We start from the raw sequence: 56,013 nt of genomic DNA, 5'->3' as shown, positions 1-56,013 counted from the left end.
GAGCACAGGCAGGTCATCATGGACTTTGTCAACTGGAGCGAGCTCAACCACTCTCAGCTCAATGCCAGCAGGACAAAGGAGATAGACTTCCGCAGAAAGTCACCCCAGACTGCACCGGTGAACATCCAGGGTTTGGACATTGAAATGGTGGAGACGTACAAATACATGGGTGTTCACCTCAACAAACAACTGGACTGGTCACAGGACACTGACGCCCTGTACAAGAGGGGCCAAACCGGCTGAGGCGACTGAGGTCCTTTGGAATGTGCAGGACTCTGTTATGGACATCTTATGAATCTGTGGTGGTGTATGCACTTTTCTATGCAGTGATCTGCTGGGGAGGAGAGAGTACAGAGAGAGTCAGGGAGAGACTGAACAGACCGGTCAGGAGGGCCGGTTTGGTCCTGGACTGTCTTCTGTGGAGGAGGTGGGTGAGAGGAGGATGTTAGTGAAGTCGATGTCAATCATGGACAATTCCTCTAACCCCATTCATTACACTGTGGGGGCTCTGAGCAGCTCCCTCAGCAACAGAATGAGACACCCACCCTGTAAGGCTGAGCGCAACTGCAAGTCATCTGTTCCATCAGCAGACTGTTTAACATCGCTGCATCAAAACTGTATAATAATCATCAATATAATTAATGCTGCACACTATGTGTTGTTAATATGATCTGATCTGTCTTAACACAAGTAAAAGTTTATATAGTGTTGATGCCTAGTATTATTTTATTCTATTGTATTTTTCTCCTTTTATTTAATTTATGTAAACTCGCTCATAGCTGGGGGTTTTTTGGTCTTTAAAAGCTGTTAATGCTGTTTATACTCCCTGTTTTGTTTGTTTGGTTTTTGAGTTGCTGTAACAAGAAATTTCCCCCATTGGGGGGGTCAATAAAGTTTATTCTTATCCTTATAATATTCGTGATATGATACGTGATAAGCAATCGTCGCATTTATGACGTCATCATAGCCTGCAGCAAGGCGCGGAATTTAAACACAAGAGTTTCCTGTGTATATCTGTCGTGTAATTTCTTAGCAAATCAAGGGGTTTAGGGATGTTGCATAGCATTTAAATATTATGGTCTGTTCGCTTCAGGTTCAGATTACGTTTTCTTCATATCAAACCCCAATTTATTTATTTTATTTTTTGGGGGGGGTGACGTAATCAAACGGCACCAGCGCTATTAGTGAAGTTAGCATAGCGAAGATTAGTTTCTCAAAACGCCCTGACTTATAAAGTTATAAAGTTGTGTTTTGAAACGGTCTGTAAGCAGTTAACTCGTCGTATTTATCATTCAGGACGATGTGTGTTTATCTTGTTACCGAAATTATGCGATGATCGACAGCTACACCAGGCATTTGTTAGCAAACAAGCTAACCTGACAGACTCTGTTTACAGTCGTATCTTACAATAGTGAATTAAATTCAATGGAGGAGGACTCGTCCTCTTCTTCCACGACGGCTAACTTGTCCTTCCTTGAGCGTACTTTAGAGCGCCTATCATCCACAAAGTGTCTGAAAATCCCGAGAGAAGAAGCGGCTCCTGTCGCCGTCATTTCACTTCAGAGGTATCTCTCCGAGGAGCAGCAGCCTGACAGCTACAGCTACGATCTGACGATCACGGACGGAGTGTGGAGAGCCAAATGCACTCTTCACCCGAGTCTGAATCACCTGGTGCACACAAACATCCTAAAGACTGGTAGTGATGTCGGCATCACACAGTGCTCATTTGTTTACAACGAGAGGAGGCTGGGACACGGCTATGTGTGTGTTGAGAGTCTCAGGTGTGGTGCAGAGAGGTCTGCGATCCTGACTCGTGTAAAGGATGTCAGCTCACTGCCCATGCTGGTCAAACACGGCATGGAGAGGAGTGTGGAGCTGTACGGTGACGTCCCCTTGAAGGTAAGCCGCAAACACTACCTGTCTCTGTGGAACAACGATGATCCAGAGGGAGACATCTGGACCTCAGCGTCCCCCCAGTCTGACTCAGTGCTGGACGGTGAGACACTCAGATCAATTCATATCCATCACAATCTGCACCATGTTCAGTCTAATCACTGAAGTATACAGTATGTATAAAAAGGTTGTTGTCCATAATGTCTCTGTTTGATCAGTGTCTAAGATTACTCTTCTTGGAAGTCTGGAGTCGTCCTTTAGAAACAACTGGAAACCTCTTCCTCTACTTGTGAAGATAATACACAAAGCCAGATTACGATATTATGGGAAGTTTGGATTGAAGATTGATTACCCCTACCAGGTGGGATTAAACATTTGTTTTACTCTCTCAATAATGAGATTTGAGATTGATCTATTTTTAACAGTGTTACTGCATATTCACTTGTTTTTCACCCCATGCTTTGTTGTTTTTTTTAGGCTTACTTTGAAGTTGCTGACCAGAGTGGGACCATGTCTCTCGTGCTTTGGAATGAACTCTGTCCAGAGTTTTACCAGAGGCTTAATGTAGGCACAGTTTTATACCTCCAGAATTATACCTTGAAGCGGAGTTATTCAAAGCGATCACGCCCGCAGATGGACCATCATAGACTGAAGACCTTTGATTCTGTAGGTATGCAAAAACCTAACTAACCACACTCTTGTACATCTTGACACTGTTTTGGTGAATCGTTTTGCCTTCCTTTGTTGTTGTTTTTTTGTCTGAAAAGGTTGTATCAGTGTTGCATATAAGTGGACCACACCCACAATGTGACTTCTTGTGTTTTATCTGTTTGTTTGTTTTTTTTCTTCTTTAAAGAAATCTGTCTGAACCCTCGAAATCCAGTTTCAGTCATCACAGTGGTCTCGCAGAAGAGTGTGCTGCCTCAGTGGGGACTACCTGACGTTTCCTACCAGTTCACCACCAGGTATGTTCATTTACACAGTTAATCATGTCTGTTGTCATTTAGTATTCACGTGTGAATGACGTATTCTGATTTCAAATTATTCTGTGATTAGAGCCACTCTTTAGAACAAAAGGAGTTTCACTTTTTTTGGGGGGGGGGGGGGGGGGGCGGCAAAAATCCTCTTTTTAAAAAAAAAAAAAAAAAACTTGCCTGCTCATTTCTTATTTTATAATCTAATTGGGGACTGATTGATGCTTTGTTAGTTATTGCACATTTCCTTTTTGTAAAGATGTTTTATTGCTGTTGATACATCCTTTGTATTGTTTTATGACTTATCTCATATGATGTGACCTTGAATGCCATGCATTTGCCATTAAATAATACACAGATGAAATGTACGTATCTTACAGGTCAGAGTTGGAACAATTGTCCAACAATTCGACGTGCGATGTCATTTGTTTGGTTACATTTGTTGGTCGTGTTGAAAGAGTCAAGAGTAAATGCAACAAAGGTAAGAAGACTCAGTATTTTTAGAGCACCTGACAGATCTGAAAAATATTGACCCTTTTTTTGCCTCCAGAAGTCTTTGAATTTCATAATGTTCATGAAATGTGCCGATGGTTCTGCTTATTTGTACTGTTTGGATCCACTTTTAACTTTAATGTTTGGTATGTCCACCTCGTGCAACAATTACAGCAGCAGATCTCTGGCACAGTAGTTCAACATATGTCCTGAGAATTTCAACACGTATGTTATCCCATGCCTTCTGCAACTCACGTCAAAGGCCTTCCTTTGAATGTGGAATAGGTCTGTCCAGTTTATTTTCTTTGATGGGCTCGAGGTCCTGGCTTTTCATTGGGTGACATTGACAGAGAAATAGGCAAATGACCAAAATCTCCTTCTGATGGCTTTATTCTAAGGTTTATAGAGCACAATGATGACTTCATAGAGATTTCATTCGTTTACTAGATTTTTAATGGCCAATTCAACAAAAACAACTGAAACCTCTTAAATATGACAAATGTTCTAATAATTTTGGCCACCACGGTATATGCTGGAAAATCTCTTTGGAGTTGAAGACGATGTGTTTGGGAGATTGACCATGTCCTTCTTTAAGGTCCAGAAAAATACTGGACATATCGTTGGATTCATGCAGTGGATGGAACATCTGAGCAACCGTTTATCCTGGAGGTGTTCTCCTCTTCTCAGCCAGACGTCTTCAGTGGAATATGTCCCAGTAAGTCCACCGTGTCAGCTTCCATTTGACAGATCTGCCGCCACACGCGTAAATATTTCCACTTACTTGATTGTGACGCGTCACGTCTTTCTCAGTGACGTACCTGGTGTGCACTCAGATGAGAGTTTGTCATGTGGAGGGCTCATCGCCGTACCTCACGAGCAGCTGTGAGACGGAGACATTCATCACAGGTGAGCTCATCTGTAACGGAAGTATCTGATCATCGACGCGTACGAGGTGACAGAATCAGCCCACTTAAACAGTCTGTCCTCCACAACAGGCCACCACAAAGGTCAGCCATATGTGAGTGACCCAAAAGTGAAGAGCTTCATCCAGTGGACCAAAACGCTGAAGGACAACGTTGTCCTCCAGAAGACAGCTGTGGGTGGTTATTACTGCTACCCTCGTCCCCCACAGGTGTATACTGAGTCAATGGTAGATACCCCAGGTGAGAGAACATCCGCTGAACGCACTAAACTCCTCTTTTGTAATTGTACTGAGCTTTATGAGAACCACTCAGATGTGTTGTTGGTGGTGAAAATCATATCTGGAATAAGATCCAGTGTTGTGTTTGATCCAGATGAATCCTTCTGAAATGTGAAAGTAAAAGCTATTTCTTAAGACCACCCATAAGAAGTCAATGTATTTGCATTTAAAGCAAAAACAAAACAAACAGTAGACTGTTCTTCCAAAATTTGAGTGTTTTAAAGGATCAATATTATTTGGTGGAACTACCATTGGCAATTTTTGTTGTTGTTGTTGTTGTTGTTAAACCTTACTCCATCATCAGCTCAAGCTCCTCTGGTTGCTGTAGCTGATTTGAAGAAGGAGTTGGAGACCCTGCAATACAGGGAGCACAAAAAACTCGCCATTCAAGGACAGATCACAGCAGTACGATACACAAAGTGCCCAAAGGCCACGGAGTCGAAAGCAACAGAAGAGGTCGAGGTAATAGAAATGATTTAAAAAGCTCCTTTACCAAGATGAGTAAACATTCTCACTACGGAGTAATTCAAAGCGTTTCCTGCAGGGGCCGGGCGTTTCTGATGACGCGTGTGAACCCACGGAGTCCACAGCGGAGCAGACTTTGGTGTCCAGTTTAACGTCTTCACCTGCCGAGAAAACCTCCGCAAACGGCAGGAAAAGAAGAAATAAGACGAGGTTTGACCTCCCTCCAGTCTTATTGTGATTTGAGTTTGATCATGTGTCGCTGGTTGAACGTTTTGTAGCTCGTAGGAGTTTCTGTCAAAGCTTCGCTTAATTGCTCAGAAGATGTCAAACGTGTCATGTCTTACAGAGGAGCCGAGCTGTCCTCCTCTAATCTAGGCGACGTGAAAGCAAAAAGGTACTCAAGATTCTGCCGGTAGTGTTCATCAACCAACTTGAACCTCTCTGAGCTCATTTAATCTTGCTTTTTCAGGAGGCCTGCTCTGAGACACACTGAGGACAAACGAGAGCAGGAAGAAGAAGAAGAAGACAGCGACTCTGATCCTGAGCAGGTCCGGGATTTGGAAACTCCCCTCCAACTCCCAAATCAAGATCAAGGTAGGTAACTGCAGCACCAGCATAACTCTGTCCACCTGCTTTCTCATGACTCACTGATGTGTTTGTGTCCACCACCAGACTCTGATGTGTTATCTTGGGAAAGCAGCAGCTGGCCAAAACAACGTGAAGAAGTGTCCGAACATTTGAATCAAGGCGGTCTGTACAAGGACAGCGTCTCTCAGAGGTTCACGTTCGAAGACAAGGACATGCTCCTGCAGCAGAGTAACCTTCAGCCGACACGTTGGACACCAGAGAACACCGCTGACACCATCCCACCTGTTGCTTGTCCAGGATACTACCAAGTCACTATATTAGGTACCATTTAGAGTCCAGCATGTTTACCTCGCTCGAGCAGTTCAGAAGTATTTGGCATCATGTTCCATAGGAATTATTCAGAGGATGGAGGCTGCAGCCTGGAGTCAGCAGATAATGCTCTTTAATTGGGTTAGTGCTGATTAAGTGCAGACCCAACAAACTGACCTTCTTTGTTTTTCATGTTGTATGAAGTCATCTCTGAGTGTCTTTGAGGTTTTGTTCTGCATTCAGCACGTGTACATTTGGTGGGCTGAGACACAAACACTTAAAAGATCCATATAATTGAAAGATATCGTTTATGCTGTTTCAAAATGGTGCTTTCTTCAGAAACATTCCAGACTAAAACTCATTCAGGTTTGACTGTAGACTCTTTGTTTGGGGCTGAAAAACAACTAGAGTGGAGAGGGGGACATTCACCGTTTTTATGTTTTTGGAAAATTAATTTATGACCAAAATTTTTATCACCAAAATTGTCTTTTTTTTTTTTAATCTTTCAAACAGGTTTAAACAAGCAGATTGCTGTCGATGCTGCATTTCTTCCTGTTGTAAGCTCAGACGAGCCGCGAGCTGTCGGCCTCACTCAGGATCCCCATGGCAACACGATGCTGTCATGCCTCTTATCTGGCTTCTTCTGTCCTCTCAGTGACACTGCAAACCACAGTGAAGTGACACATCCTGAGCCAGGTAAACACCACGACAACCTGTCGGGGTTTCTTCAGAAACACAGAGGATGATATTTCCTATCCGTGTGACGGACAATGCTAATATGTCAATGTTATTGTGTTGCAGAGGAGGTTTTGGTGACTGCCAGTGAGCTGGAGGAGACGCATGTCGTATGTGTCCTGGACCTTTGTCATCTGGGTGGAGACCAGGTTGAAGTCCTGATCAGCCGCGTGTACAGAGTGACTCAAGTTTGTCGTGATTAGGACGAGAGCAGCTCTGTGACTGAATTTTGTAAATATTAACGTTGCTCATGAATCATGTACTGGAAAGTTCTATTTTTATAAAGAGCAAATTAAGCTCAAGAATCCGACAAGAGAAAATGTTGATAGTTGTAAGTCACTTGAGTGTTGTTTTCAAAATGTAACATGATGCTGAGAATAAAATGCCTTCATGATCAAATATTGAAAATAACTAAATTATACACAAAATCAAAACGTATGTTCACTGTTGCTTGGTTTATAAGTACACACGCACACACTTAAACTCCCCTTTTTCCTGTCTTCAGCTGTCCGATCTAATAAGTCTATGAAAAATAAATCTTTCAAATTGCACTTAATTAGTTCCTGTATAGATTTGGAGATGATTCAGTGAACATCATATTGCAGGTGTGACAGTTGTGCACACTGGCTCCCCCTTGTGTTTCCTCATCGAAATAAAGTAACATTACATTCTAAATCTGACCCCACCTATCATGCTTTAAAAGTAGCTGTGAGTTTGTCAAACAGATAAATCAAGTTTTCACAGAAATGTTCAATATAGTTCAAAGTCAAAACCTTCCTCTCCGACTCGTGGCTTGCCAAATGTTTTTTAATCGATGAATACTAACCTTGCTCTGCGGTGAAATGTTAAGTTTAAATTTTTAAGAGCACAGTTAGGAAAAAGTCTGCAACATAGACAATCTATGTGAACAGTTGGCTAAGAATAACAATGCATATGTTTAAAAATATTTATTTTCAAATATATTTCACAATATATCCAGGTTGATTTATAAATAATTCCATATAACATAATTGATTCAAGATATTTTAGAATGTAAACTGAATTAGTTAGTTTCTTTAAAAACAATATGAACCATATTTTTAAAGCTTATTTCGAATACAGAAAGAATACAAACCATACAAGTGACTGTGCAACACCAACTCCAACTCATAAAAAGAAAAGCCTCACCTTCTCTAATAAGACACTTCATTATCTGTTACAAAATTACTTTAATCTTAAAATCATGTAACATACATATGTCATCTATGAGACATATAAAATAAACAACTATATAGTCTCGACTTTTTTTTTCTTTTTTCTTTTTTTTTTACATTCTATAATACAAATGATTCATTTTTTCCTGCAGTGAAACTGAAGAAGTGGCCGTGAGCCAGGTTTGTTTTTGTTCATGTCCTGGCAAGTCTCACACAGAAAGCATTGACCTGACCACCCATGCTTACAGTTCAGGTGTCAGTCAGTATTTTTTTACAAATCAGAAAAATACAAGTTAAATGTGAATTCAATCACATGCCTTCAAAAATAGTGACACTCGATGGAAAAAAAAAAAAAAAAAAAAACAACCCAAGAAGAAGAAGGAAAGCATTGCGACAGATAAACAGAAGAGGACAAAGGTTCAGCAACTACAAATCAGAACTGTACCGACTGAGCAGGTGGATTACAAACAAGGATACATACATTAGACAAAACCATTTCACATCTGGAGGAAAAGCACAGAATTTTTCCAAAACCAAATAATGTAGGATTTCACGCACACTGAGAACACAACGCATGAAATATCTCAACATGACTTTAATGAGCAGAATTTCCCCTCAACCACCTCTTCAAGGCAAAATGACTGAGTGATAGCAAGCTGTTCTGCAAACAAACATGGACTGACATCAATATACTGCGTAAGGATGAAACCAATTCTTAACGTGAAACTTAACTGCAATTAACTGAGTGGTTAAATGAGTGATGTAGATTTGCAATGAAGGAAAGTGTAAATATGGTCTCTATGGCACCTCGGAGTTGCTGGCTGAACTGAACTAACTTAACTCTTGCTATACCGAGTGTGGATGTATAAAAAATACATAAATGCAGGACGATACTTCTCTCAGATGTCAAAAAATATATTTTGATGATGTACAATTGCACTTTTATTATAAACTGAAACAGATCAAAGTGAAAAAGCAAAAAGACTAGACTTCTCGAGCAGTGACCACACCCTCGAGTGTGTTTGAAACTCTGCTTGAGACCGAACAGAAGGATTTAAAGTCTTCACTTCATTTTGAATCATCATGTTGAAAGTATAAACATTTCTCTACGGAGTTCCTGTGATTTTCTCATCATGTTCGAGAAATGAAGAAAGCGTCCTGTGTTATCATGAAACCGTCGTTTTCACTGGTTCTAGTTCATAAAAGATACTGCTGATATCACGTCTGAAGGAATGTTAGGACATTTCATTAAAAAAATACTTCCATATAATTTACATGGTAAAACGGCTTATTATACACCTCTATATACATTGTACATCTATTTAGACACATTAAAACCGTATAAATTAACATTCTTCTTTTTCATATCAACATTGCACATAGGAAAGTGTAAAACAGCACTGAATGTTCATGTTGAAACTGTCGTCCACCGAGCGCAGCAGCACCAGTCTCAAAAGCGGCTGAGAGAGAGCTGCAGCTAATGTGGCTTTTTTTTTTCTTCTTTTTTTTACAAAGCGTGGCACGAGTTCCACAGTGAGGATTTCAGGAAACAAGTTTTTTTTCCCCCCAGCGGAGCTGACTTGGATAAAACCTTAAAATTAAATTATAAAGTGTTTGTAAATTGAAATATTTACGTCATACTCTGGCACAGTTTCTGAACAGTTTGCTGTCACAGGCCGCTCTGATTGTCAATGAAAGAGAGATGTTCTTATATCTTATATCAAGTAAATCTTTAACGCGCGTTCCTCTTCAATAATGTTGACCTGCTAACCAAGCTCTGCAGCTGTACTCTCATCATCATCACAGTGCTGCACAGAGCAGATAAAATCTGTTTTATGTGAAGAAAACTAGTCTCTGAATCCCATATATTTATTAAATTATATGTAATAATAAATAAAGATGAAATGATCTAAGAAGGGGGTTAGTAAATAATCGAATCGTGTACGTTACTGGTATTACAGAAGGTACGGTTGTACAGGTTGCAAGAAGCATCCAATAAATATTCGTAATTTTCCCATTACAAATCTAGATGTCTCTTGTTGAAATAGGATGAATAATAAATTATGACCTATGAAAATAGAACTTTGTATTCCAAATGGACCTGAGCTGGATTTTTAAAGCCGTAATCAGACAGAACCATCGATCCACACCGTGGACAGTTAAAGGCACAAATATTTCCTCCTGTCACCAAATGACTCATTCAGAGCTTATTACAAGCACTTAAAGCAGGACTTCCGAGCGCTGCTTCTACAGTCTCAGATTGAGGCTTTAAAAATCTAGATAGACCTTTCTTTGAACTGGAAAAAAAAATCCCTCTTCCCCAGAGCTTCCCAGTGTAGCATTCATACCGAAGCTGTAGGTAGAAATGGTGGTCATCTCACTCAATGATTGTTTCAATATTAAGTACCTCTTTAGCGACTTGGCGTGAACAGACCTTTAAAAGTGGAGCTGGATTGGTAGAATGAGACTCATGGTGATGTGATTGAGTTCACAGATACATCAATCCTTCATGAGATGAACCATTTTCACTGGAGCTAATATACAGACGTCACTGGGGAGGGTTTTTAGGCTGTAGGTTTGACGTATAATCTCACTGTCAAGCTAATAGTTGAGGAAAATAGAATATATATTTATGGGCAAAAATAAATATTGTACTTAGGGTGGGGGGTGGTGGGAAAGTATCAAAGTGCAAACAGACACTTAGAATCTCTCTGGTTGGTGAAAAGTGGCATCTTGTTGGGAGCTTTGATAATCCACTTGTTCCAGCAGCTCCTCCATCTTAGTTTGACGTGAACCTGGAGCATGAAGGTCCAGTACCTCAGAGTCTCCTGGGGTCCTGCAGGTGACTTCAGGCCTATGCAGCCTCATCTCAAGGTTTTTACTCGGGCCACAGTTTTGGTCGACTCCGAACAGGCAGCTTCACATTTAAGATGAGGTCACTAGAAGCTGTTTCCCTCTTGTGAGCATTCCCACTGCTGACCTTGACGTCAAGTTAGATTCCAAATGCCTCAACGTGCTGCCGTCTACACGGTGAAAACACAGGAGGAGATCTCCATGCTCTCAAGCAGTCCTCAGCGCTACCGAGTCAGCATATTTCTGAAGTCTGAAACACTGCCAGTCTGGTTTTGGGAATGTTGGTATTGCCTTTGCTGCTGTTGCGCCTGTTGCTGTTGTACCTGAGGCACTTGCTGTGTTTGCGGCTGTTGCTGGATGTATCCCACAGTGTTTTGATGTGGAACATTAGCAGTGTGTAGAAATGCTGGAGTAGATCCACCATGAACAAGTCCTTGAGTCATCTGTGGATCAAAAGAGAATATGAACGTTATCTCAGAAGCTGGCGGGAGCCCCTTCAACCAGTCGTATGCAGACAAGACCTTGAAAAAGGTTTCGAACACAACATATAAAGTAGACATGAGAAGTAACTCATAAAACGTCGGAAGCTGGTTTGAGCCCCAACCCTACTCCCTCCTTCAAAACATCATTCCCACTCATTCTACGTCTGTGCTAAAGAAAAAACATGGCCCTAACAACAACTGGAATTGAAACAAAGGTAATCTGCAGAACCTTAACAGAACTGAAAATATACATGTATGCTCAATATATCAACAATTTAATCATCAATAGATATATCAACATATATTATCATCAGTAGGAATAAACGTTCTAATACAAAACATGACCTAAGTTATAACATGAGGAAAAGTTAGATTTCAAATTGAAAAAACATGTTAATAATGACAATTCTGCTTGAATTGGAAAGTTGACATTCATGCTTGAAGCACACGGCATGTATGTAAGAGTAAAATAAAATTGCTTTTACAAAAGAATATATAAGTGCACAAAAGCACAAATCATGTCTCCCGAGGGAGGATCCCCAACCCTCTCAGACCTAATCTAGATTTAAACAACAGTGATTTAAGCCTGTTAACTAACACACATTAGTTTTTTTATTAATAAAATATATATTTGTGAATGGGGCATTTAAGTTTGTTTTTTTTGTTTTTTTTTTAAATCATATAATCCTTATAATTCCTCAAATATGTTTACTTTAAAAAGTGTTTGGGGAAGTCCGTTTGAATAAATCTATCCACTGATAAATACCATACATACATTTACTGTAAATACATAGTGCATATGCATGTATGTACACAATACTAGTCAACAGGAAATATGCAGGTTAAAGTGCATTAAACAAAAAATTTATATCTAAAACATTTAAGTGATCACTTGAGAAATCTATAAGTAATAAAAGTTCATCATTTGAACCATCACTGATCTCTGAAGCCACCAGAGTGTGTGACTCCAATAAAAGTCATGCCATCCTTTCTTTGCTGCAAAGACAGAAGTCTAAGAATCGACTTCGGAACTCTGTTTTCCCGCAAACTTAAACTCTTAATCTGTGGTCAATGTTGGTGACCAGGGTTTTCCTCTCTGTACAAAACACAGTGTGACCTCATGAATTTACCATCACACAACATTTGAGTTTCGAAGCTGAGGTTTGAGAGTGATTGGCTACCAGCCTGTGGGTAAGTACCGCAGCTTGTTGCTGTGGTAACTAAGAATTCAGATACAGTGCAATGCCTGTCATTTTCATAAATTTGTAAATTTAAAGCCTTAGGTAATTATATTGAACAGCATTATGCAACAATCCCTCATTTATATTCATAATAATTATGAAATATGAGCATCAATAAGCTGTGTCACTACATTGCAGTGCATTGTACCTGAAAGAACTGCTGGGGCTGCTGTAGCTGCAGGGAGTGCTGGGAGGCCTGAGCCTGAGTGTGGTAGGTGGACTGGGACTGGTTCGAGAGGAAGCTGTTGTGAGGGATCATTATGGGTGATGTAAAGACCGGGGAGGGCACGAGGACAGCATTGCAGTTGACCTGTTGCATGGAGAATGACGGGGCGATGATCTGTTGCTCCAGGGTGTATCTGTGAGGAGGGCACAGGGAGGAACTTAGGCACGATATGAAATAACAGCACACTAACACATGGTGTGTGTATTTAGTCTAATCAAACAGTGCTCACATGGTTTGCGAGAGGCCCATGTTGCACTGGGAAGGCTGCGTGGTGACACTGCTTGTGGGAACCAGCGTCTGCATCGGCTGGTTGAGGAGCATGCTGTGGGAAAGAACATCTGTTACTGAAAAAACAGTCTGTGCTGGGAAGCAGAAAAAAACCCCAAAGCATTATGTTAAAGAGAAACTTTTATCCCCCCAGGCTCTTACCGTAGCTGTCCATCTTGGTTGAACTCACTATCAGTTTGTCTTTGGTTTGCGTCCTGCAGAGACCTAGTGTTGGTCTGAGAGAACATCATGGGGTTGCTGTAGAACGGCATCGTCTGAACTGGCACGCTAACTGACTGTGACTGCACACTCCGTGAAATCCTCTGCTGGACCTATACGAGAACACAGAAAGTACTGCCGTTATCAAAAAATACCCATTATACTAAATACACACGTTATAAACTGATACCCCTTTCTACCGGAAAACACATCATACTGAGATGTATTTATGAGGTAAAGTGACACAGAACAGTATATTCACCCCGCACTTTTCTGCACAACACATTTTGTTATGGAGACAGGTGCTAATTGTCTGTGACTCACAACAGCAAGAAGTGAGGAGCAAACAATGAAGTTTAACTACAAACTTTGTCTGTGTATGAGCGTCCACTGATCACACCTCTGGACGTGTAGAAAACACATTTATTTTTGACATTAGAACCTGACTGAGCCTGTGGGTGTGTCTGGAGAATTAAATGATCAATGAAGATTCAAAACTGTGAAAAAAAAAGAAAACTGATCTGCCCATTTATTAATCCGAATTTTCAATATGATTTGGCCAATCCACAGTGATATGGCTGTAATCAATTAACTGTTGCTGAACATGGCGGACATAAACGCACGTCTAAGTCCTCCTCCCCCTCTTTCAAGTTCAATTCAGGTCATCAACCGTCTGGTACTGAAGAACAATAAAACTGCCTTGCTGTTGCGGCGGGCTCAAGCAATGGCAAAAAATGAATTTCCTCCCTGGGATTCATTAAGTATTTCTGATTCTCATAATTATGCATAGTGTTACATGTGATTCAAACATCTTCTTAATAACCTTGTTCTCACGATTCTTTGTCTTTTTACTGCAACACAAATATTATAAAAGCTGAATCAATAACATGCCTCTTGCTGTGTTGAGAGCACTGAAGTAGGCTACGAGTCGTTAACTGCTAATGAATGAAGCTAATTAGATTGAACATTATCCTCATTTACACCTTTTGAACAGCTGTGTTTGTTTGAGCTGTTCTGATTTGTATTTGGCAGCTGTTCACCTGTGTGGACGGCGAGCTGCTCTCGCTCAGGAGTGAGTGAGGGGATGAACTGTGAGGCCTGCAGGATGCTGCTTTAGGGTGACCTGAGTGCTGCCTGATCACCCCCGACTGGCTCTGCTGGGCTGGTCTGCCTGAGCCCTGCTGCTGGGGCTGCTGCTGGGCTGGACCAAAGTCATTGTGGACTGGCTGCTGTAACAACATCTAATACACAACAGCAGAAAACGTTTGTTTATCGTTCAAGTTAATATAGAAAGTTTTTTTGAAGCTCCTGTTTAAGATTAAAAGACAATACCAACAAAACCGAATGCTAAAACTCAAAGCACATCTTTTAAAAAGAAAGTTATTCTGTTTTAAAATCACAGCAGTACATCAGCTATGCTTATTTTAAGGTCACATTTGCAGACAAAAAAATAAACTAGGTTAAATTCAATCAATTTGTTAGAGTGTTTTTTGTTTGTTTGTTTGTTTTTTTTTAAATCAGAGCTAGTCCAACATTGTATTCAAAGAAACATGACGCAGACTTTTAACTTTTTTTTTTTTTTTCTCATTATAGGAAGGTTGCAAAATTCCCAGAGTCTGTCCTCCTGGAATGGAGGCACTACTTGACCCACATCACGCAGACCAGTTGGCTCTGGTCCACTAGTGGGCCTCAACAGTGCTCTCTAGTGGACTGTGGAGGCAGTGGTGCTGCTAAACAGCATGATGAATTTGAATCTTTTTTTTGTATTTTATGAAGCTTTGTTTGTCTTTCAGCTAAATGTGCTCTTTCATTTGGATGCCCTTGGTTGCAGTGACACAAAAAGAGACTTTTTTCCTAAAGAAGATGTAACATTGAAGGCAACCCTATACCAAGAAAAGCTCCGGAGCATGTGGAGTGGAAATGTAACCGTGGATACATTATATTTGTATTTCTCGTGGCAGGCGGTGATGATGAGCTGAAGGCAGTGTGTTTGAATGTTGTGATACCCTATTGAATCCTGACTTGATCTCATTATTTAAAGCAAGCCCAGGAGCAAGCTTAAGTGTCCCACAGAGTAAAAGCCTCATATTTATTTGAGTGATTACAGTTGACAGTGGAATAACACACATCTATCTCTAGGCCAATTTATTCTACAGCTTTTTTTGTGATGCTAAGTTTTTTTCTACATTTATTTCGGGAGAAAGTTCTCAGGGATTCTTTCACTATGAGAAGTAGCACTGAAGTTGTAAGAGATGATGTGGCTAGAATACATGTTAGTGCTTCGTTTCCATCTTTACTGTATGGGTGAGCTAATGTAACATAAAGTCAACTTTCCTCAGTAGCTAAAGGGTCCATGCCATTTTATTTGGTTATCTTGGTTTTAATTTTCACTTAAAACTTTGTGTTTTCACCACATATAAAAAAAAAAGAAAGTAACCCCCCCCCCATAAGTAAACAACGTGAAGAGTATTTCTTTGTGGGAGTGTTACCTGGAGATTAGCAAGGTGAAGCTTCTCCTTAATGTCGTGGAGTTCCTGCTGCTGCGTCTTAATATCATTTTGCAGAATGCGCGTCCTCTCCTCCAGCTGCTCCTTCAACTGGTTCATGACATTGAGCTGAGGCTGCTGCAGCGGATACATGGAGGCCGATGGTGGCTGTGGCTGCTGCTGCTGCTGCTGCTGCTGCTGCTGCTGCTGCGGCGTTTGCTGTTGCTGGAGAGATATAACACCAAAAACAGCAAGCATGAGTACATGCATAGAAAAAGGCTTTCTTGTCCACTAAATGAGACAGTGAGTGATTTCACGGTTTAGTCCTGTGAGGGTAAACACATCCCACTCTTCAGATATATGTCAAAAACATAATGAGAAGCTCTCTCTTTTTCTCATTTGTATAGCACAATCCTAAAAACTAGAACTGAGGTATTGCAGAGACAAGTATGAGGTGAAATAAACAAATGCAACTGGAAAAGTCATAACAATCAGATATTGTACACAAACAGAGGAGAGGAAGGCAACGGGCAGGAGAAGAAGACTAAACACTTACCATTGCGGAGTGCTTACTGCAGGTAGGAGAAAGGGGGAGGCTCATTTGGGGAACGAGGTCAAAGGAATTTTGTCTTTGTGCCAAATTCTACGGGGGTAAACAACAAAGTTGGACAATTTAGCACAATCTGGGATATTTTGACAACTTTGTGCAGTGGTTTCTCATTAAAGATTTATTTTTACTCGCCAGAGACAGAGGCACATTGTGCACATTGTATAAACTGACCTTTGAACTACTAGGCTGGAGTCTGGCAGATGTCTTCTCTGTCCCCATGGAGGCAGACTGCCATGAAGGTGTGCAGGCCTCTGTGTAGGAGTTAGCTGCTACCGAAAACAAAAGAAGAAAAACAACAGGTTACCTCGAAGCACACTGACACTATCATTATCAACAGCAGTTTTCTTTGATGGCCGATAGATGCAACCAAACACCTGAATTTGAGATTTTTTTCACATCTAAAGTAAAAAACTCAACTCTTTCAATCAATCCTTGTTCTTTGTTGAGCGTTTCTTTGAAACAGCAGCTCATCTGAGATCAACTAACAATTTTTTTGGCTGTAAATCAAAATGTTTGAACATCTTTCTTCAAATCCTCCCACCTTAGTTTTTTTTTATAGACACTGAAACAAAGGCCTTGATGCCCGTCAATATTCTTCTTTCAAAGAAGAGCAGACTGCTGTGCACCTGTGCCCTTTGTTCTGAAGACAATCAAACAGTCTGTTCACAAAAAACTAATCTGTGTGATCTCACTCTCTCAAATACCATTTAAATAAGCAACGTGATTCTTCCCCTCCTGACCTACATCAGATGCAACATAACTCAACAGCTGTATGTCAAGTAGGAGTGACTTTTCCCGTGCATGTAGCAGAAAATGTGGAATCTCATCTCAATCTGAGATGAGAAGATTTCTATGGAGGCTTCTTTCTGACTCCAAAACCTTCAGATTTTTCATCGTCAAACTTCAGCACCAACTAATATCAAAAAGGAGACATTTTATGAAGCTCCCTCTGTGCATTTAACATTCCACAAGTTTCTCCTCTTCAAAATGAGGACTTGTCAATACTTGTTGTGTATTTTGTCCAGAAGAGAGTAACTCCAGTCTTTTTTGGGAGTGAAAAGAATTATGGGAGACATGTCTTCTGAGGTTATATAAAGACCCCGCTGATTCACTTGCTGCTGATTGCCACCTCACTCTACCTCTGAGTTAAACCCACAAACTCTGATGCATTCAGCGGATATTATTTCACAGCAGCATAGGCGCAATGAAAAAAAAAAACTCAAGGAGAAAAATAGACAAACGTTTTTTTTTTTCTACAGATGGAGTTTTATGAAAATGTCGACAAAAATAATGAGTGAATATGTGTGTGGGTGAATAGAAGACAGACGCTATGTTTATGAATAGCTGCTGTAATAAATCTGACACTGAGTATTGTTCATAAACATGCAGATGGAAGTAAAGTGTTTCGAACATTAGACAGTGGGTGGAAGAGCTGCTGAAGTCAGAGAGACTGGAGGCTCAAACAAACAGGGCGAGCTAAAGTAAGCCCTCGAAATATTACATTGTTAATGCACATTCACCCACATATCAAACTAGATCTTTTATTGACTTGTGCTCTGTGTGGAGGTTTGATTAGAGTGTTTTCAGATTTTTTTTAGTGGAGATATAAATTGGAACAATTCCAGTCATAATAACAGAAAAAAAGGATCATCAATCTTTTTTTACACTTTCTGCGGTGAATGACATGTAATTATGATTTTCTCAACAAGAGAGAACATTTTCCCCCACAAATTCAAAGTCCCTGCAGCCATACAGAAGCAGCATTTCTCTACATATTGACCCGAGTGAGATGGCACTTTGGGGAGCAGAGGATGACTCACATGCTGAGTCCGACAGCGCTGTGTGGGAGGACTTCCGGGAGCTGTGGGAGGATACTGAACGTGCACGGCTGTTTCGTTCCCGCGGAGGGTCCAGAGTGGAGCAGATGTCCAAGTACAGCTCCTGAGCCTGAAACACACAAGAGACACTCGACACTGAGGACTGGGATCTCAGCTGACATAAAAACTGACCCTGTGGACTCTTGCGTATCCACATTCAGAGGGACACTTACCTTCACTGAAGACGGAGCGATCTCCGGTGGCGACAGCTCTTCGAAGCCAAACGCTCTCCTTCTTTCTGCTCGCACCTCTGCGTAACTGGAAGACAACACGCAGGATGTGAACAACGAGTGTTTCTCAATGCTCAGACATACTGTTTTGACAACCACCAGGCTTACCTGACAACAGTGTGGGTACACACAATGAACTCAGGTTTTGAATTCCACTGGTGGTAAGTTATGTAGTAGTGAGTCTGCAACCAAATCCACTGCTGACCTTTTGTCAGGAAGCGATAGTAGCAAGATTTACCCTTTCCAAACTGCATTACTGAGGAGAAGAAAAAAAAAAAGGACAGCAAACATCAGTGCTTTGTTGAGGTGTTGCGGGTCAAGGCTGTTTCTGTGCGCGAGAACAGAAGGATAAGGCATGTAGCTGAGACTTGTTTTTACTGAGATGGAGATCTGAGTCTTGCGCTGGTGATAAATGCTGTTGATAGTAGAAAGCAACAGATGGAGATCAGTTACTTACACTGCTTGTGACACTGAGCTATGAGCTCCAAGTCGTCCACATGATAGTAGTCATAGCCCGACGTTCCAAGAACCTCAAAGGGTAAATAGCCTATGATTGGCGAAGCTCTGAAACAGAAGGAGAGGAGGACCAACATGTAAGAAAGACAAACTCTATCAAGAAACCACACAGCGAAGTGAGAATTAGAAAGAATATTTTACCTGTGATCTAAAAACAGGAACTTCCATTCAAGACTGTGTCTGGATGTGAACTCATCGCAAGGATCTTCCACATAACACAAATCCTGAACAACAGAAAAAATAAAGAAAAAATCATTTTTGTGATTTCACAGCAAAGCAATTAACTGTTTTTTTATATTTGAAAATGATGAATTCTGATTCTCTAATGTGCAGTAGTTGGAAGCTGTGCCTTATTTTGTATTCAAATGATGAACATTGAAGTTAGGCTGAGCTTGTAGCGTGTTTTGAATATTGTGTGGAAGCTGCACCCTTAAATATTCAAGGTTTTTGTGAACAAAGATTTTGATAGCTTCGATTAATTCTCGCTGGAGAGTTTAGATTTGAAAAAACTGAAGGGTTTTCAATGGATTCTTCTTGTGTCTGAGAATATGAGGAAAAAATTATTCCATGCCATATGGTCCAGACTTTATTCTTAGAGTCATTCCATCTGGCAAATTAGTGTAATCAGTGCCATTACATTTTGGAATATGTGGTGGGGGAGGGTTGAAGCCTGTCCAATAGATCTGCTTCCTCTGGCACCTTCGCTCTTTGAGCTTCAGCACATTTTAAGGCAGGTTAAAAAAAATGCAGATTAAAAAGATAATACAGATATTCTCAGATTGAGACGGCTTGTCACATTGCCCAAGAACATATGCTTCATTTTTTGGCCACATGTCTGGCTCACATGACAAACAGGTTTCACAGCACGTTATACATAACATGCTACCTACAGTCTACAGTGAATCTGTGCTTGGCCACTTTGCTGTAATGTTAAATGAGTCTCTGAGTGTCACTTTGGTTTGAGTGGATCTCCGAAAGGTTTCAAGTCGTCAACTTAAATTCACCTTGATAACTTGCCATGTGTCCAGATTTCAACTCTCAAGGAACCATTGGGATCAGATGTGTCCTAATGATGTAATCAGTTGGCGAGTACAGTGCGTCACAATTAATCTTAGCTGAGAGTTTTACACAATGACCTTGAATGAACTAAAACATGAGTCTGCAGACAAGAAAACGACCTCATGTCATTATGATCCAGTTCTGAACCTGTTTTTTTTTTTCTTCCAGGATTTCAGTACTATCTGTTTTATACTTCACAGAGAGAGATGATGTGAGCTGGTTTTACCTTTAGAAACTGTGGAGTGACTAATCGTACAGTAGCGATGAGGCAGACCTGCTCCTCCAACGACGACTGCAGGCTTCTTGGTAACGTCAGTTCAAGCCCGTTACAAGAAGATGTAGGCACTGTGTGACAGGGGAAGGATCAGCTGGTTGTTACATCTGTCCTACTTTTCGTTAAAAGGAAAACTGTTTAAGATTATGATTATGAACCAAAAAATAAATAAAATGCAAATGCTTACCATTGTTATGAAACTTGAAATCTCCAACAAACTTTACATATTCATAGACAGGCGGCTCCTTTGGGTCAATGTTACCTCTGGCTAGATGACAGCAAAATTCAATATGTGCATCACCTGAAGAAAAACAACAGCAGATACATGCGTATTTATAACCAGGTTCTTAATAAGGTGCTTCTTTACTGTCCTGATGTTTTGTATGACTCTGCTCTATCAGCTGTTTACTTAAAGATCTGGATTGAAGACATTCAGAACTACAGTTTAATTTTGATGCTGCAGAGCAGAGAAGTATTAGCACGAAACCTTCAGTTCAGCAGGTCTGACAAAAAAAATGTCTCCATTACGTATTCAAACAGCCGAAGGGGAAACAAAAGGGTCGCAATCAACGGTCATAATACATGTTTTAATTAATACATTCTCACATCCACTGGGAGAGCCGAAGCAGCACATTTATGGCTTGGTAACATGACAAAGATTCTTTCAGCTTTCTATTTTCTCCAGTGTTAAACCTCTGAAGTAGAAGCTTAAAGGGGCACTTTGTCCTTCACTTTTCCTGCAGATTAACTACAGTATGGGAGTGTCCATTATTTCCTAGCAGCTACAGACCGCGGATTATTTGACGGTATCTCGCAAAATCAAAATGTTTTGCTCTGAGGGCTCAAGATTGTCTTGACTCTACGTGAAGTCTTTCACTATCCAGCAAATCCCTCTATAAAAAAAAAAAAAAAAAGCTGGTGAATGTTAAAATCTCTGCTTGTGTAACATGTTTTACAATCATTCAAGCAGTGATTTTTCTTGAAAGCAACACCATTCTTTTCATGCAAGGATGACAAAAGATGTACGTGTCTGTTAAATGTGCTCAGGACATGATGAACACTTCAGACAATGCTCTGTGACAGTTTGCTATTTAGGCGTCTAAGAATAGAGCAGGCCTCACCATCTCTCTTCCTCAGAAAAGCTCAATAGTAACACAGGATTAAGGTCAGAGTCTTGAGCCCCAGATACTACATTGCGCTGGATTACTGTGCTAACATAACAGTGATTTAGAGTCTTAACCATGATACTCAGCTAGGTCCTAACAATAGCAAAATGGCTAATCATAGAAACGCACTAATCAGCAATCCTATGTGCTTTGGTCCCAATTCAGCAACCTGTTCTAAATAAAGAGCTTGAGGTGAAGTTATTTGTGCCTTCTGATATGGGAGACACAAACGGAAACAGACAGTGACCAGACCTGCACAGAGAGGTTGCCCAGAAGGATACTCACTGTCCAGGAAGTCAGCAGCAATGGGGTCAGTCATCAGCATGTGGGATGATAGCAGCTTATACACCTCGCCGTGTTCTCGCTCCGGCAGGAAATTTAAGATATTTTGGTCCACCATATCTGACTGGTACCAAAAAGAGACGTGTGACAGTCAGATATTTTTATTTGAAATATTGTTAATGAAGGAGGCGCATTGCACACTACAGGATATAAAAGGACATACATTAATTTACTGCTTCAGCAGCGAGACAGCATATACAGGTGATGCAATTAACTTTATCCATTCAGAGAAGCGTAATTAAATTCTCTATGTGGGGCTCTTGGTGAAGGAAGACTGACCAGGGACTTTCACATGAAGAGTCCATCAGGTTAAAACAAAAAGGGTGAAGTCTGATTACAACTTTTGGTTATCAATGTCGTTTTTTATATTTTCCGATGTCGTCACAGGAAAGTGAGTCAAAATGAATAAAAAGAACAATAACAACACAATGCAGCAACAGGAAGAGAATAAGAGATGCTCACCGGTAAATGGCCGATAAGTGACGACACACTGTCAGAAACATAGATGATGTTGCCATCTGTAGTTAACGCTATCAAGAAACCATCCAAAGCCTGTAAGGAGAGGAAGAGCTTGGGTTTGAAGGTGTTGCATCTCATGAAAGTTGAATGCATAGAAAATGATAATGATATGTGAAGATAGAGAACTGTTTCATGCCCTATTAGCCTCACAGTAGCTCTTCTACTCCCACTAGAGTTAGGTATATCTAACATTTTGAACAAAGCTTTTATAATAACAGGAGGAAAATTGGTACTTTTAACCATGTCATTTTCCCACACTCAATCGACAGTTTAGACATAATGTTTCCTTTCTGTTATTGTTCATATCAGTTGGTGTCAGAGCTTAATGGACTTGGCTCCACAAACACATCCTCCTGAGTTTTACCTCCAGCATTAATTGAGTGAACTCCTCATTACTGAGGAAAGAAGGCTTCCAGTCCTGTCTCACATCACAAGTATCGTTCTGTGCAGTAATGTCTGAAAAACACAAATATGAAGAAATGAGGAAACTCCAAATTCTGCTGAGAAGAACAGATTTAGTTCATTACTAGACAAAGTAGAAAGGATGCAGATAATTAATGTAAATCAAGTCACAGTGTTTGCAGGATATACATAAGAGGCATTAAATATTCTTACCTTTCTGTTTCTGCAGGAAGTCAATAGTTCTCTGCAGTATGGTGGATTTGTCCATTTTGCGCGGATGGCCCTGACCCTGCAGCATGGTGCATAGCTCCTTGATGAGCACATTGAATTGGTCTCTTCTCTTCTTTTCCGATTTGTTACGAGATGCCCTTCAATACATGAGAATGATTGTAAGTACAGATTGGACCTGAGTCTATCAAGCAATTATTGTCTAGAATTACTATAGCCTGTAGATCCAAATAAAAGTTGGCAGAGACAAGGCCACATACAGATAGAGAATTTCAAATCCATTCACAATGAAAAATGTAACAGAGAGAGAGAATGACCAATAAATCGAAGCAGACTCAAATACCAGTTTATTTAACTGTATGCTTAACTAAACCTTTAATAAAATAAGTCTTAGGCACAGAATTTTCATTTAACAAAAAAAACTTTTACATTAGCCACTTTGACTCCAACAGTAAGCTCTTATCAGAAGTTTTTTGCTGGTAATGAAACCGACCAAAATAAATACTTATTCCATTGACGACCTACAAAAGCAAACAAGACCAGGAGTATAAAGGTTCATTATTTCCATGAGGTTATTATAATATGTGCTGCAGAAACAGCCTTTTTGTAATTTCACCGAAGCAAAGAGCTTTGATGAATGATACTTTTGACTGTTAAATGAAAGGAAGATGTTTGGGGTTTTTTTTTGGTCCAAAGCACTCCACACACACATTTGAAAGACAAACGGCACAAAGACACAGAGATACCTCTTTCTCTGTGGGGACCACCAAAAACAACCCTTCTGAGAATTCCTCACAAATATTTCTCCATTTTTATTTTGGCCAAAATGTGTCATCAGAGTTTCAATTTGTGAAGTCAGAATATAGCCTCAAGATGAATGCTGTTGTTTTTGTACATCCCCGTGTTTACATGACCTAGTGTCTGCAGAGGCTGTGAGACAAACTACAAATGTATCAAATCATTCATTAATCTAGCTCTAGTTTCTTTTACTACCTGTTCAGTTCAAAATGTCTGACTAACACATACACCCACATACAATTAACACACTTAGTACCTTTTTGCCCTGTCTTTCTCATCTTCATCCATCAAATCGTCCACGCAGCTGTTGGTGCTGGAAAACAGAGGTAAATGTAGTTTATTTAATGAGTGTCATCAAATATAACTGTTGATAGCATGATGTGTACATTTTGGTATTGTTGACCTCTTAAAGGGGACATATTATACCCATTTCACCTTTTCAAACCATTTCACCCTGTGCTCTAAGTGAAACATCTGTGCTGTGCTTTTGTCCAAATATAACATGAATCAAGCACCAGAGGAGGTTTGTGACCCTGTAGAAACCAGCTCTCTCAGAACGCTCCGTTTCGGTGTGCGTGTGTTTCTTTAAATGCAATGAGACCCCCCTCTGAGCTTTCCCAGAAGACATCACTCCTCTGTAGAGAAATTCACAATGCACTAAACTCCACTAAAGTTCTGCTCTAGGCAGGAGGTTGAGTCCATGGGTGGAGATACCAGGGGAGGGGATTTGATCATCCGAATCCAGCTTGTGATGTCACAAACTGAGAAATTTTGAAACTGAGCATTTTTTTCTGTGTGCTAAGACTTATCCAGACCGCAAACAAATGGCTGGATGGGTTTACTTCAAATTTTATGCTGACACTTAGGTTACCCAAATAAATGTTCAAAAACACTGTAGAGGGTATTTTTTATAATATGTCCCCTTTAACAGTTCACCATTTTTCCCAGCAGACATTTTGACCTGTCATAGTAGAGAAAGTAAAGTTGTCAATACTTTGTTTTGACCACATCGATGAGGAGTAAGTATCCCTATGAGGCGTGAAAGTGCACGAGTGAGGCAGCATGCACAGCCCCAGCTCACTGAAGCAAAAGTTTGAATGGAGTCTCGCCATTATTGATTTGTAATTTACAGCCTTTCTTTCCCGCCCTGTGACATGTCATAATGTCTTCTGAGCAATAATCTGCATCCCATGCTTCAGAAACCTGATTCAGTATAAAGGATCGCCCAGTCAGACAAACTTGTGTAACCTGGTGAAAGTGCTTTGTCTTACTCCCATTTTAAACAGGTCACTGTGGGCTCAGGTAAACAAAACCACACTATTTGCATATTTTTGGATAAAGTTTTCTTTGCATAACCTAGTCTTACAATAAAAAAATAAATATATAAAGAAGAAAAACCAGGTAGAATAACAACTTATGTCACTTTTGATCTTTGAAAAGCCCAGCGACCTGAGGATTCATTTTAACACATAACTGCGAGTAGAGATTTCTGAGGCTGGAGCAACATGTTAGGATACTGGTTCAAAGATAATCAGTCATAAGCCTGTGTGAAGTATACATATGTAAACAGCCGAATAAGACTTTGACCTGATTGTAGTCAGTAACCACCGCTGAGTCTTTGCAGCCCCTACACTGTCGAGTTTAAGTTTAGCTGTGTAGCACTTGATGCTTTTCTGAGGATTATCTTCTATCATCTAGTGCGATTGTCATTCCTGCCTGGCAGTGCCAGTTGTAATCATCTTTATGTGTCTTGTGTTAAAAAAAAGGCGAAAAAAAAAAAAAAGAAAATCTAAAGAAAAGAAATGAAACATTAGCTTGGCAAGCTAACAGTAAGTTCTGGATGAAATATGAAGCCAGCTTTAATACAGCTTCTGGTTCTTATTCTTCTCATTTACAAATTGCTGTATGATGCCTGTTTTGTATCTATAAATTGGGCAAACTATATACTTACATGGGATTATTGCCTAGAGATGCACAGTTGATGCTGTTTATGAGTTTTGAATGTTTATTGGATGTACAGGTGAGTCTTCAGAATCAGAAATACATTATTAATCCCAGAGGGAAATTCGGTAGATGTTCTCGAAGCTGTACTTGTTTTCCTAATTATGTTTGTAATTTTAACTTGTTGTTGTGTAATATTGTTATAAGCTGCACTGAGATTTATTTTAATGCTTCATTACCAGATGTAGCTGTAAGTGCTTTTTTAGACATCTGTGAGAAATGTTCTCTGTTTGCAAAATGGCTCTCCAGCTCAAATGTGGGGTTATTAAAAGTGCATGAGAATTCATCAATTGTTCAAAGCGTAGTTTACTGAATGATTTCTCAGAATTTGCTTCTCCAAATGAAATGTCATGGCCAAACTCTACTCAACAAAAAACAGGGCTGGCTGGATCCTTAGACTCGCCTTCACCTGATGACTCGTCTCCTTTTGTCCTTTTCTTTCAAACATGATTTATCAGTTTTCAGAACAATAACTTTGCTATAGGTTGATATGTTTTCAGACATTCTGGGAAGCAGAATCTCTTCAACCATTTATTTCGCAGAAAAATATGACATCTGTGCAGCCCACTGACTAATGTTCAGCAGCTATGAAAAGAAAAGTACACCTGTTGAGGCTCTTCAGAAATAGAGGCACCTTTCATGTAAATGACACAGCGGTTGAAAAAGCTGTCACACTATGTATCTAGAAAATAGCATTTGAAGATGAACTATGTGGTAAATGAGCCACATTTACATAAAAGGTGAACTGGTGTTGGTACTCACTCCCATTCCCTGCAGGAGGATGGACAGGGGCCACCGAAGTCCGAAAGGTTGTCCATACTCACTCCCTTTCCCAACCAGGCCCTTTCTCAAGTCTTATAAGTCCCATTCGTGCTGTTCTTGTTGAAACACTCTTTTAGAAAATCCTATTGGGGACCAGATGCCCGCCGCCTTCTCGAGTCCAGCAAAGAAACGTCAAGACCTATGGGGGGGGGAAAAAAGTCACAGCATCCTTAGCGTTTGCTTCTTATTAAAGGGTAACATCTGAGTGACATACATTCATGTTACTGGAACCTGTAAAGAAAATGTCCCAAGGTCCTGTATCTATCTATAAAAAAATCTCCTTGAACCTTTTTTTTTTTAACAATGTGTTTTGTGCTTTGCTGGATAACCATTAATAATACAATGTAAAGTGTGTGGGGCAAGGACAATTTCCAGCTGCTACCTGGGCACAGTACTCCATCATTGAAGAAGTGTTTTTGCACAGGAGGAGCTCCCCTGACCTAGAAAAGCGTCTGAAGCAGTAAGCTCTTTTTTATAACCCGGTATTAAGAGTGTGCAGAACAGCCACCTCCTTCACATCCTCTGTGTTACAGAAGCTTCAACATTATGGAGCAGACACATCTATAATACACCAAAGAACAGAATGGAGACTTTGCAATCAAATAATTGGATACAAGTGTATGTATTGATATATCAATATAACTATATACTTTTTCTGTACATGGTTGACTCAAAACTCACATTCATTCAAGTCTTAAACAGTTTTGTGGGCTCGTCTTTGATCCATTTTAAGTGATGAACAAAATAAGCTCAAGGGAAACAAACGGTTATTGCATTGTCCAACATTTTCAATGAGGATGTGAACACTTGTCAGAGGCGGAATACGTTCCTAGAAATGTATGCATCTGTATATTTGGCTGGTCTTAAACTACAAACTTATTTGAGGACTACACTGTTACACTAGTATACTATATTGAGGATAAGTATACATTTGAAATCCCATTTGGTTTTTCACCTTTAAGTTTTGGTGATTTTAGATCCTTGAGCATATGAAAAGTATAAAGACTTTTACAATCACCTTCAAATTACTAGTTAAAGAGGCAATGTATTACGTTTCACATGTGTCAATCATGGTTTTTTTTTTTGTTGCCGTATATGAGAGGACTGTAATCTGATGTGAAAAATGACATTCTTTTCTCTCTTTGTTTACGACATAAGCCTTTAGGCTCATATTCAAGGGGGAATTTTCCACAAAAGCACCACGGAAGTTACATAGTGTTCGTTCTCAACCGCCTGCCTGAAATGCCCATCATGAGTCTGTTAATGACTTTCCATCCAGCCAAGTGTGTAGTCTGGCTACACAGACACACACATACACACACACAGTCACAACACACACACACAGTCACAAACAGGGCCATTTAGTGACAAAGAAATGTCATGTCAACAGTGATGATTTCCTCATGGAAGGAGTGAGACCACTGGCTGAGGGCCAAGCTTTGGAGGCTTTGGAAGAAAGGTGTATGTGTTCCTTATTTTCCATCAGTGAGCCTCCATCCACCATCACTCAACATGTACTGTATGTAGGTTATGTGTAGGTGGTAAAAGCTCAAAACATGTATAAATGCAGCAGTGGAGAAGTCTAGAATCCAATGTTTTCATCAGACTGTAATATCAACACACACTGATCAACAATGCTGACGTCATGAATATAAGCGTACACGTTAATTTCAGCTGATGTTGTGATTTTAACTACTAGTCATGAGGTCAACGGGTGTACTTTGTCATTTTTCAAGTCGGTCCTGCAAGCTCATATGACAAAGTTTCTTCTTCTTCTCTGCTGAGCTCTCTGTTCAAGTAGCTCTATTTCTCTCTTAAAAATTACTTCAGCCGCATAAACCAAGTGGGAGATAGAGACAAAGAGGCAGAGTGCTTCAGAAATCTTTTTTTTATTAGAAATATTTTCATGAAGACATTTTGTCTAAAAATGTGTGTATAAATATAATTAAAGACTTTGCATCGGATGCAGTTATTTTGTTTGGAGGGAGTGAACAGAATTTTGTAACGGCAGGCATACATTTTTAAAAAGTACACACTAATTGCTCGGCAGAGACGAGCGAAAATACAAAAAGAAATTCCGCACAGTGGACAATGCTCCAGTGAATGTTTATTACATACACATGTGACGGGTTGGGCCTAAGCCATTCTTCAGACAGCATGTCACATGAGGAGGAGATAAATGTTCACAGGAGCACTTTTAAAACATTCAAAATACTCCTATGAGTCTTTTATGGGGTTTCTTTGTACGCAACATAGTTTCCAAAAGGGTCAGGTTATTTGTCTCACATTCACTCGGCACAGGGGATCACTATCCATTTTCCAGTTGACTCTGCAGTTGTGGCAGGTGCGCCACGCTGGCTGACCCCTGTTTGGTACATTTGGTCCTGGTGTCACTCCCCTGGTAGTCCATTACACTTCTGACTCCTCTTCACTGACAGACCCAGCCCTGCCCCTCCCCCTCCCTCCTCTACAGTCACTGTCAGAGCTCCTCTCCCCAGGAGCAGCTGACCCCTCACAGCAGTAGTCCTGAGAAAAAGAAAAAACAACAACATTGTAATATGGTTTTCCTAATTAAGACACTGATTGACAACAACACGGAAATACTTTACAGGTGTAACGTTACTTGACCATAAACAAGAATCTGGTGCTCCAACACAGAGCAAAGACTCAGATCAACATACTGTAAGCTGTAGTGGTACCACATTAGCATTAGCATAGCATATAGTAAGTTTTCTGCAAAGACAACCGTGCTAACATTTCTGAGTGAATGCTATGTTACTTATTGATGAAGCTGGTCAGCTGAGCTAAACCAGTTAGCATGTATGTATTAAAAGTAAGTCAGTAGCATGCAGTCAATGTATAGAGCAAAAAAAATGATTGTGTTCGATACTGTGCTAGGTAGATACGTGGGAAGGCTTTAATACATAATGAAAACAGTTATGAAACTATCTTTTTTTTTTTAAATCCTGCATATCAACATTTTTATGTGAGTGTTGTGTCAGCACGGGAGAGTCAAATAATAAACTATAAATTTACAAGAGTGATACTTACTTATGTTTTCTGTAGACACGACACTGGTAAATCGTGCAAGTCTCCTGTGCGTCAGGTCTGATGGTCAGGATGCTCATTAGTGCTCATTTGAGCGCACCAGTGCAGCTGGTTACTGGAGCGGTTCACCTAACAGCCAGTGGTGTCACCGTCAACACAGTGTTTCTGAAAGTTACTGTAGCCCCTTTGAAAGTGACTGGTCGGCTATAAGCATGTCACATATTCATTTGATAAATCATGAACATGATCGATCTAAATGCGTGTGTATGCTTAAAGCCAGTCACTGTATTTCACAGGTTTTTTTTTGCTCATATGTTCCCGTGTCTGCTGTGGATTCAACAGATGGCAGAACTCTCTGCTCTTAACACCTCGTAGCCCTGCGTCATCATAAAATCCTTCCAGAAAAATTAAGAATTCTGTTAAGCAGGGTCGTTCTATTGTTTTGCCACGATTTTCTTATTACATGTTTGTTTTAACTCTTTAACTTAAGCACACAATTCTAATTCACAGTGTCTCAGCCTCACACCTAAAGTCACATGGGTCACGGACATCTAAGCATCTAAATGCTTCAAAGTGTGAGCACGATGTAAGGAGGACTGATATTGTGGAGAAGCAGACGCTCACCTGGGAGAACTTTATTTCCTCGACTGTGTCACCAAAAGATTATACTCATGTCTAACGACTCTGCTTGAGGAAGTGATTTACTTTTTGATGACAATATTCAGTTTCAATGCAAAACACTTTACAGAGCATGCAAAGCGTTTGACTCAAACAATGTAGACCTGTTCTGACTTCATGTCAGCAACTATTAAACACAAGCACAATCTTTTCCAGACTCTTTTTATGAAAGTCCACAATCATAAAAGTGGACATTTTATTTTAGATCCTGAGCTCAGAAAATGTGATTGTAAGATCGCTATAAAAAAACAACTGAGCAATCCAAATCACTGCACCTCTGTGATGCACACACTTTTACACCTATCCTCATGCTTAACTGGTTCAAAGACAGTGGGCAGTGGTGATTTGACTTAATCAGCCAAACAATTCAGTTGAAATGTTATTTCATTTTATTTACACACTTAATTAAACGTACACAAATCAATCTCTCCTCCTTCACTCCTCTGCATTCAAGGGAAGAAAAGCAGGAGAGGCAGCCGGCAGACACTATGCAGTCAGTGCTGTGGACACGAAGAAATTTAAGCTGTTGTTTCTTTTTTTTTTTTTTTTTTTTGGCCCATTCCAATTTGTATGCTCCATAAAGTGAGCCTGAGCTGCTTTTTATGTTCAGTAAAGAAGTGTTGGCTATCACTGAGGGAAACACTGATGCCTAATCAGAAACATAACTTCTGCATCTGCTGCATTGCTATTTGCACTTACTGCCAAACTACTGTTTAGACATAATGCAGTGTTATGCAACTCAAACCTTTTTCTCAAATTAAATAAGTTCCTAAAGTACTGACATAGTGAAGAAATATGATGATTAAACAAACAAGTGTAATTTATTGCAAAAGCAACAAATGATTGGCACAGATCATTTGATTGCACCTACTTTAGGTATGCTGATTTTGGACAAATATGTTTATTAAATTCAACACTACTTTTTGATTCTTTAACTTAAATAGTGGAATGGGACTGAAGTACTGTGTAAAATGAAACCTCCCATATCAGCCTGCATTCTTGGAAAGTAATGAGGTTAAACCACACCTTGCATGGTTAACACCTAAAAAAAAACAGAGTCCGGTTACACTTGTGGCCCCGGGTATTTAAAGCCTTTGACGAGCAAGCCGAACTCATGACAGAGGTCATACACTAGAGTTCAAGTTCATGGGCAAACTATGTGCAAACAGGCTGGTGTAGCTGACACCGGCACTTTGGGGGAAAAACTTACAACTATTAAATAACTGATTGTTTAAGTGAGAAATAAGACCAAGATGAAATCTAGAAAGTAGCTGGACTACGTATACAGTCAACATGCACAATTGTGGTTGAATAGTAAAACACACAGGGACAGTTTCTATGTGTGACGGAGTTACTTATGAGGTTTAAGTTGTGAACTGTTTTAACTGTTTTTGAAGACTCAACATTTATTTAAAATATCCAAAAAATATCTGCTGAATGACAACACCATCATGTTATCAGTCTGATCCTCCTTTAAGGATAATAAACATAAACACCCATCCGTTTATAATGATGGATTACAGCTCTTCGGCTAACAGGCTATGGTTGATACCATCAGTAACTTCATCACAGTCATAGCTTGTTGAATGTCTGACCACATGAGAGATGTTGGCAGCAGATATTTCACTGCTTGATGAAGACAAAATACCTGCTGCGCGTCTATGATTTGGGTGTGGCCTGTAAGCAAGCAAGGCTTGTCATGTCAAGATTGTGCCTGCAATCATTTCTGTCATGTGATTTATTTCAGATTTATGTAACACATTTTTGGTTACGCATTTCCACTGACGCACATATCAAGCATAACGTTATGGTGTGACATGCGCCCGGACATCTTGTCCCATCATTTTTCTTATCCTTTTAAAATCAAACTTTAAACCAGAGCCAAACCAAGACATTATATTTCTTTGTGATTCTTAGATTTGGTTAGTTGGTTTTTACATCATACAAACCTGCAATTTATCTGTTGCAAGACCAAAGACCTAAGAGAACCTTGTTTGTTGATTTGGATCCTATTGGACAAGTGCTATGTAATTATCCTGCCAACTATTCATTCTACAAGCCCTAATTAGAATGATGTTTTGCACAATTACCTTGCGTCCAGAAAGAACAAGGTTATAAATTATTCAACTCGAAATCTCCGGTTCCTTTGAGTTTATTGGAGAGTGATTAAATACATTTGTCATCTGTCAAAGATTTTACCAAACCATTTGTCAGAAAGGCGTACTCCATCACTGTGGACCCCTCACAGCCCCTTCACCAATTCTTTTTTGCTTCTCCCGTGCATCAGCCAGCCCTTTCAGAGCACTGAAAAGCAGACACACTAAACTTACTTTCCAACTGCAATTAATCAAATTCCAATTTGGCAGCTATCTCTTTAATATCTGTGAGCATATTAGGCCATAAAGGTCCATGATTGAACTCAGAAAGCAGGACGGCTTTATGCAATACCAAAGTCTTGAATTGATGTCATGATAAGCAAGATTTATCTGCTGCTTCATAATCCTCTTTGTCCAAAAACAGTTATTCAAGTCTTTTTTTAAAGTTAAATAGACACCATATTAATCTTTCCTACAACCATATAGTCGACATATCATTAACTAAAAAAAGTTGAAACCAATCCAAAATCAACAGCTCCATTGGCAACAATATCCAGGAACAGAAACTCTGAGATTAAGGCCATGTAAAATGATCTAAACCATAAAAATGCACAAAACCTCTTTGAATCCATGAGCAAGTTCACTGCTTCTAAAGAAGCACACTTCAAAACAGGCTGAGTTGTAAATTATGGCTTCATTAATAGCTATTCAATTATTCAGCAAAGCAATTTTTAAAAACACAAGCAAAGGCCGTACAAATCCAACAAATAAACAAAGGAAAGAAAATGACTGCTAGACAAGACATCTGAACAATCAAGTCTTCAGACTGCAATTCAAGAAAGTCAAACATAATATCCATACTTATATTTCTTTATTAGTTATGTCTTTGTTGTGTCCCTCTATGATGGACAATAGAGCAACAAATCACACTGCCATGATGTATTACTGTTATATTGCTTATTTGAAAAACCTGCCATCTTAAAATGTATGGTATTTCTTGCCAGAGGGTTCACAAAGTCTCCGGTGCTCTTGTGCTAATCGATGAATTTAAGCTACTTGCTAATCCAAGCACAGAGTCTGGGGTTGTGACTGCTTCTGTCTGCTTGTATAAAAGTTTACATGGCCTGACCATCTTTACCTGCATCTGGTTTTGAGCCGATAGCCCAAGCTGTCAGGTAAATATTAACTGGGCCTGGACGAGCTTAGTTTCAGTCAATCTGGACAGGTTTGTGCATCAAGGTCTGGTTGCTTCAGGTTGTTTATATGATGAAATGCTTAAATAAAAAAACGGAATAATCTCAGCATTATCCCAAATCATATCTGCTTGGCATTTAACAACTGTGCAAAGATATAGCTAAAGCTGTAAAACAAAACAAAAAATCTAAATGCTTTGCTTTTGCAATCCTGATAAGATTTTGGAAATTTTTGATTTTTTTTTTCAATTTATAATTATGTTTTGGTGTATCACATAAAGCTTCCCTGTATGGGATAAGCAAAGACAAAGCATTTCTATTGGTCCTACACCTACAAATGAAAAAAAAACAGTGGGAAGGCCCATGACTAAACTCAACAATCCCTTTAGGTTACCATATGTAGGCCTACATAGTATGCAAGTCATATCTGCCACACTTCATCATGAAGGGTCAAACAGAGGAAGCGTCTCTTTCCACAAGTGACTGCTAATAAGAAAAACAAAACCCCTTGTGCACAAGAAAACAGCAGGGCCAGTCAGAGAAATGTGAACTCCAGCAGACTTAAAGCTGCCAGGTTGGGTAACATCAGCCTGCCCTGAACTGGCTGAGAAATTATTTAAGGATTTCCTTTCCTGAGTGACATTTAACATTTTGTCATCTAGTGTCTTAAATGAAAGAATGACGCAAATGTCTTCAGTGTTTTACCGTGAATGTCATCAGCAGAAGTTCAACAGAAGAAGAAAAAAAACCCACCAGGTTATTTCAACCTTGTAACCAGAGCACTTGAACTGATAGTTAAAAACATGCAGGCAGCATTCAAGAGCGCTGTGTGTGTACCATTAATGCAGGCGGAATATAAACACCATCAGCCTACACAGGCTCGGCCCCTTAGAAAATGATGAACTCGGACTTGAAAGGTGCAAATCACACGGTTGACCACCATAGATTGAAGTGGAAAGAGGTCACTCGTGAACTTTAATGTCATTAAACAGTGTAGCGGGTGGTGACATGTTTTGCGCTTCTCCTGTCAGAGTGACGCAAAACTGAAACCTTCAAATAATCCCACGTACCTTGACACAGAGTCTCCGGCAGAAAGAAAGATCCACACTTCACTTGAACAAATCTCGTCATATTTGCAACTCAAACATAGCACGTACTTAATCCTAGCAGCGTGTGCGAGTCTCCGGCTGACAGCACCAAAACGCCTTCAATTGCATAACAAGCCCGAAGTTCACAATAATAACCGTATGTGTGCAGCAGCCCCGCTCATTTCTCATCAACGCACAATAATATTCCCATTTGGTGGTTTCTGCTTGTATCGCTGTGTGTCCGTGTATTTTTCCAGGCACTGAACTCCACATCCTCCGCTGGCAGTGGCTTGTAAACAGGACCGAGTGGCTGAGAGCAGAGAAAGTAGGTCAGCTGGTAGCTCAATACTCAGCTAACAGAGGCAGCGTTAAGCAGGACGGCTGTGCAACACAACCGAGAGAAACCTGTAGTGAGCAGGAGGAGGGGGGCTCATTGTAATCTTTAACACGTGCTTAAAGCATAATAGCACAGCACCTTAGTGTCATTTTAAACTTTGCAAGGGAAAACTAGCTGTATTGTTGTGTTGTAATACGTGATTGTAACGCAGGGTATGGAGTTGAGTCGAAGCAAGTAGCCTTTAAATCTATTAAGATGGCCCTACAGTTGTCCACAGCGGAAAAAACAGGGGGCAAGGTGTGATAAAAAAAAAATATCTCATTAATAAACGGGGCTGGCCCGGAGGTGCTGTCAACGAGTAAATCACATGAGGAGGAGGAGAGAAGGGCAAAGGGTGTCCCCTCCCTGTTAGTATGACAACAGATTAGCCTGTCTGACCCTGTCTCAATGTAAATACACCATGTATTATTAAGTTGTGGGGAAAAAGGGCTAATATGACGATACAATCCATATGTGAAACAAGAGGCTGAAGCTTTTCGTTTCCCCCTCAAGTAGCCTACTTCCCCACTTCCTATGTTGTTGTTGTTTCTTTTCTTTTACGACTTCCTGGTTGTCTTTTCCCTCAGCTGAAGTCCAAAATGTGGGTCAGCAGCCTGAATGACTGATTTCAAGGGCTCATAAATGGACCCGCTGCCAATGTTTTGCATCTGTCAAATAACACAAAAGGCTCGGGATGCAGACTTGATACCATGTGTTGAAGTTGAAAACATTCAAAGCATCAAGGAAACTGCAAGTAAGCATTTACGAGGATCAGTTTACTTTATCGAGTCAAGTAGAGATAAAACGGATGTCAAACTTTAGACTCTATAACATCCTTATCAGTAATGGATTGTCATAATCACCAGTTTGTAAATCATTCCACATTTATATTTATTTAACAGTCTCCACTGAGTCTACAAAATATGTCAACAATTGCAGGCGAGTCCTGATTTTTATTAGATATAGGTTTGAGACGTTACATGTAGGGACACTATGATAAAGCGCTGTTGGGATGAGAAATGGGAGTAGATAGTCTTCTAAAAAAAAAAAAGAAAACGTTGAATAAAAAAATTACAAACTACTTCAGTTCCTTCTGCTCTCAATATAATTATTTTTTGGATGATTAGTTTTCAGTGAGCTAATCATAGGAATCTATAATCCTTAGACTTGTTCACAACTCTGTGAGGTTGCATTAATGTTAAATTGGAAATGGACTTGAGCTTGTATAGCACTTTTCTAGTCCTCTGACTGCTCAAAGTGCTTATACACTGCATGTCACACCTACCCATTCATACCGTTTCATACACTGATGGTAGTGACTGCTATGCAGTATCATCCATCAGAAGTAACTAATCCATTCATACACCATCACCGAAGCAGCAGGAGCAATGCAGGGTTAAGTGTCTTGCCCAAGGACACGTCGGTCATGTTGCTCAGCTTGGAATTAATCCCTTGACGACTCTACCGACTGAGCCATAGACAAAATTCTCACTGTGACTTTGTCAACAGGTAGATGTGTAGCAGCCAGGTTACTCAACTACAATAATGATGAGACCAGAACAATACGGCAGAGTCAATGGAAATGTCATTCGTTTTGTAGCTCTTTAGTCATAATGAAAACTACATTTCTTTAATCTGATCAACAAGAAGTCAATCAACCATTAATATTATTAGGGTTCCATTCATCCTGAGGGGAACATGGATGTCGCAAACCTACAATAGTTCGAGATATTTGACTTGAATCACAAATGTGAACCTCATTGTTGTGTTGAAGAAAACCAATCAATAGTCATCATCTGGGGACAATAAAAGTCTTTTAAAATGAAGTTTCAATTCACTCAGACCAACAGACTCACATTGCCATGCAAGCAAACACAAAGCATGTTTAAAATGCATTAAGTGTGTGTGCAAGAATGGACAGTAGTGCACATATTACCACTCTTATGACCCAGATGCATCTGGACACTTACTGCTTATCTGTTCATATTTCATGATATTTAATAGGGGTCGTGAAAAACATCTATCCAGCAGCACTATATCTTTGTTCTGACTTGTGTGAAACGAAAACTGAATCGCTGATGCCAATTTTTGAAATGTTGTTTTTTAAATGCAGCGCTCTTAACAGATCACCATGTCAGTACTTCATGACTCCTCATGGTGGCACTTACGACATGAATGGAGATAACATGGAGGTAAGTTAATGTTACCCTCGTTTATAGGTAATAAATAAGAAGCATTCAGCAAGATAAAGTCAAAAAGAGGTATCAAAAACGAGGTGGAAATTACACAAAATTGTGAAGTTAAATAGAAATATGAATTACCACACTTTGTCTGTTAAGAGCGTTGATTCAATTAAAAAAAAAAAACTTTATTTGTCCCCGGGGGTCAATTCAAAGGCACACAGGCTTGTTCTAAATTCTTCAGTTGATTAGCTATGATGTGTCATGAATGTCTTGCAATTGATCAATTTCTTGCATAATCACTGTATCATGATTCAAGTTGGCCACAAGCTCCCATATCTTATGTCTGCTATACTTCCAACAAAAAAATGTGTGCTTCTGATCTGGCCGTTTAATTTGTAGTCAGCCAGAATTGTCACACACAATTTTGTAGATCCCCTTCAATGCTGCAATCTTAAATTTATTTTGCAGACATTGTACTTTTCTTTTCTCAAATTCATTATGGATGGGCGGTCATGTTGTATGCCTCATGTACAGAGGCTATAGTCCCTTTTGCAGCAATCGTGGGTTCAAATCTGAACTCGGCCCTCGGCTGCATGTCAACCCCCATTCTCTCCTCCCATCACTTCATATGTCTCTTCGTTTTAGTTGTCCTGTCTAATAAAGGCAAAAAGCCCCAAAAAATGTCACTGTGGACATTAAGCTTTTAATCATAATATTTCCATGATGACAGCATGAACAAAGCCAGCAGTCGTGAATAATTAAGAAGAGCACAAGAGAAATGCTTTGACAAGTCAGTGTATGACATCAGAAAACCTGTTGAGCATGTTCACAATTAGGTGAATGTAGCTTCCCATAATAGCGAGGGCGAGTGGCAGCCTGCATCTACAAGCTTTTCGTAAACCAGTTTGAAGACTTCTCACCAAGGCAATCAAATATCGATAGCAAGTTCTACGTGGTTATAACTACAAAAATTCCACAGCTGCACAGGAGATCTACAAAAGTATTTATCACATGTTCCATCTCTGCGGGTTCCTTTTGGATCTGTTTTACAGAATTTTCCAAGTTTTTTACAATGACGAAAGTTACAACCAACAAAGGTCAGACTGTATCAGTGCCAAAAAGCATTATTCACCCTTTATGATGAGGACGTCTCTCCAGACATTCATGGACTTCAGACAGAACTGTAGCATTGCTACATTTCCAGAGCACTTGTCTCAACGGCCGTCTTCATGTAATGAGTCACCCTTTCCCACAGCTTATTTCGTCTGCAGCTGTTGTACTAGTTCAGATTTTGATGAGTGATCCTGCTTATGATGTGGTACCAGTATGATGCCATTTTAACCAGTTTGTGAATACATGGAGCCACAGCCGAACAACATGTCTGCCTGGTCTGCCAGTGACTTGCACATCCTTCATTTACTAAATAATGGCAACTTTGTACTCAATGGATTAATCAGTCTTGTGCACTGAAATCTTAAGATAACAGCCTGGTTGTTTGTTTGTTTCTGTCAGTTGAAACCAACTTTGGGTGTTGTAAGGATAAACCAATCTGAATTGGTGACCAAGCTCAACACACAGACCCGTGGATCAGTTAAAACATACTGAGTACTTGATTGCCTGGTTTCAAAGTTATGAAATGATGCAAAAGTTTTGCTTCCTATCCTACATACCTTGTAAAGCGCCTTTGATATCGCAAAACTTTAGGTTTGATCTTTTACCTCTCACAAGAGTAACTTGAGCTTGTACTGTAGGTTTCCCAGTTAGTGTGAGTTATAGCTACAAAGTTGATAAAAACAACATCCGAAGTTCCTGTAACACTTTTCAGTTCTCCAATTCAAAAAGGAAGTCATGTAGACTGATAAGATAAACTTTCCAAAAGTCTGCCTGTCTTCTCACCTGTAAGCAAAACCTGTGCTAGGATGCCAACAATATACACTTCAAATATCAAACACTTTCTCTGGCCACAAATTAATGGTGGCAATGAGAGGGCCATGGTTGGTGATATGGTTGATATATTTGATTCTAGTTACAAAGACAGCAATTTACTGAGAGTTTAGCAGAAATATTTATCGATTTAAGAACTAAGTCAAATAAGACCTGTATGATGCAGAGTCAGCGTCAGTCACAATGTCGGAACGTCATGTGCAACTCAAATGTGACAATCACAGAGAGAATATGAAGAATTATTTTGATCCTTACTTTCCTTGTATTTACACAAGCATCAATGTTTGCCTCAAGAAGGAATTCAGTATACTACTACTTTGTTGTAAGCGAAAGCAAAGAGCCCACAAAGTGAGATGTAGCCTGCAGAAGAGTTCCGATTTCTTTGTTGGCCAAAAACCTCGAGCCTAAATATTTTGGAAGACTTCCTGTCGGGTGCATTATTACTAAACACATTTCAATTAGGCAAGACCAGTACTTGACTCTGTGTCCTCATATTGTTGTCATGTTTCTTTGTTGTTGTGGATCTTGTTTTTTCTTAACCTTTTTTTCATATATTATATTCTCTGTGACTTTTGATGTCTCTTCTCTCTTCGTCATGCAAAGCCCTTTAAATGTGCTGTATAAATTAATTTGCCTTGCCTGGCTTCACCAGTCAAAGAGAGACATTTGGCCACAGGCGTGTGATAAAGACATAACATACATCATGACAGAATGTTTGTTTGTACAGTAAGAATATTCTCTATCTTGGATAAGTAATAAATGAAATACATCATCACTTAGGATCTGATCCAAACAAAGTGAAAGATATGAGATCATATTGTTTTGTATTTTTATTAATCGTCCCTGAATCGGATCGATAGCTCTAGAGATGGAATTTGATCGAATCATCTTGATAAGTAGATATTTACATCTCTCAATAACTTTATTAGAAAAAAATCACATATCTCACAGCAAACGTATAATCTGTGCTTCTTCCTGCAGCTAATAAAACAGTCATGTAAGGTAGTATGCTGAACTCTGACTAAGCAACCAAATTCTTCTTCTTCTTCTTCTTACGTTGGAATAAAGGAGACTATCAGTGCTAACTGTTCATTTCTAGCATGTCACTATTAGCCAGATTGAACTCAGCAGAGCACACGACCCACCACTGAGGCCCCCCACCGCATGGGCCACATATAACAGACAATATTGGCCCTTTCTTTGTGGAGAGCCCACTGTGTGATCACAGTTGTTGTTCCAGTTTCTTTCAGGTCCAACTGACCTGAAGTCAGGTGGATGACTGAAAAATCTAAATCCTAATTTTATTCTTTTTTAGTAGCAATTGAAACTGGAGGGTGTTACAACAGCTGATCAGACGGCCGCACATGTATATTTACAGTCATGACTCAAAGAAATATTTACATAGGATTAACTCGATTTCTGCTACATACTGTGTATGTGTAAAATGTCACATTCTTCCTTTAATGTGAGGATGCTTGAAGACATGCCAGTAAGTCAGTCAGCTTGATCTGATTTAGTCACGATCTTGAAAAATCAATTGCAGGCTTGAAATGATTCTTTGATGCTTTCAAAAGCTTAGTGTGAAAATACTTTCTTCATGTGAAACATCTGACATTGAGTAATGCAATAAAGTACTCTTCATAAAAATGCAATATGGCAAAAGTGATAAGTGTGGTACAGAAGAAAATGTGACCTTAGACATACAAAACTACATAGTGTACACTTGTAGCAAACAAGTAACCTAGTCTATGGTTACCAAGTATACTTAAAAAGTAAAGAAGGTAAAGATTGTTTTCTGAGGAAACTTGAGAATATTTCAAAGTGACTGTAATATGTTTGCTTTCTCTTAATGGATAAGGTCCAGTAAAGAATGACGCGAGCTGGCTTCCACGGAGGATGATGAAACACTTTGTCATGATTTGATCTGGTTCAGTATGTTGTTTCTTTTAGAGTTTAGATTTCATTCTTGTTTTTGTTCTCCTTCTTCTCTGGTGTTGATTCCCTCGTGTTTTTCTTTATCTAAATGTTCCTTAGATAGTCTTTAGTGTTTCCTGTGTTATTTTGGAATTCCATATCCCTGTGTGCCTCTATGTTCTGGCGTGTATTATTTGTTGTTACATTCTTAAGTTTTCTGCGTCACTAGTTTTCTCTGATTCATGTTGTAGTTCTTGTGTTTCTGGTCTGTTTTCCCTCCAGTTCTGATTGTCCTCATTGTCTTCACCTGTGTCGTTCGTCTCACCTGTGTTTGATTAGCCCAAGTCTATTTAGTTTCAGTGCTCCTTCCCTCTGCTGGTCAGTTCATTGTTGGGTGTTGCTTTTCAGTTTTTACCTCTGTGGCTCCCTGTGTCTTCTTCTTTTCGATTTTATGGATTTGTATTTTCGTCAGTTTTTGTTTGCCTTATTGTTTAAAACAAATAGTTTGTGTACTGCAACTGGATCCAGTTCCTTGTTTTCCATAACCGTGGAACATTTAACAAACTAACCCCTTCAGCTGTGGCCTTGAATCGACTCGATGAAAAATGTTCCGTCAATTTTCTTTGAGCCAAAATAGCAAATGTAGTTACTGTTATTAATTAAGGAAACTTTGCTTTACTTCAGCTACACTTTGTGGTTTGCAATGATTAGACCAGTGGGGAGGAAGAAGGGATGTACTGATGGCTGCTTGCCGCCACAGGATCTGCCAAAACCTTTAACATCAGCCTGTTAGCATGGTAGCAAGCTTGTGTCAACATTAAACCATGTATGAAACTGTTTCAGAGTTTAGACTCACAAGCAAGACAGTAGACTCTCAGGTAGACTCCATGAAAGTACCAACAACATTTAGTCCCTGGAACTACTCAAAGCAACTTCACAACATAAATCGATGACGGCATACGTATTTGTCTCACTTGATGGCTGGATTTCCTTCTTGTTCCTTCTGTTGCATGCAGTCTTCTGTAACTTTACTAATGTGTCAAACATAATAAACAAAAACAAGTGATATTAAGTTCCTGCACGTGCTCTTGGAACTCCAGTCCTTGCACTTGTATTGTGACACATCTCACCGTCCTTTCACTTGAAGTGTTGTACCTCCAAAGTAAAAGCTTTGGATAACTCAAAAGGGGGGCAGGGACAACAAATGTCAAATATTATGTGTCATTTACTTATACAGGAGCTCACACACTAAAATATTTAGAAAATAGAAAGCACAGAATGCTTGAAGAATGAAAAATCATTATTCTAAAATAAATTGTTGCTATGCCAGCGACCAACAAGTGTGAGACATCTAAGATTCATAAAGATCTCCCACATTTTACTGCATTATTCACCATCCGCCTACATAGAGATTAGTTCCGCTCTTTTATGTAGGTCATGCTATTGGATGATGAGATGACATTTAGTGCTCATAAGCAGGCCTGACTACATAATAAACACTCAGCTTTACATTCAGTACCTTTGTTCCGACCGCTTTCATTAACATCAGAGGGGGAAAAAAAGTGGATTATTGTGATAATCACTCAGACATGAAGCCATATTGCCTGTAGCTACATCTGTGATATCTGATATTGATGATGTCATCGTGGCCCTCTGCTGAAGCACCGACTGCCATTAATTAGACTGTGGCACTGCTGTTCACTCTGTGTTCCCATGGTAACAATGTGTGGTGTCTACCCCCCCCCATAAAGCCACTTGTTTCCTTTTCCTTTAAGTCTGGGAGACTTTTCATTCATTCACACATCAGAAACCTATTTAATAGTCTGATGAATATTAAAGTGTCAGAAAAGCTTGCTCATACGCTCTGATTCCTCATGACAACTGAAAACAACAACATATACACAGCAGTGTATCATGACTGTAACCGGGCCGAGGAAATGCTCATTTCCTGTTTTTCTTGTGAATATTTGGTTGAGAGGTTGACTTAATCATACAAGAAATTATGAAGACATTAAAAATGCAGTATAGGGATATCTGAGCATGTGAATTATTTGCAGAATAACACAGGACAAAACTTGAACTGGAAAAACTGACATTGCCGGTGAATGCCACAAACCCTTGATCTCTTTGTTTTTCCACAAAGATCAGAACATTACATCAGCAGCAGATGTTCATCCAGCAGCAACCAAAGAAAATCAACTCATTACAAAGATCAGGGACTGATTTTCACAAACTATTCTTCAGTCTGTCCTTACTGTTGTCTAGTTTGAAGTTACACAATGTTCGGGTCAAGGACATTTTGCACCTTGAAATCCAGTGTCAATGGAGCACAACTTCAGCTGTTACACAACAACAGAGGAAGAGAAAAAGTGCAAAAAAGACATCACAGAAGGGGCTATTAGGGACCCTTTCGCCTGTTACAGGATTTTCTCTCTATTGAGTAACCAATGGAAAAAGGTAAGCAGTCGACAGGGACACAAAATCTTCACGCCCCTCCTCAGCAGTTCTTTCCCACGAGCGGCGTTCAGTCTCAACCAAACAGCAGCTTCACACTAATCCCCCCCTGGATAGCAGCTGAACCCTTGCACTCCCAGAGCTCTACCCGCTGGACAATCCAGTCACAGAGTTTAACACATCCTCACCTGCTGCGCATTAAGGACAAAAACACACATGCCCTTTCTCACTTGCTCCATAACTGTACCCACATGAATGAGGTGATTCCATTTTTTTCTAATTATGAGTAAAATGATAATGAGTTAACTTCAAATAATATAAATTAAAATCATGGGTTAATCATTTCAGTAAATTAGAAAGTTGCCAAACAAGTAACATTTCCTAAAGTTTCAAATTCTCTATAGAAGAAGTGGACAGGAGCCTTTTGGTTTAAAAAGTGAACACAAAACCAAGAGAGTTAAACCTGCATTCTTACTAATGACCAGAAGGGAGCAATTATACTGGTAATAAAAAAGTCCTATATTATATAGTAGCTGTCTATGAAAACCACCCTATTTCTCATCTGATTCTTCTGTAAATTAATATTCACAAATGTCGAGTCTTCTTCAACATAGCATGACGTTAATCTATTAAGTTAATAGTTGTATTTGGAGGAGTGTAGATGTGCAAGGAGCGTTTTGGGCTCCTCCTATGTCGTCAAGTTGCTGTCAAAGCTACCAAGCTCAATCAGGGAAGAGACATTACAATGCTTTTCCACTCTGTCTTTCCAGGTATTAGAACACCATAAAAACATGTTTGTGAAGGTCCAAATGCTGATCTCTATGCTTCAAGACTGCTAGTCTAGCAAAACCAATGGTTTCATTTATTGTAGCATCATCCATTTCTTCGAACAGTTTCTGCGCACAACTGCAGTAACCTCCATCGGGAAAAATGAGGAAAATGTGGAAGGGTAAAATCCAGCAGTTTGTCCAAAAGCCCTCGGCTTCACCTACACATCACATACAAAAATGCCCTTTTTTTTACAGCAGATATTAGTTTGTGTACAGCCTGGTACAAAAAACCGCATGGTCTGATGAGTTACTGTCCTCACAGCCAAAAACTATATAGAGGTTGATTTTTCTACAACGGCTTCGTCCTGAGATGATTGACAGCGCTATATAAATAAACTCTCCTTGCCTTATGGTACAACTATAGAGCATTTATTTTTAAACTTTCATAAGCCTTTTTTTTTTTTTTTTTTAAACATGGTATCCAGACACGGATTACAATGACATCAAAATGATTTCTGAAATGCTACAGACTAAATGAACAACCAAAAAAAGAAGTATTGACCCAGTAATACTGAAGAGCAGTGAGTTCGTTCCTCTTTAGTGCAACTGTACATTTTCCGTAGGTTTCTCTCACTTATTCCATGTTGGCTTTTGATGCTGATACGTCAACATTTGTCAATGATTTCGGTGATACTTCATCCCACAGTGCCTTGTAATTACACATTCACCACAGTGCAGGCTCATTGTGGGTGGCCAAATCCCTTCCATGACAAAGCAGACCTATAAAGCAAACATCATTTCACCTGGTAGATCTGCTCTCAAATTTCCTCATAATTATATTCTTTCCACAATTCTAAATGGATCACCAAATTATTCCAGGCCTGTTATTGTCTGCTGCTACTCAGGAAAAAGATGCAATTACCCAAGGCAGTGCATGAGCAAATATGTGGGTCACGATTCTAGGGCATGGGTGGAAAGGGCAACACAGCTTTTTCTTAGTGCCGCTGTCTCAGGCTCACATCAGAGGTTACATCTTTGATTACATTCCTAGCTGTGGAACAGTTCTAATCATTTCACAATGCCCCTAAAGATACCAAGCCATAACCGGAGTAATATCATTGTTATGAATTCACGAGTGAATGTTTCTCAAATCTCAACTAGACACTGTGTTGTTGTGTGCACAGACTCTGAATCCTTTTGCCAACAGTCCATGGAAAAAATGACCTTATGTCTCCATTCCTATCTATTGCCATTTCATTATGTGACATCCTGTAGTTCATTTTTCAAAGCTTCCTCCTGAAAGCACACTCATCTGTCTTCTGTTAGAAGATTTCTCTCTAGAGAGGAGCCTTTCATAAAAAATAAAAAAAAGCATTCATCTATTTAAGAGGGGAAAGCAGTTAATTAAAAAATGCCAAACACAAAAAGTACCTTGTGAGTTTTTTTTTAATTTGGAAAGACTGATGACAATTCTATTCCTAAGTTGAAAAAACCCAACAATATTGACAAATTCCCATGAATTTTTCAAATATCTTAAAGGTAATTAACGCTAAGGATGCAAGCCAGCTGTAAATGGCAGAAAAAACAAGAAGAGTTCACATATGACAAAGAAAGTGGGTTAATAACATCTACATTTTTAATGATAAAAGACTGGAGTCTTCTGGTGAGGAAAGAGAAACCCCACATCAACCAGTTTTCACATTCACTATGTTTTTCGACACATATGTCATGTTTAAAGTAGGGTGAAATAAAGCTAACTTAGATGCAATTAGTCCCAATCTCTGTGAGTGGAAGCATGTGTGCACATTACTTATGACAACGGCTCATAACACATGAAGCTCAACAATGTGATGATTTATGATTCATTCACCCTGCTGAAGTGTCCTTGAGCCAATCACACTTCCTATGACCCTTCATAAGAGGAGATATTGCGGAAGAAAACTTCCCTTCAGATGTACTTTTTTTTGGACTCTTTCGCTAAAATATCAAAATCAACCAAAATATTTCAATAACTGCAAAAAATACTGAGTAAACAAAATCCATAAACTACCAGAACATCCACATTTCCAAGTATAGAGGAACTGTATGTACATTGTCTGCAGGTTTTTTTCTCTACTACACCTGAAAATATAAATCAATCATCACTTTGCTGTGTGAGCTCTGACCCTTCAGTTCAGTGTCACAAGCCATAATCAGGTTTTCCCACTTGACATCACAAACACAGATGGCCCACTGAAGATCAAACAGCACGGAATCCATCTGGGATTGTTCTCGTATTTTCCACATGCTGGTTAATGGTCATTTGCAGTGTTATGTGTTATACTCCACACAAAAAAATAAAAAATCACCTAGTAATGCAAATGCAGCCAACACCCCAACTCAAGATCTGAATCATATATAGGTCACACACACACAGGGGCCGGGCCCACAAGTATTGTGCAACTGTTTATTTTCCTCATCCGAAATACAAAGTGGAGCCACACCCGATTCTTGGAAGTGACCTTGTGCGTGGAAGAAAGATAAAGGCCGAACCTGACCTGTGAATCTACTAAAGAAAGTCGTCAGGATTTAAGAGGCACTGACTTGAAGAGAACAATATTTCAGTCCAGAAAGAAGTGTAGCATTCAAACAGAGGCTGCAGTTATTTCTCAATGATTGTCATTATGTGAGATGATGACTTCACTCCTTTGAAAGAAGATGACAGCCACCATCAGGTCAATGAAATAAAATTTACTTAGTAAAAAATCTATGCGTAGTCATGCAGCATCTTTGAAAAGACACATAACGCTCAGATTTTTTTTCCTCTGGAGTGCTTCAATGTAAAAGAGAAGAAAGCAAATTCACACAGCGTGAGATGTTTTAGAGGCAGAAGATCAAGACTTTTTTTTTTTTCTCTCAAAAAGCAGCTAAATGTTTTAATCATGTCCTAGTAGAGCTGTGCCTAAAGCTACTGAGCACAATGACTGTGTGCTTTGGAGCAAGAGATCAGAGACAGCAGTAAGGACGCTGACGTCTGTAGCTGCAGTTATATAACCGGAGCTGAACATTTTGTCTGTCATAGTTGTAAGGTTAAGAGGGTGACATGAATACCAGTCATAGTCTCAAGAGTCATGTGCAACATACTGTCATATTTCCACTCGCTCGATGAATCCGAGTTCACAGAGCAAGGCATTCAAGTAGGGCAGCATGGAGAGGGAAGAGCGTCCATGTTTTAGGTTCATAATGACAATTTCTCTTCAGACATTTTCCCTGGCTGTGCTTAAGAAGCTACCAAAAAACCGCTGATCTCCTGACTGGAGATTTAATATTTACTATTCAAACTAATGTCTGCCAAGGTATTTCAAGCTAAGATTTAGCTCAACAAAGCATGTTCCCTCCATGATGGAAAGTTTTCAGTTTGAATCATACAGATGGATATAAAGACAAGAAGAAAGCCTCCGCAGATTTGGCTCATTTTTGTGAAAAGCTGAGCATCTTGATAGCAGCCACAAAAGTAGTGAACGATAACAAGAGATGGAAAAAGAAAAACGATTCATGTAAAACTCAAGAATCTTTTCTTCCAAGATTTTCAATTAATCCACAACCTCCAAAAATCCATTATTATTTTTTGGCTAATCAGGTACTCCCCGTTAAGTGCAGAGGCTAGCTCTTTAACGCAGTGAAATGCCAAATAGAGCAGCAAAAAATTCATCAGAGATGGAGTACATCCTTATGTATGTACTAATTAAAACATTATTCATTAATCTTGAATTGAAAATAAATTCTGAATCGAATTGTTATCTCAAGAATCTAAATGGAATTGTGAGACACTCAAAGTCCCTATGACCATCGATAAAATCAGTTTATATAACAGGCCTGGAATCTGTTATTACTTGCAGGTTTCCAACTATAAAGTATAAGATGTTTCACTATAGTTTGTCTAACAATTTATATTTGTGTGCAAGATCATGAGATATGACTCCACATTATAACTTCAGGGCAGTTTCTCTGCTTAGCTTGAATCAGAGTTTACAAATGAACAAATGACTTATAAGTGGGCTCACAGATAGAAGAGGTCTTATGTCTGACCCTCAAATGAAAACAGTTTCATCTTTATTCATTTTACAGTTTACAATAAGAAATAATTATTTTCAATGGAAATTCAAGATGTTTTCATAACAACTTTGATTCAAAAGTAGTTTCTGTTGAAAAATATTTTGGACAAAAAAATATTCAAGCAGAGCATTTTAATATGACTGAAATGATTTCACATTAAAATTCTCATTCAAAAGGACCATAGGGAATTCTACTATTAAGGCCCTCGTCACACCCTTGCTTGTTTGCTGTTCCTTAGTTTTTAAACAATGTCGTAAAAAAAAGAAAAAGTCACAAAGTGTCAAGATACACAGTGTCTTTTATTTATCTTGTGAAGTTTAGTGGAGGCTGTTGCTTCAGGCCGTGCAGGAAAAAAAATCCAACAACAAAGAGCAAATGCTCATCCAACACTCAAACAGCGCTTTGGTATAAATCCAGATGTAGCTATAAGGGTTGTGAGAGACTACATGAAACACAATGGAGCAGAAAGTATAAAAAGTCCTCCAAGTCGATGGCATGGGTTCAAATCTGACCTGTAGTTCTTTTTCGGCATGTCATTCCGCCATCTTTCTTTGTCCATAATTTACAACTCTAGCCACTATCCTGTCATCAAAGACATCAAATGCCCACAAACAAATCTTTATGTCAGTGTTATTCTTCCTAATTTTGCCTGAGCAACCATTTAAGGATGAACCATATTCTCTGTTTTTATAGCAACACTATGTTGCATTAAATTATATGCATGCATTCTGTACTAAAGTGAGCAAAAGAAATATTGATCATTTCAATCTTTAAGCTAAAGAAGACCTGATAATGACAGTAAAAACGATCATGATCACAGAGCTAGACACACAAAGGGGATAGAAAAATGACATTTGGCACCTTCATGACAAAGATGATTTGTGTTTCAGAACACTGATTTTGCTTTAACTTGTCTCTTGAACAGTGCCAGCTTGTGTGTTTAACGTAGCTCATTACAACTGTCAATCCTGTCAAACCCTAATTGCGCAAGACACAGCACTCCAGGAATCGCCTTTCTTGGAAAAGTACAACGAGGCTCCAAGAGCCGGCCAGACAGCTTTCAAAAACACAGAAAAACATCAGGAACTATTGTTACAGGTTGTCAAGGAGCATGACAATTTTATCTGATTCATCATGGAAATAAATGCTTGAAATGTGTTTCGAATGAAGTCAGAGAGTCTGTTTCTCATCTCTCTCAGCTGTTTCTATCACATAAGTGTTCACTGTAGTTATAAATAACTAGGATTGCCTCTACTGTTTTAAGTCTGGTATTTCCTAACTACACTGAATGAAGAGATGTTAAAATGTTCTTGTTGACTCTGGTTTCCTGACACTTAATCATGAAATACTGTGATGTGTCGCAAACATTCTGCACCTTATTCTGTAAATGCAACATTCTGCACCTTATTGTAAACGCAACTTTCCTTATGTAACTACTTGATGCTGCTCTTTTCTCCTGCACTACAACGAGCTAATGCAACAAAATTTCGTTGGTATCCGTACTGTAAAGTTCAAATTTGAATGACAATAAAGGAAGACCAAGTCTAAGTCTAAATCTAAGATCATGTTATTCCCAGGCAAACTTTTGTCAGAACTGTAAAAGACACCTACAAGCTATAGATGCTGCACAGAAAGAAGAGACAGGTAACGTGAGAGTTTCCATGTACTTAACCTATTTTTTGCCATGACTTATGGTTGAGGCATTTCTAGAGAAAGAAGCGTCAAGATAAATTTCTCAAGACAATATAAAACAAGTGTAAAACGGGTCTCTTTGGCTTCAGGAACAGCAGCGTTACATTTTTATTTCTGAATGGAAAAAAAGACGTCATCATGGATAGGTAGGGCTAAAACATTAATACAATGGTAATGTTAAATATGGGTTACTCACATAAGGGATACAAGAAAGGAAATAGGGCTTTGTAATTTGCTACCTGTGACGTGAGCCAACCTGTTGTCAGATTGGTGTTTGAGATGAATCAACATGGGTTGTACATTCAACATTCATTCTATGTGGAGCGCTGCTCTGGCTTCTTAAAGAGACAGGGGGTGGAAATGATCCTTCTGCTGTTGTAAGGCCCTATACACCATTTGTGCATGCCCAGTCACATTAAGCAGCTCTAGCAATATTCAGACTAGTGTTCAGTTTAAGCTTGCAGGACATGGCCCAGTAACCTACTTTCCCCACAACATGCTCTGTAACATCAGAGACGAGGCTCTGTGTCATCAGTTAGCTAACCTTCACCACCCCATAGCTTCAGCAAATAAGAGGCAAAAACCCAGACACAGCAATGTATAATCAAAATCAGGATACAAATTATCAGGTTTTATCTCAGAAAAGGAAATCTTCTTTCGGCCCCTGACTGTATTAACTCTCTAGATAAAATGCAGAGCTCATTTGATATCATTTATGTATTTATTATTAACAGTAGAGGACAACTAAAATAAACAGAAAATGGCACAGAGAAGATAGAATAATACAGAAAAGAAAAATATTGAGGAATTGTTTTAAATATGAGACAGGCTTATTACAAGATAGATATTCATGGTTGGGTGACACTAGTCTGGTAATCATTTGATAAAAGTAATGAGACAACTCTTTTATAATAAGTCACATAAAAAGTTAATTCACATTATAAATCTCATCAGCTTGTTATTGGTAACTATAATAATGACAAATGTGTGCCTACATGTAGGGCTGCGTATGTATCAAATAGATCTCTTTATAGCTGTTAATGTGCAAAGACATCAAACTCTTACATTCAAACAACATTTAGACTCAAATATTTTGGGACATTAGAATAACGCCTTGTGTGTCTCATTTCCTTCCTTGTTTAACATAGCCATTTAAATTATGAAACTGGTTACACAGTTCACAAGTCTGGACTGAACTGGGAGTTCATTGTTTTTCTGATTACAAGTCACTGGGTCAATGACTAAAAGTTCAATATTCTTGACAAAAAGTGAAAACACAACCACATTGTGATCTCTAAGATGTAAATAGACGCATCCTGTTAATATGTTCTTCAAATCATATTGATTTATATATGTATGATTAATATACATATTTATTCAGTGGGGTACATTGAGGGTTCATGCTCTGAACTGACCTGATAACATTTTCTTATCATTTTTCTCAAATGTGACATTATATAATGTCACTGACTGTGTATGGGTAATTAATAATATTATCAATCACAGACCACTGAACTGAATCCAGTCAAACTTATATTGTGACAGTCTTTGCCACAACAACCAACGTGTATCTATAAGGTGGATATGTTATTGTGTTATGATCAAACTTGTGATTTACAAGTGATATACCAATGTATAACCCGCAATGTCAATTTCAGCTGCAAGGTTCATTTACACTAAAAAAAAAAAAAAAAAAGTCATGAGACTGGCCCAAATGTTAAGCAGTAGGCCGCAACATAAAAAAAAGCAGCATATGGTAAAGTGAACACCCAGTTTAGTCAGTGAAGGAGCAGCCCGGCCTGTCCCACTCAGCTGTCAGCACACATCCTCATCACTATTCATGTCTGCTTGGCCAGCCTCGCACTGACGCAGCATGCCAGCAAAACGGCTCGAGCCCCGACATGGGTACAGGACGAGCTACGTGGATTTATGACGCAGAATAATGACTTGACAATTGATCAATGGCTTCTGTCAACTTAAGCACGAGTCACTTTTTGTACTGTCATGTCAGTCAGGAGTTTGGGAAGTTCAAATAGTTGACTACCCAAAAACTTAACAGGAACACTGCAGTCCACAGTAACCTAAAGGTTTCCAGTCAGGTAACGAGGCTACGCCAACATACAAACTATGATGTAAGGCTCCAAAGAAAAGTCATTCTCGGAGCATTGCTGCTAGTTTACAGTCATAAAATGATTTAGACTTTGACATGAAGACGCGGTAAAAGCTGATATTGACTAGGGCAGAGCAAGCTGAATACCCCCACTAATAACCGGGTAAAAACATATTCTGTGTATTTTTCAGGTGGATTTTTTTGGGGTTACGAATAAATGAACGAGAAATCAGACAGAAAACTACAGTAGGCTGTAAGTCCGTTATGCGTTAATAAGAATTTTGTTTTGCCATACATTTTAATATAGACCTGTCAGGTTACGGTTGAACATGATAAAACTTACCTTATTCAGTGAGAGAAATGTCAGATGAATCCAAATGGGAACATGTGTAAAGAGCCGACAGAAACGCGTCCTATATTCCAAAAAAGTTGCTGTGAGATAAAACTGTGCCACCGACTCAGTCTGCAAATCACTGACACCGACCGGCGATATGTCGGGGTGTATGTCTGTTGAAAGAATGAAGATCCTAATCGCCTCACACCTAAAAATGTTATCATGTAATTGACTCCTATCAAATCACGTCTCGACCACATGCACGGATGACGGCTGAATGAAGGGCTTTCTGCAGCCAGAGAGCTTCCACACTCTCAGTCCCGCCCACTGAACTATAGGCTACTAAGTTATGTGACCATCCATGTGTGTGCTTCTGCTTTTCTGTGCGTGCAGTGTTACCGAATGGGGCTTTAAAATGCCCTTTCAGTACACAGAACATTAAAAATGTGCTCCAGAGATTCTTTAAAATATCTCAATTATTATTGCCGGATCGGGCAAGAATTCAACAGGTTATACAAGCACTGAATATGGCTGCATGCACGTCTGGTACTGTGATTTGTGTGCATCACGCGTTTTGCTCTCTGAGTCATGCCTTGGAAGGTGATCACAAAGCTGCTCATTCAATGTTATTCAATGGTATATACGTGGAATGCTCCTGATCGTGAATATTAGTAAAATGTAAAGACAAGTACATGAGGTAATGTTGTGTGGCGCACCGGGTCCCTGGGTATGCGCTCAGGCGCCACCCTTGGGTCAACCAGTGTACATGCAGGAAATACCTGTAGCCTAAGTCAGATGCAACAACAATGTTGAAATGCTAAAGATCAAGAGGAAAGTAGCCAACTAAAGTAGGCCTAATAATAATGATATAATCGACATCATATATCATGCAAAATACAAGGTACATTTGTTCATATTTAAAACTATTCAGAACTCACTATGAAGCTGCAATAAAACTGACTATTGTGGAGAAAAGATAACAAATAAATACAAAGTACAAGAACCCAAACACACATGTTCCCCAAAAAACCTGAACAATATGAGAACACAACAACACAAGAGAAAGCCCATTCTACATTATTAACACAAACAACATAGAAGCCAAGCAACACAATTACTTAAAAACATGAATTGAGACCAAATTTGTCGATGATGAGGCCATTTAACGGACAAAGAGGGAAATTGTGCAGTTATCAAATCTTTATATATATATATATATATTTAGAAAACTGAAAATGGACACATCTCTCACTCTGGATGAACTAGTGAACCTTTAATGTGAGCAGGTAAACAGCTACCACTAAAAGTATTCAACTGTTCAATACATTATGGCCTCAAGGTTTTTGGCAGGGCTCGTGCTTGAAGAGGCATGTCTCACCTTGATTACTGAATTTCTCCATTGTGACTGCCAAGATGACGTTTTAGTCTTTCATAGCAGGTAGAGGTGAGCTACTTTTGGCTCTGATTGTTATGACACACATTGAACAATTAAATGTGGCAACTAAACAACAACTCTGGCATGCTTTTAAACAGGGTGTGGTTTCAGTGGTAAACCCCATGTTGTCTGAAGTGTTTATGCAACGAGTGAAATCTTCGAACGAGCTGGCTTCCAATTGCTCTTATGAGTGTGTGTGAGTGTTTTTCATATATTGTATACACAGACAGCCAAAATTTGTTTGAGTTGAAAGCAGATGTATCTTGTGTTTCACATCCTTAATAAGTTATGGTGGTGGGCCTGCAACAGTACAACTGTAACTATGTATTTAGCTCAGGATTAAATGGTTAAACAACAGTCCGCTTGTTTGCTAAAATGATGCACATACGTTAATTTTCATAGTAAACAGAATGTGTTGAAAACACTCTAAGCTGTTAAAAAAGAAAGAAAAAAATATAAATTGTACAAAACCCAAATTGAAGTCAGGGGTTGCAAAATGACCCCCAGGCCGGACTTCAGACACCCCTGTTTGTGTAAACAATTAAAAAAATATAACATAACATTTTTTCACTTCTCAAACGTTTACATTTCCACACCAAAGCTCCACAGTGCACCTTCATCATTTTAAGTGAACTACTGCTTGTAACTCTTATTAAACCTATTCTATACTATACCTTCTGTGCAAGGTGACCCGACACTCATCAGTGAACAGGGCGGTAAACCACTGCTGCATATTCCAGGTCACATGGTCTTGTGCCCACTCCACTTGGTGTCAGTGGAGTCACCTGCAACAATCTTCTGGCATTAAAGACAAAGCAGTGGAGTCGGTTGTGAATGGTTTGTCTGGAAACCCTCGTACCCCTCACTTCTGGTAAACAGGCCTGCAGCTGTGTGGCAGTAGCATAACGGTGTCTGAGTGCATAGGTCCTGAGGAACTGGTCATCATTGCGGTCTATCACTCATGGGGCTCCACTCCATGGGTCTGTCACGATCACCAGTAGCCAGTAGTTCTGAGTCTTGCTACAAGTCTGCTGATGACACTTTGAGACACACCAAGTTCACAAGCAACATCTGACTGCCTGCTACAGACCTGAAGGCGCACTATGGCCAGGTGATGCTGCTCGTCCGTTAAGTGATGTTTTTCTGTTCATGGCTGCTTGAATGATGAACTGGGAATGATTTACTGACAATACCAGCTTCTTCACCTTTAAGCACTTTCATAAAGCCTTACTGAGAAATGTCTACATACCATATTCATATAGTTTCAGGTTATCTGGCAAAATCAGGAACCAAAGTCTGAAATGACTAATATTGTTACACTCAAATGACTTTCTCAGAATTACCAGTACTCCTCTATCACAAAACGTAATGCAGCTGTTGTCACTGTAGGGGAAGTGGTAAGCCCCAGGATTATAAATGACTTTCATGTGGACTATTGATTATATCACAGAAAATCCTTAAGAGACCTCTTGGTTAAAAAAATATATAACAGGCAGCTTTTTCAAGATTCAATATTCAAGATGTTTTAGGCGCGTTGGATGTGAGCACAGGTGTGTGAAAAATCTTTGTGGTTTAAAATATTAAAACAAAATTAAGTCAAATTTATATTGGAAAACTTAAAAAAAAAAGTTGACAATAAAATTGTTTTGTCATTGAAATTTGAACTGCACAGTGCAGATAGAGATGGAAATCAGAAAGAGAGAATTCACATGCAAGAAAGGAGCCACAGGTTGGATTTTAACCTGGGCTGCCCGCATTGATGCTTCAAGCCTCCATATATGTGATGCGTGCACTAACCACTGCGCAACCAACACCCCGGGCCTCTGTTTTTCTTTACAACCACTCTTGTGTGGTTAGCCGAGGCTTTTACTTTTTTACGTGTTACATCATACCCTTGTTGGTATGCCACCTGCTTATTTGTAATCTTTGAAACACCTTGCACTGCTTCTTCCTGTATGAAATTTACTATTCAAATTAAAGGGGACATATTATCCTACTTATTTCATTCTGTTTTTCAAATAGTCACCTGTGGTCTAAATGAAACATCTGTGCTGTGCTTTGGTCAAAATAGATAGATAGATAGATACTTTATTGATCCCGAGGGAAATTCAAGTATATATGAAATATATAACATG

General features: G+C 39.3%; 2 protein-coding genes across 12 annotated transcripts; one reads left to right on the top strand and one right to left on the bottom strand.

Moving 5' to 3' along the window:
* The first annotated feature begins 938 nt into the window (after positions 1 to 938).
* On the top strand, positions 939 to 7,799 carry radx (RPA1 related single stranded DNA binding protein). The gene is made up of 15 exons (XM_079355455.1): positions 939 to 1,996; positions 2,112 to 2,254; positions 2,371 to 2,563; positions 2,750 to 2,858; positions 3,248 to 3,348; positions 3,955 to 4,074; positions 4,170 to 4,265; positions 4,355 to 4,522; positions 4,865 to 5,022; positions 5,105 to 5,235; positions 5,372 to 5,419; positions 5,495 to 5,619; positions 5,698 to 5,934; positions 6,436 to 6,618; positions 6,724 to 7,799. Exons 1-15 carry the CDS (start codon positions 1,426 to 1,428, stop codon positions 6,858 to 6,860), a joined length of 2,520 nt encoding a protein of 839 aa, XP_079211581.1. The 5' UTR covers positions 939 to 1,425; the 3' UTR covers positions 6,861 to 7,799.
* Positions 7,800 to 8,768: 969 nt separating this feature from the next.
* npas2 (neuronal PAS domain protein 2) lies at positions 8,769 to 52,730 on the bottom strand. Of its 11 annotated transcripts, none has more exons than XM_079355447.1 (22): positions 52,453 to 52,730; positions 26,409 to 26,607; positions 23,902 to 23,958; positions 22,833 to 22,987; positions 22,582 to 22,673; positions 22,161 to 22,250; positions 21,642 to 21,762; positions 20,378 to 20,491; positions 20,143 to 20,261; positions 18,999 to 19,081; positions 18,799 to 18,905; positions 18,450 to 18,597; positions 18,285 to 18,369; positions 18,055 to 18,181; positions 16,406 to 16,503; positions 16,181 to 16,267; positions 15,628 to 15,849; positions 14,179 to 14,379; positions 13,082 to 13,251; positions 12,882 to 12,974; positions 12,575 to 12,809; positions 8,769 to 11,146 (listed from the first exon to the last, which is right to left on the bottom strand). In XM_079355447.1, the coding sequence occupies exons 2-22, from the start codon at positions 26,462 to 26,464 to the stop codon at positions 10,928 to 10,930; spliced, it is 2,679 nt and encodes an 892-aa protein (XP_079211573.1). In that variant the 5' UTR covers positions 26,465 to 26,607; positions 52,453 to 52,730; the 3' UTR covers positions 8,769 to 10,927. The 11 variants fall into 11 exon arrangements, with proteins under 11 accessions (XP_079211573.1, XP_079211575.1, XP_079211576.1 ...); XM_079355449.1 differs by lacking the exon at positions 52,453 to 52,730 and adding an exon at positions 34,554 to 34,943 and having other exon boundaries at positions 15,628 to 15,831; positions 16,175 to 16,267; XM_079355450.1 differs by lacking the exon at positions 52,453 to 52,730 and adding an exon at positions 34,554 to 34,943 and having other exon boundaries at positions 15,628 to 15,828; positions 16,175 to 16,267.
* Between the last annotated feature and the right edge of the window lie 3,283 nt (positions 52,731 to 56,013).

The sequence above is a fragment of the Symphodus melops genome (genome assembly GCF_947650265.1).
Source record: "Symphodus melops genome assembly, chromosome: 11".
NCBI lineage: Eukaryota > Metazoa > Chordata > Actinopteri > Labriformes > Labridae > Symphodus > Symphodus melops.
The sequence above is the reverse complement of the archived record's forward strand: the minus strand, read 5'-3'. Positions and strand labels throughout refer to the sequence as shown.

What these genes read in the sequence shown, in the direction of transcription:
- radx (XM_079355455.1), top strand. Translation starts at nt 1,426, where the DNA reads ATGGAGGAGGACTCGTCCTCTTCTTCCACGACGGCTAACTTGTCCTTC. An exon ending in AAGCAACAGAAGAGGTCGAG is followed by an intron (nt 5,023 to 5,104) that starts GTAATAGAAATG and finishes CGTTTCCTGCAG; the next exon opens with GGGCCGGGCGTTTCTGATGA. An exon ending in AGTGACACATCCTGAGCCAG is followed by an intron (nt 6,619 to 6,723) that starts GTAAACACCACG and finishes ATTGTGTTGCAG; the next exon opens with AGGAGGTTTTGGTGACTGCC.
- npas2 (XM_079355447.1), bottom strand. Translation starts at nt 26,464, where the DNA reads ATGGACAACCTTTCGGACTTCGGTGGCCCCTGTCCATCCTCCTGCAGG. An exon ending in GAGAAAGACAGGGCAAAAAG is followed by an intron (nt 22,988 to 23,901) that starts GTACTAAGTGTG and finishes CATGTATTGAAG; the next exon opens with GGCATCTCGTAACAAATCGG. An exon ending in TGCTGCTGACTTCCTGGACA is followed by an intron (nt 20,492 to 21,641) that starts GTGAGTATCCTT and finishes GTTTTTCTTCAG; the next exon opens with GTGATGCACATATTGAATTT.